Raw genomic sequence first — 72,089 nt, 5'->3', positions numbered from 1 at the left:
CTGCAGCTACTAGCTACATTTCATTAATCTGTAGCAGCTACAGCTACTAGCTACATTTCATTAATCTATAGCGCTACAGCTACTAGCTACATTTCATTAATCTGTAGAGCTGCAGCTACTAGCTACGTTTCATTAATCTGTAGAGCTACAGCTATTAGCTACATTTCATTCATCTGTAGAGCTGCAGCTACTAGCCACGTTTCATTAATCTGTAGAGCTACAGCTGCTAGCTACATTTCATTACTCTGTAGAGCTGCAGCTACTAGCTACATTTCATTAATCTGTAGCAGCTACAGCTACTAGCTAATTAATCTGTAGAGCTGCAGCTACTAGCTACATTTCATTAATCTGTAGCAGCTACAGCTACTAGCTACATTTCATTAATCTGTAGAGCTACAGCTACTAGCTACATTTCATTAATCTGTAGAGCTACAGCTACTAGCTACATTTCATTAATCTGTAGAGCTGCAGCTACTAGCTACATTTCATTAATCTGTAGAGCTGCAGCTACTAGCTACATTTCATTAATCTGTAGAGCTGCAGCTACTAGCTACATTTCATTAATCTGTAGAGCTGCAGCTACTAGCTACATTTCATTAATCTGTAGAGCTATAGCTACTAGCTACATTTCATTAATCTGTACAGCTTCAGCTACTAGCTGCATTTCATTAATCTGTAGAGCTGCAGCTACTAGCTACATTTCATTAATCTGTAGAGCTACAGCTACTAGCTACATTTAATTAATCTGTAGAGCTGCAGCTACTAGCTACATTTCATTAATCTTTAGAGCTGCAGCTACTAGCTACATTTCATTAATCTGTAGCAGCTACAGCTACGAGCTACATTTCATTAATCTGTAGAGCTACAGCTACGAGCTACATTTCATTAATCTGTAGAGCTGCAGCTACTAGCTACATTTCATTAATCTGTAGAGCTACAGCTACTAGCTACATTTCATTAATCTGTAGCAGCTACAGCTACTAGCTACATTTCATTAATCTGTAGAGCTGCAGCTACTAGCTACATTTCATTAATCTGTAGAGCTACAGCTACTAGCTACATTTCATTAATCTGTAGAGCTACAGCTACTAGCTACATTTCATTAATCTGTAGAGCTGCAGCTACTAGCTACATTTCATTAATCTGTAGAGCTGCAGCTACTAGCTACATTTCATTAATCTGTAGCAGCTACAGCTACTAGCTACATTTCATTAATCTGTAGCAGCTACAGCTACTAGCTACATTTCATTAATCTGTAGCAGCTACAGCTACTAGCTACATTTCATTAATCTGTAGAGCTACAGCTACTAGCTACATTTCATTAATCTGTAGAGCTGCAGCTACTAGCTACATTTCATTAATCTGTAGCAGCTACAGCTACTAGCTACATTTCATTAATCTGTAGAGCTACAGCTACTAGCTACATTTCATTAATCTGTAGCAGCTACAGCTACTAGCTACATTTCATTAATCTGTAGTGCTACAGCTACTAGCTACATTTCATTAATCTGTACCAGCTACAGCTACTAGCTACATTTCATTACTCTGTAGAGCTACAGCTACTAGCTACATTTCATCAATCTGTACCAGCTACAGCTACTAGCTACATTTCATTACTCTGTAGCAGCTACAGCTACTAGCTACATTTCATTAATCTGTAGAGCTACAGCTACTAGCTACATTTAATTAATCTGTAGAGCTACAGCTACTAGCTACATTTCATTAATCTGTACCTGCTACAGCTACTAGCTACATTTCATTAATCTGTAGAGCTACAGCTACTAGCTACATTTCATTAATCTGTAGCAGCTGCAGCTACTAGCTACATTTCATTAATCTGTAGACCTACAGCTACTAGCTACATTTCATTAATCTGTAGAGCTACAGCTACTAGCTACATTTCATTAATCTGTACCAGCTACAGCTACTAGCTACATTTCATTACTCTGTAGAGCTGCAGCTACTAGCTACATTTCATTAATCTGTAGAGCTGCAGCTACTAGCTACATTTCATTAATCTGCAGCAGCTACAGCTACTAGCTACATTTCATTAATCTGTAGCGCTACAGCTACTAGCTACATTTCATTAATCTGTAGCGCTACAGCTACTAGCTACGTTTCATTAATCTGTAGAGCCACAGCTGCTAGCCACATTTCATTAATCTGTAGCAGCTACAGCTACTAGCTACATTTCATTAATCTGTACCAGCTACAGCTACTAGCTACATTTCATTACTCTGGAGAGCTGCAGCTACTAGCTACATTTCATTAATCTGTAGAGCTTCAGCTACTAGCTACATTTCATTAATCTGTAGCAGCTGCAGCTACTAGCTACATTTCATTAATCTGTAGCGCTACAGCTACTAGCTACATTTCATTAATCTGTAGCAGCTACAGCTACTAGCTACATTTCATTACTCTGTAGAGCTGCAGCTACTAGCTACATTTCATTAATCTGTAGAGCTGCAGCTACTAGCTACATTTCATTAATCTGTAGAGCTGCAGCTACTAGCTACATTTCATTAATCTGTAGACCTACAGCTACTAGCTACATTTCATTAATCTGTAGCAGCTACAGCTACTAGCTACATTTCATTAATCTGTAGAGCTGCAGCTACTAGCTACATTTCATTAATCTGTAGCAGCTACAGCTACTAGCTACATTTCATTAATCTATAGCGCTACAGCTACTAGCTACATTTCATTAATCTGTAGAGCTGCAGCTACTAGCTACGTTTCATTAATCTGTAGAGCTACAGCTATTAGCTACATTTCATTCATCTGTAGAGCTGCAGCTACTAGCCACGTTTCATTAATCTGTAGAGCTACAGCTACTAGCTACATTTCATTAATCTGTAGAGCTACAGCTACTAGCTACATTTCATTAATCTGTAGAGCTACAGCTACTAGCTACATTTCATTAATCTGTAGAGCTGCAGCTACTAGCTACATTTCATTAATCTGTAGAGCTGCAGCTACTAGCTACATTTCATTAATCTGTAGCAGCTACAGCTACTAGCTACATTTCATTAATCTGTAGAGCTACAGCTACTAGCTACATTTCATTAATCTGTAGAGCTACAGCTACTAGCTACATTTCATTACTCTGTAGAGCTGCAGCTACTAGCTACATTTCATTAATCTGTAGCAGCTACAGCTACTAGCTAATTAATCTGTAGAGCTGCAGCTACTAGCTACATTTCATTAATCTGTAGCAGCTACAGCTACTAGCTACATTTCATTAATCTGTAGAGCTACAGCTACTAGCTACATTTCATTAATCTGTAGAGCTACAGCTACTAGCTACATTTCATTAATCTGTAGAGCTGCAGCTACTAGCTACATTTCATTAATCTGTAGAGCTGCAGCTACTAGCTACATTTCATTAATCTGTAGAGCTGCAGCTACTAGCTACATTTCATTAATCTGTAGAGCTGCAGCTACTAGCTACATTTCATTAATCTGTAGAGCTATAGCTACTAGCTACATTTCATTAATCTGTACAGCTTCAGCTACTAGCTGCATTTCATTAATCTGTAGAGCTGCAGCTACTAGCTACATTTCATTAATCTGTAGAGCTACAGCTACTAGCTACATTTAATTAATCTGTAGAGCTGCAGCTACTAGCTACATTTCATTAATCTTTAGAGCTGCAGCTACTAGCTACATTTCATTAATCTGTAGCAGCTACAGCTACGAGCTACATTTCATTAATCTGTAGAGCTACAGCTACGAGCTACATTTCATTAATCTGTAGAGCTGCAGCTACTAGCTACATTTCATTAATCTGTAGAGCTACAGCTACTAGCTACATTTCATTAATCTGTAGCAGCTACAGCTACTAGCTACATTTCATTAATCTGTAGAGCTGCAGCTACTAGCTACATTTCATTAATCTGTAGAGCTACAGCTACTAGCTACATTTCATTAATCTGTAGAGCTACAGCTACTAGCTACATTTCATTAATCTGTAGAGCTGCAGCTACTAGCTACATTTCATTAATCTGTAGAGCTGCAGCTACTAGCTACATTTCATTAATCTGTAGAGCTACAGCTACTAGCTACATTTCATTAATGTGTAGCAGCTACAGCTACTAGCTACATTTCATTAATCTGTAGCGCTACAGCTACTAGCTACATTTCATTAATCTGTAGCGCTACAGCTACTAGCTACGTTTCATTAATCTGTAGAGCCACAGCTGCTAGCCACATTTCATTAATCTGTAGCAGCTACAGCTACTAGCTACATTTCATTAATCTGTACCAGCTACAGCTACTAGCTACATTTCATTACTCTGGAGAGCTGCAGCTACTAGCTACATTTCATTAATCTGTAGAGCTTCAGCTACTAGCTACATTTCATTAATCTGTAGCAGCTGCAGCTACTAGCTACATTTCATTAATCTGTAGCGCTACAGCTACTAGCTACATTTCATTAATCTGTAGCAGCTACAGCTACTAGCTACATTTCATTACTCTGTAGAGCTGCAGCTACTAGCTACATTTCATTAATCTGTAGAGCTGCAGCTACTAGCTACATTTCATTAATCTGTAGCAGCTACAGCTACTAGCTACATTTCATTAATCTGTAGAGCTGCAGCTACTAGCTACATTTCATTAATCTGTAGCAGCTACAGCTACTAGCTACATTTCATTAATCTATAGCGCTACAGCTACTAGCTACATTTCATTAATCTGTAGAGCTGCAGCTACTAGCTACGTTTCATTAATCTGTAGAGCTACAGCTATTAGCTACATTTCATTCATCTGTAGAGCTGCAGCTACTAGCTACATTTCATTAATCGGTAGCAGCTACAGCTACTAGCTACATTTCATTACTCTGTAGAGCTGCAGCTACTAGCTACATTTCATTAATCTGTAGCAGCTACAGCTACTAGCTACATTTCATTAATCTGTAGAGCTACAGCTACTAGCTACATTTCATTAATCTGTAGAGCTACAGCTACTAGCTACATTTCATTAATCTGTAGAGCTGCAGCTACTAGCTACATTTCATTAATCTGTAGAGCTGCAGCTACTAGCTACATTTCATTAATCTGTAGAGCTGCAGCTACTAGCTACATTTCATTAATCTGTAGAGCTGCAGCTACTAGCTACATTTCATTAATCTGTAGAGCTATAGCTACTAGCTACATTTCATTAATCTGTACAGCTTCAGCTACTAGCTGCATTTCATTAATCTGTAGAGCTGCAGCTACTAGCTACATTTCATTAATCTGTAGAGCTACAGCTACTAGCTACATTTCATTAATCTGTAGCAGCTACAGCTACTAGCTACATTTCACTAATCTGTAGAGCTACAGCTACTAGCTACATTTAATTAATCTGTAGAGCTGCAGCTACTAGCTACATTTCATTAATCTGTAGAGCTGCAGCTACTAGCTACATTTCATTAATCTGTAGCAGCTACAGCTACTAGCTACATTTCATTAATCTGTAGAGCTACGGCTACTAGCTACATTTCATTAATCTTTAGAGCTGCAGCTACTAGCTACATTTCATTAATCTGTAGCAGCTACAGCTACGAGCTACATTTCATTAATCTGTAGAGCTACAGCTACGAGCTACATTTCATTAATCTGTAGAGCTGCAGCTACTAGCTACATTTCATTAATCTGTAGAGCTACAGCTACTAGCTACATTTCATTAATCTGTAGCAGCTACAGCTACTAGCTACATTTCATTAATCTGTAGAGCTGCAGCTACTAGCTACATTTCATTAATCTGTAGAGCTACAGCTACTAGCTACATTTCATTAATCTGTAGAGCTACAGCTACTAGCTACATTTCATTAATCTGTAGAGCTGCAGCTACTAGCTACATTTCATTAATCTGTAGAGCTGCAGCTACTAGCTACATTTCATTAATCTGTAGAGCTACAGCTACTAGCTACATTTCATTAATCTGTAGCAGCTACAGCTACTAGCTACATTTCATTAATCTGTAGAGCTGCAGCTACTAGCTACATTTCATTAATCTGTAGAGCTGCAGCTACTAGCTACATTTCATTAATCTGTAGAGCTACAGCTACTAGCAACATTTCATTAATCTGTAGAGCTACAGCTACTAGCTACATTTCATTAATCTGTAGAGCTGCAGCTACTAGCTACATTTCATTAATCTGTAGAGCTACAGCTACTAGATACATTTCATTAATCTGTAGAGCTACAGCTACTAGCTACATTTCATTAATCTGTAGAGCTACAGCTACTAGCTACATTTCATTAATCTGTAGAGCTACAGCTACTAGCTACATTTCATTAATCTGTAGCAGCTACAGCTACTAGCTACATTTCATTAATCTGTAGCAGCTACAGCTACTAGCTACATTTCATTAATCTGTAGAGCTACAGCTACTAGCTACATTTCATTAATCTGTAGAGCTACAACTACTAGCTACATTTCATTAATCTGTAGCAGCTACAGCTACTAGCTACATTTCATTAATCTGTAGCAGCTACAGCTACTAGCTACATTTCATTAATCTGTACAGCTTCAGCTACTTGCTGCATTTCATTAATCTGTAGAGCTGCAGCTACTAGCTGCATTTCATTAATCTGTAGAGCTACAGCTACTAGCTACATTTAATTAATCTGTAGAGCTGCAGCTACTAGCTACATTTCATTAATCTTTAGAGCTGCAGCTACTAGCTACATTTCATTAATCTGTAGCAGCTACAGCTACGAGCTACATTTCATTAATCTGTAGAGCTACAGCTACGAGCTACATTTCATTAATCTGTAGAGCTGCAGCTACTAGCTACATTTCATTAATCTGTAGAGCTGCAGCTACTAGCTACATTTCATTAATCTGTAGAGCTACAGCTACTAGCTACATTTCATTAATCTGTAGCAGCTACAGCTACTAGCTACATTTCATTAATCTGTAGAGCTGCAGCTACTAGCTACATTTCATTAATCTGTAGAGCTGCAGCTACTAGCTACATTTCATTAATCTGTAGAGCTACAGCTACTAGCAACATTTCATTAATCTGTAGAGCTACAGCTACTAGCTACATTTCATTAATCTGTAGAGCTGCAGCTACTAGCTACATTTCATTAATCTGTAGAGCTACAGCTACTAGATACATTTCATTAATCTGTAGAGCTACAGCTACTAGCTACATTTCATTAATCTGTAGAGCTACAGCTACTAGCTACATTTCATTAATCTGTAGAGCTACAGCTACTAGCTACATTTCATTAATCTGTAGAGCTGCAGCTACTAGCTACATTTCATTAATCTGTAGAGCTGCAGCTACTAGCTACATTTCATTAATCTGTAGCAGCTACAGCTACTAGCTACATTTCATTAATCTGTAGCAGCTACAGCTACTAGCTACATTTCATTAATCTGTAGAGCTACAGCTACTAGCTACATTTCATTAATCTGTAGAGCTACAACTACTAGCTACATTTCATTAATCTGTAGCAGCTACAGCTACTAGCTACATTTCATTAATCTGTAGCAGCTACAGCTACTAGCTACATTTCATTAATCTGTAGAGCTGCAGCTACTAGCTACATTTCATTAATCTGTAGCAGCTACAGCTACTAGCTACATTTCATTAATCTGTAGCGCTACAGCTACTAGCTACATTTCATTAATCTGTAGAGCTACAGCTACTAGCTACATTTCATCAATCTGTACCAGCTACAGCTACTAGCTACATTTCATTACTCTGTAGCAGCTACAGCTACTAGCTACATTTCATTAATCTGTAGAGCTACAGCTACTAGCTACATTTAATTATTCTGTAGAGCTACAGCTACTAGCTACATTTCATTAATCTGTACCTGCTACAGCTACTAGCTACATTTCATTAATCTGTAGAGCTACAGCTACTAGCTACATTTCATTAATCTGTAGCAGCTGCAGCTACTAGCTACATTTCATTAATCTGTAGACCTACAGCTACTAGCTACATTTCATTAATCTGTAGAGCTACAGCTACTAGCTACATTTCATTAATCTGTACCAGCTACAGCTACTAGCTACATTTCATTACTCTGTAGAGCTGCAGCTACTAGCTACATTTCATTAATCTGTAGAGCTGCAGCTACTAGCTACATTTCATTAATCTGTAGAGCTTCAGCTACTAGCTACATTTCATTAATCTGTAGCAGCTTCAGCTACTAGCTACATTTCATTAATCTGTAGCGCTACAGCTACTAGCTACATTTCATTAATCTGTAGCAGGTACAGCTACTAGCTACATTTCATTACTCTGTAGAGCTGCAGCTACTAGCTACATTTCATTAATCTGTAGAGCTGCAGCTACTAGCTACATTTCATTAATCTGTAGAGCTGCAGCTACTAGCTACATTTCATTAATCTGTAGAGCTGCAGCTACTAGCTACATTTCATTAATCTGTAGAGCTACAGCTACTAGCTACATTTCATTAATCTGTAGAGCTACAGCTACTAGCAACATTTCATTAATCTGTAGAGCTACAGCTACTAGCTACATTTCATTAATCTGTAGAGCTGCAGCTACTAGCTACATTTCATTAATCTGTAGAGCTACAGCTACTAGCTACATTTCATTAATCTGTAGAGCTGCAGCTACTAGCAACATTTCATTAATCTGTAGAGCTACAGCTACTAGCTACATTTCATTAATCTGTAGAGCTGCAGCTACTAGCTACATTTAATTAATCTGTAGAGCTACAGCTACTAGCTACATTTCATTAATCTGTAGAGCTACAGCTACTAGCTACATTTCATTAATCTGTAGAGCTGCAGCTACTAGCTACATTTCATTAATCTGTAGAGCTACAGCTACTAGCTACATTTCATTAATCTGTAGAGCTACAGCTACTAGCTACATTTCATTACTCTGTAGAGCTGCAGCTACTAGCTACATTTCATTAATCTGTAGAGCTGCAGCTACTAGCTACATTTCATTAATCTGTAGAGCTACAGCTACTAGCTACATTTCATTAATCTGTAGCGCTACAGCTACTAGCTACATTTCATTAATCTGTAGAGCTGCAGCTACTAGCTACATTTCATTAATCTGTAGAGCTACAGCTACTAGCTACATTTCATTAATCTGTAGAGCTACAGCTACTAGCTACATTTCATTAATCTGTAGAGCTGCAGCTACTAGCAACATTTCATTAATCTGTAGAGCTACAGCTACTAGCTACATTTCATTAATCTGTAGAGCTGCAACTACTAGCTACATTTCATTAATCTGTAGAGCTACAGCTACTAGCTACATTTCATTAATCTGTAGAGCTACAGCTACTAGCTACATTTCATTAATCTGTAGAGCTGCAGCTACTAGCTACATTTCATTAATCTGTAGAGCTACAGCTACTAGCTACATTTCATTAATCTGTAGAGCTACAGCTACTAGCTACATTTCATTACTCTGTAGAGCTGCAGCTACTAGCTACATTTCATTAATCTGTAGAGCTGCAGCTACTAGCTACATTTCATTAATCTGTAGAGCTACAGCTACTAGCTACATTTCATTAATCTGTAGCGCTACAGCTACTAGCTACATTTCATTAATCTGTAGAGCTACAGCTACTAGCTACATTTCATTAATCTGTAGCAGCTACAGCTACTAGCTATATTTCATTAATCTGTAGCAGCTACAGCTACTAGCTACATTTCATTAATCTGTAGATCTGCAGCTACTAGCTACATTTCATTAATCTGTAGAGCTGCAGCTACTAGCTACATTTCATTAATCTGTAGAGCTACAGCTACTAGCTACATTTCATTAATCTGTAGAGCTACAGCTACTAGCTACATTTCATTAATCTGTAGAGCTGCAGCTACTAGCTACATTTCATTAATCTGTAGAGCTGCAGCTACTAGCTACATTTCATTAATCTGTAGAGCTACAGCTACTAGCTACATTTCATTAATCTGTAGAGCTGCAGCTACTAGCTACATTTCATTAATCTGTAGAGCTACAGCTACTAGCTACATTTCATTAATCTGTAGAGCTACAGCTACTAGCTACATTTCATTAATCTGTAGAGCTACAGCTACTAGCTACATTTCATTAATCTGTAGAGCTACAGCTACTAGCTACATTTCATTAATCTGTAGCGCTGCAGCTACTAGCTACATTTCATTAATCTGTAGAGCTACAGCTACTAGCTACATTTCATTAATCTGTAGCAGCTACAGCTACTAGCTACATTTCATTAATCTGTAGAGCTACAGCTACTAGCTACACTTCATTAATCTGTAGAGCTGCAGCTTCTAGGTGGCTTAAATTGCGTGAGTTCTGCAGATTAACTGCATCAGGAATCCCGAGTGATTTGAAAGTGTAAGTAAGTCCGTTCATCTCTGAATTATCGACGTTCGTCCTTTCTCTCTTTGCTGTGCGTCGTTAGCGTTAAGGGTGAATTAGCAGTTAAACTCCAGCGTTTAAGATTATTTATTATGTGTATGATAAATTAATATAAAACTGTGTTATAACGATTTTACAGCGAAACTGGATTATTATGTTGTATTACCTAGAAACCCTTTTCTGCTGCGGCGCTGATTCAGGCCTGATTCTCAGCCCAGACACAGTTTAGATTCAGTGATGAGGATTTTGAGGCTAAAGTGTTGCTTAAGTTTAATAGAGACTCTGAATGTGAATGTCTGCGCGTACACTGATCATCATCACCACCTCCTTGTTTCTATGCTCATTTTTAAACACTGGGTCCACTCCTTGTCCCTGTAGTAGACGCACCTGCGTGTCGGTTCACCCTGTAGATGCAAAGCCAGAGACGACATCACTTGCTGTACAGTATGAGCTAATCATCGTCTAGTCCTTCATCAGTGGTCACAGGACGCTGCCCACAGGACACTGCCCACAGGACGCTGCCCACAGGACGCTGTTGGCTGGATTTTTTTGTTTCTCAGTCCAGCAGCGACACAGTGTTTAAAAACTCCAGCAGCACTGCTGTGTCTGATCCACTCAGACCAGCACAACACACACTAACACACCACCACCACGCCAGTGTTACTACAGTGCTGAGAATGACCCACCACCCAGATAGTACCTGCTCAGTGAGGGTCCATGGGGGTCCTGACCACTGAAGAACAGGGTAACAGAGTATCAGAGAAACAGATGGACTACAGTCTGTAACTGTAGAACTACAGAGTGCAGCTATACGGTCAGTGGAGCTGATAAAGTGGACAATGAGCGCAGAAACAAGGAGGTGGTCATGATGTTCCTAAGGCTGCAGCTGGGGGAAGAGCTTTTTCTCATAAAGCCCCCAAACTCTGGAATGATCTTCCAGAAACTGTTCGGGACTCAGACAGAGTCTCAATCTTTAAGACTAGGCTGAAAACTCACTTGTTCAGTTTAGCTTTTGGTAGCTAATGTTCCCCCTAGATAAAGGCAGCAGATCCAGGGGTCCATGGACACAGGGAATTATAGTAAACTGAGACGCTGGTGCCGTCGTCCCGCCGCTCGCACGCGGTCACTCAGGTTTGTGGACGGTGGAGCGGAGGGATGCCAGACTGTCTCAGAGTGCTGCCGTGTCTGTGTGTCCTTCTGGTTCTCTCCTGTTAGTGAAGCTGTCATAGTCAGATCTGCCGGAGTCGTTAGCCACACTCTGGAAATGTTCACATTCCCTGTTTATGTACAAACGGATAGAATAAAACTAATTCCATCTCCCTGTCTTTTTCCGAGTGAATGATCGCCCACATGTCCGGCCGGACACTGATGGACGACTGCCAAGCCCTCCTGCTACCCACTTCAGACCAGCTGCCCATGTCCCAGGTACCACCACCTGCCCTGTACCAGCTGCCCACCCTACACTGATGTTCTCATGGACTCCCAGCTATTCCTACTACTAATACTACTGCTATTAATATTAGTAATATAATAACTCTGTAGGTAGTCTGACCAGAGGAGGACGGGTCCCCCCTGGTGAGCCTGGTTCCTCCCAAGGTTTCTTCCTCAGCTCTGAGGGAGGTTCTCTTGGCTACTGTTGCCCCCTGGCTTGCTCACCTGGGGGTTTTACATTCATGTTAAAACTCTGTCTTTTCTGGAATTCTGTAAAGCTGCTCTGTGACAACATCCGTTGTAAAAAGCGCTACAAATAAATTTGATTTGATGATTTGATTTGATGTTATGCCTGATCGGTGTATCTTGCTGAAATGTTTAATTGGAGCCGTTTTATTTCAACAGTCGACAACACTTTCCATTCTGTGGTTTGTATTCAGTTATTTTTTGTTGATTTTTGTTAGGAAAAACCTGGAATGATTGACTTGAATTGACTTTGCATTTAGTCTTAATTTTTGTTACGAATTTTTTTCATGAATTCAGTTGCGTAAGTTTGTTTGTTGGTTATACTTTTTGGTGACCTTGTATATTTGCAGCTTTTCAATTGTTTCTTTCTGTCACAGCATTAAATGCAGTGTCTTGTTCCCACTATTAGATGGGCTTGTTTGGTGTGTCAGGTGGAGATTAACAAACATTCTGACAATCGCGCTTTGAAAGTAGCTAAAAAAAGTAGTGCACTATTTTTCAAAAAGTACAATCCCAATTCCAGTGAAGTTGGGACGTTGTGTAAAACATAAATAAAAACAGAAAACGATGATCTGCAAATCCTTTTCAATCTATATTCAACTGAATCCACTACAAAGACGAGATATTTAATGTTCAAACTGATAAACTTTGTTGTTTTTTGCAAATATTCACTCATTTTGAATTTGATGCCTGCAACACGTTCCAGAGAAGTTGGGACAGGGGCGTGTTTCCCACTGTGTTACATCACCTTTCCTTTAACACTCAGTAAGCGTTTGGGAACTGAGGACACTGATAGTTGAAGCTTTGTAGGTGGAATTCTTTCCCATTCCTGCTTGATGTCCAGCTTCAGCTGCTCAGCAGTCCGGGGTCTCCGCTGTCGTGTTTTGAGCTTCATAATGCGCCACACATTTTCAATGGGAGACGGTCTGGACTGCAGGCAGGTCAGTCTAGTACCTGCACTCTTTTACTACGAAGCCACGCTGTTGTAACACGTGCAGAATGTGGCTTGGCATCGTCTTGCTGAAATAAGCAGGACGTCCCTGAAAAAGACGCTGCTTGGATGGCAGCAGATGTTGCTCCAAAACCTGTATGGACCTTTCAGCATTAATGGGGCCTTCACAGATGTGCAGGTTACCCCTGCCATGGGCACTAACACCCCCCCCACACCATCAGAGATGCTGGCTTTAGAACTTTGTGCTGAAAACAATCCGGACAGTCCTTTTCCTCTTTGGCCCGGAGGACATGACGTCCATGATTTCCAGAAACAGTGTGAAATGTGGACGCGTCAGACCACAGGACACTTTTCCACTCTGCGTCAGTCCATCTCAGATGAGCTCGGCCCAGAGAAGGCGACGGCGTTTCTGGGTGGTGTTGATATGTGGCTTCGCTTTGCATGGCAGAGTTTTAACCTGCACTTGTAGATGGAGCGACGAACTGAGTTCACTGACAGTGGTTTTCCGAAGTGTTCCTGAGCCCATGTGGGAATATCCGTTACAGAATGATGTGGGTTTTTAATGCAGTGCCGCCTGAGGGGTCGAAGGTCACGGGCATTCAGTGCTGGTTTTCTGCCTTGCCGCTTACCTGCAGAGATTTCTCCAGATTCTCTGAATCTTCTGATGATATTATGGACTGTAGATGATGAAATCCCTAAATTCCTGCAGTTGCACGTTGCGAAACGTTGATCTTAAACTGTTGGACTATTTGCTCACGCAGTTGTTCACTAAGTGGTGAACCTCGCCCGTCCTTGCTTGTGAACGACTGAGCCTTTCAGTGACGCTCCCTTTATACCCAATCATGACACTCACCTGTTTCCAATTAACCTGTTCACCTGTGGAACGTTCCAAACAGGTGTTTTTCCCAGTCTTTTGCTGCACCTGTCCCAACTTCTTTGGAACGTGTTACAGGCATCAAATTCAAAATGAGTGAATATTTGCAAAAAACAATAAAGTTTATCCGTTTGAACATTAAATATCTCGTCTTTGTAGTGAATTCAAGTGAATATGGATTGAAATGAATATGAAAAAGGATTTGCAGATCATCGTATTCTGATCTTATTTATGTTTTACCCAACGTCCCAACTTCACTGGAATTGGTGTTGTAGTTAAAAACTAGTCACTACTCTTTCTGGGAAAGTAGATAACTACTAACCTTTCAGTAGTTATCCTAACTCTGACAGTACAGGGCTATATACAGTATGCTATGCTAACCTGGTAGCTATGTCACCTTCTGGTATCAGCTCATTTGGACCATCGATGGAGGTGAAGCCAAAAATAGTATCAGGTACCAGGTTTGCCTGCAGAACCAAAGAAGGAGAGTCGAGTCAAGTCGGTACCGTGCGGTGAAAAGCTGCTTTTGTGTGTAATAATTCTGGGACTATAAAGGGGATAAAAGGTTCTGCCTGAGCTCCTGGCACAGGTTTTAAAATGAGTTTTAAACATATATGTATGTCAAACATTCAATTTCAAAGTGAAAATAATAATGTAATAATTTGTATCCATCCATCCATCCATCCATCCAATAATTTATATATAGTGTATAAATCTGTTTCTTCTCTGTACTTTGAGGGGGTGGGTGGGTTTAGGTTTACTCTGAGTGAAGTGATCTGAAAGGATTCTTTAAAACTGACACAAAATCAAAAGTAAAACTGGATTTTGGACTCCAAAACGGAATCTGACTGGACGATGAAATCAGAACCTGATCCAGCGTCCGTGCTGCCATCTAGTGTCTCACTTTAATAACACAGGGCTTTGTGTAATAAATATAGAATGAATTCTGCAATAAACACAGTTATTCTCCATCATGTGAAGCCACACAAACACAGAATATTAATCATGAGTTACTTCAGGGCAGCAGAACACCTGCACCCTCCTACACTACACCTTCCCACAATCCTGTCTGATCAGGTGCACACGAACAGTATAGACACAAGTTTGTGCAAGTTTTAGACACTAAACAAGAAGGTCTTGTTATATTTTCATTCCTGTTTATTTGCATGTTTTCTGCTGACGTCCAATCATAAACACACCCACTGCCCGACATGTTTACTCAGGGGCTCTGTACTAAAGGCAGGGGTTCTGTTTAGAACCATGAACACAAATCATTTGCATGCTTACATGGTAATCTGCACAGTGAAATTGTTCTTCACACTGATAGAGAATGTGTTGGTTCTGTATAGCACCAGAAAAACGCTACTGTTTCAAGCTTGACATTGTGACAGTGGTAGAACCATTATTGGTGCTGTATAGAACCCTTTTCAAAAAGGTTCTCTACTGAATTACACACACACTCTTAGGAAGATGCTTCCTCAAGGGTTCTTTAGTAAAGGGAATGGTTCTATTTAGAATCATGAATTTGCTATAGAACCGTTTCATGCTTGAGAAGCTCTTTGCACGGTGAAATGGCGACTCAGATTGCTGGAGAATGTGCTGAAAGGTACTTGATAGCACCAGTGTCGATGGCACACTTGTAACAATAGAGGAACTCTCTTTGGTGCAGTAAAGAACCCATGCATCCTTTATCAATCTGAAGAACCATTTCACCATGCAGAGAACCACTGCCTTTACTAAAGAACCCTTGAAGAACCATCTGTAAATGTGTAGACACCAGGTTTTGTACCATGCTGTGTTTAACCGTACACAGTGGTGTAACTGTATTACTCATTGTGAAGAGAATTTTAGTGGTCAGTATTTTAGATTTTTTTGAGAAATTCCTGGATCGTCTCACACTGACTGACTAACAGACTGTGAGAAACAGCTGAGCTTGAGTTCAGAGATTAGAGACGATGATAGAATAGAAACACTTTATTTACAGCCATATCAGAAAGTCCACAGTTAATCACAACACAGTGGAGGGTCATCCAACATCAGTACCTGACCTCACTAATGCTCAATCAAATCCTCAACACAATATACTGTATATAAAGACCTTTGACAGGGTCGTTACAGCACAGTAAAATATAAACATGCTTTATGAATGTAACTGAAATACTCATCAGCAGAGTGAAGATCAATAAACACAGATTTAAATGAAAGACTCCAAACTTCAAAGCAAACGTGAGTTTTGCCCCCATGCAGCTGACCGTGGTCCTCAGCGAGGCTCCACATCGAGGCAGACTGACCTCTTTATGAATTTTACAGCATGCTGAGCTGCAGTGAGCTGTAATCTGAACTGAGCAGCTGCAGAGAGGAGATCAGGAGAAAGACTGATGCACGCCTGCGCTCTACACCACCTGCCAGCCTGCCAGCCTGGCTCCGGCTGCGCTTCAGCTCTGCATGGTGTTAGTCAGTGAAACGAGGGCTGTAAGGACTGCAGGGATGAGAACGCCAACAGGTTGGAGAACACTGATCAACATTATGTACATACATCATTACAGTATAACACTACACTCTTAGTAAAGATGGTTCTTGAGGGGTTCTATTTAAGAACCATGTGTTCTATAGAACCATCTGCATGCTTAATTGTGCTTGGTGACATGTTTCTCCAGATTGATAGGCAATGTGCGGAGATGGTTCTATGTAGCACCAAAAGGGTTCCTCTACTGTTACAAACTTATGACAACATAATGACCAGAACCATAAAAAACACATTGTCCATGAATCTGAAGAACCATTTCACCATGGAGAGAAAAACATAAGGCATGAAATGGTTCTATATAGAACTCATGGCTGTAAATAGAAACCTTCCCTTGCAGAACCATCTCTAATAGTGTACAGTGCGTTAGTATCAGTACAGTATATGATGTAATATGATACTTTGGCCAAGTTGAGCTTACAAGTGACAGAGTTACGTGATCAGAGTCGACGTGTTTCTCAGCTCTGACATTTCAAACTTCAGGTTTCTTACCTGAACATCCAGAAAGAAACAAGCATCACATCTGTAACTGAACAGCTGGAACAGAACGTCTGCGTAAATCCAGCCTCCGTTACTCAGTACGAGAGAACAAAAACAAGTAACCGTGTTCTGATTGGTCAGTACAAATGTGCACTAAACACTAATTCTGTTTACGATTAAAACAGTGATGCTGATTGTAAAGTTATGAAGTAAGAAACTGGCTTAACTCAAAATGTTGGGTTCAAAATAATATTACAGATACAAGGAGCTTTCAATTTCAAGTTAGCCCCTTAAATTTTCAGAGCCCACTCGCAGTCCAAAAGCTCTGTTTCACACTTTTATGATCTAAGAACAGCTCCATTAGTTTGCACTTTAGTCTCTGTAGTTACTGAATAATAAGCCTCAGTGTGTGACAAGACGTTAAGAGGTTAATCCGGTCACTGCTTCTTCTTCTTTCGGCTGCTCCCTTTAGGGGTCGCCACAGCGGATCATCTGCCTCCATCTTGCCCTATCCACTGCCTCCTCTACTTTCACACCAACCATCTCCATGTCCACCTTCACTGCATCCATAAACCTTCTCTGAGGTCCACCTCTTCTCCTTCTACCCGGCAGCTCCATCTCCAACATTCTTTGCCCAATATATCCACTATTCCTCCTCAACACATGTCCAAACCATCTCAACCTGGCCTCTCTGGCTTTATCTCCAAACTGCTCCACCTTCACCGTCCCTCTGATCTCCTCATTTCTAATCGTGTCCATCCTTGTCACTCCCAACGAAAATCAGTCAACACTGCAGAGCTGAGTGAACTGACAAAATCACAGGATTCTCAGCAGATGCTGGGCACCAATTAATGACCGAGATCAGACTCCCAACATCTTCAGCATCTCAGACACTATAAACAGAAGAGATGAAATCTGACGACGAGTGGTGGTCATAAATAATGAGACGGGCTGTGGGTCGATACGACACTCCAGGGGCGGAGCTTTACAGCTTATGAGCGAAACTATAGGTCGTCATCCACGAGGAGTCATTTTTGTGTATCATCTTTGCCAATTTGACAGTAGTTTTCTAGATTTAACAACGTGTCTATTTTGGTCATTAATATTCAGTCACACTTGCAGCCCTTTACTGAAGCTAAGCTAGCTCACTAAGCCTGTTCGCTAATGATCAACACATTACAGTTTAGGCTCATTCTGATTGGCTCTTGCCCGTTTCCATGAAAACAACTGACTAAACAGGAAAAAAGATCTTTACTGTCAAACAGGAAATCAATGTGAAACAGGCAGAAAGTGTTCAGAAAATATTTATTAACACAAAATAATAAAGTGCTTTATAGTAAATAACATTACTGTACAGGCTTTAAGATGATTATGAGTACATGGTACTCACTGAAGCTCTGACAGCAAAATAACTTCCTGTTAGTATAAAAACAAACAAAAGTCAACTGATGCAGTGTTACAGATCATAATTTTATTAGTGTTTGTTTAGTGTATATTTAATAAAACAGATTTTAGTTCATACACGTGTAGCAGTGCAGATTTAAAGGGGGTAACTGTAGTGATTATTACAGTGTAATAAGACATTGTGTTTTCTTCTTCTTACCTGTCTGGATCATCGCTAAAGCTTACAGAAACTGATTTGTAAAGAACTACTTTAAATAACTTCTTTTTTAACACTAATTAAATCATTTTAAATACTAGATTTCTCCCAAATAAACACTCAGAAATGAGCCACTGTAATAAAGTTTAACGCTGGACTGAACAGCACATTAATGTACTTACCTGCATCAGATGTGTAGGTCTGTTTTACTCTCAGCTGTTTATATAAATACAAAAACAAAAGCAAAGTTCACCTGATATTCACAACACTGAATGAAAAACATTGTGTACTTGTTTACTGTTTGCTTAGATCTGGACACAGTGAGGATCTCTGATCTCAAAAATCAGCATCATTCATCATAAAACCACATGATTCGATTTGTTTCACAATTACTATTAAAACATACTGACTACACAAACGTACAAACCCAATCCCAACTAAATCTGGAACTGTAGTTAAGGTACAAATGAAAACAGGGATTTGTAAAATTTCATGTTACCAACTATTTTATCAGTTCCTGTAAATATAAACTAATTCAAAATTTGATGCCTGCAATACAATCCAAAAAAGTTGGAACAGGGCAATGTAAGACTGGGAAGTTTGTGGAAGTATTAAAAAGACCTGTTTTGAAAAAGGTAAAAAGGTAACAGGTGATGGCGTCACGATTAGACGTATAAGGAGCACGAAAAGCTCAGTGCTCCACAGCACAACAGTTCAAGAATGTTTCTTAAGGCACGACCGCAAGGATTTTATGAATTTCACCCTCTAGTCCATAAAATTAAAGATTCAGGGAATCTAGAGAAATCTCTGCACGAAAAGGAAAAGGCTGAAAACTGACCTCTGACCCCTCAGAAAGCAGCTCCACCACATGGATCCAGGAATAACAAACTACTGTCAATAAACATTGTCCACTGCTGCATCTACAAATGCAGGATGAGACCGTACTCTGCACAGAAGTCACATATCAACATTGTCCAGAAACACCTCCAACTTCTCTGGGCTCAAGCTCATCTTAAATGGACTGATGCTCAGAGGACACGTGTACTCTATGTTGTGCTCTGTTACCGGCATAAAGTTCTAAATCCAGCATCTGTCTGAGTGTGTGTGTGTTGTGCTGCCTTTTAGATGCTGTCTATTTTAGGATGTTCATGTTTATTTCAACATTACAGTAGCATGACTGTGTAATCAAAGTGCTAGACTGACCTGCCTGCAGTCCAGAATGGTCTCATGTTTAAAATGTGTTGCATGCTATGAAAAGCGATATATGACAATGACAATCTCAGACATTTGGCATCAACATTTGATGTCTTCAGTTCCTAAACATCTACTGAACATTATTAAAAGGAAAGTGAGGTAACAGTGTAAATATGCCCCTGGCTCAACTTTTTTAGAACATGTTGCAGACATTAAATTTAGAACAAGTGTATATATACAAAATAAATAAATAAACAAAGCAGTTGCAAAGAAGTATATTTGTGCTTTTTAAATTGAACACGGGTCAAAGATGATTTGCAAATATTTTTATTTACATTTTACCTTCTGCCCCAACTTTTTGAAATTGGCTTTGTAAGTTTGAGGAATTGTTTATGCAGTTATAGAACACACACAAAAAAGTGCACACTACACAGAATATTATAACAACTGATGGTAACTGATAATATTGTTCCAAAATGTGGTTGAATCGGCTCCTTCAGATGATTTTTACAGTTTACTGAGTGATCTGTAAACTTACACACTCTGCTCATCCCATTGCTGTAGATCTGAAAGCCTCTCTGGACGGAGTTCCAAATTGGCCAATCGATCTCATCAGTTCCAGGTTTAAAACAGCAAAGAGGGTAAAATCAGACTGCAGAACTTTAGTGGTCAGCAGAAGGACGCTGAAGGAGGAGGTGGCTTGGCTTCCGTCAGCTGGGTGTCATTTCTTCTTTTAGAAAAGAAAAAAAAACTCAAACTGGTCGTGAACTGATCATCACAGGTCAGATGCTGGAGCAGATCTCAGAGCCTTTCTGCATCATCTTCCTCAAATAAACACTGACAGTTCAGTCTGTTTATCTGCTCCTCCACAGGACAAAAACAGGGTGAATATATAAATATATATGTATACATATACACACATATATATATATATATTTTAGGGGTGGGAATCTCTTGGCATCTCACAATTTGATTCGATTACGATTCAGAGGCTGCGATGCGATTCTAAAACGATTATCGATCTTTTTTTCTATCCAGGATTTCTTTTTTCTTACTGTGTGATGACTCGGTACTTTTAAAGCACAGTATAGTAGAATGAATTCACTTCCAGTATCTTTTATTAATAAAACAAATGGAAGTGATGTATCAAGTGAACTGGAAGACTCTCATTCACTGCTGCCACTCATCGGTGATAAAATGCCAGTTAGGGTGAAATAAGACCCAATGGCGGCAGCACGTTAGGCGCCCTACCCGTTTTCTTTAGTGATTTTATAACGAAAAGGCAAACAGATTTAAGACGAATACTTGAAGACCAATGGACGCATTCGCATTTATAAGCAGTGCAGTTGGTTTCCTGGAACGTTAAATCTGTAATGAGACGGTCAAACACTAGAAAAGCTGTGAAGCAGAAGTCGCTTCTCTTTTGAATTCTCCCGTTATTCCTTAAATGGTGCCGCATTCACTGGGCACCTCAGTCAGAATTTATGGCGGAATGGGAAAATTCAAACAAGAAGCTGGAAAATAAGAAGCAACTTCATCCTCGTAAAACAGTCAATCGATGAGAGACATTTTACAATAAGCTGCTCCACCTCTGAGGAAGACGGGGGAAAGCGGCTAACGCAGCTGAAGCTTTAAGCAGAGCAAAGTGAGTTTCCGCCTTTTCGATCAGACTTTTAGCCTATACTGGTACATCGGCACAGACATCTGGACATTAAAGGTTGAGGCTCCCAAGGTTGTTTGATTTTCGTTGAAAGGACAAAGTGGCTCTTTTTAACATTTGGGTTGTGACTCCTGATCTAACCTGGCTTTTATTGCAGAGGGTGCCGGTCGGATTTCTCGCTCATCCAGTTGAGTTTCTGTTACGCGCTGCCAGACCGTCCAGGCGCTGCACTCGCCCCCATCCAAGCTCAACATTTTACATGCCGTCAACATTAATACATTTATAAATTAAATATTAAAAATAGTCAATTAAATATTTAGAAAATTGATTTTTGACATTCAGAATCGTTCACGTCTGCATCGCGATGTATCTAAGAATCGATTTTTTCCCGCACCCTTATATATGAGATAACCCCAACCCCACATCACGACCAGACGCTCTGAAAAACAGCAGAAAGCACTTTCACAATATTCCCAACTTCAGTTCATCACCTCAGTTTTGTTTTACCCTTTTTACATCAGTACCGGCAGCTATAACTTCTATTTTTAAAGTTATTGACGACGTGTTTACATTTCAGCTGTGTGTGTGGTCAATTGCTAGGAAACGAACAGGTCAACTGCCACCAATTAGTGTTAAAAAATAAACCCTAAAGCATCAAGACCAACCATCTGCTCTCATGATGCATAACTGTAGGTTCTTCTGGAGTTAACTTCAACTGAACTTCAGGAAATTCACTTTAAAACAAACTTTAAACATCCCTTAGATAAAAGGATCACAGAGGACATTAAACCACTCTGACGTGTGGAACTGCTGCAGATCAGTGGTCATTCATAACTGCTGTATCAGACGGTCAGCTTGTTGCTTTTTCCGTAACATTCAGTGGCAGCTTGTTTTTCATTCTCCGTCATTTCCAATCTCAGTTCACTGCATTTCTATCATCGATATGAAGAGTTTCAGCGCTGAGCGTGACTGAGTGCGAGTTCAGCGGCTGACATCATCAATCTGTTCTGTGAACGGACAGCAGGTCAGGCAGGACATAAAGCTCTGAAAGTAAACAAACTAAACGCCACTCAAACGTCTTGTTCACAAGCACATTAATAACGGTAAAAATACATTTACTGTGACTGATTCCAATGACAAACACTAAAGGAACAGCGTATGAATTAAGCGTCACGGTCCAATACAAAAACAACTAAACAACAAAAACAAACTTCAACAGAATGACGGACTCGGAGGTACCGAGTCGGCCTGTAGGATACGACGTGGGGCAGGGCTTCAGACGGTCATATCGATTTTACAGAATTGGAGGAATCCAATCTCACATTCAGAGATGCACGGTCCAGCTGTCCAGACATAACGGCCATCGACCAGTTTGATTAAAGCAGGTATCTGACAAAATCATAGTGAATCAGAATCACTGGATGAGAGTCGACTCAGAGTCCCAGACGAGTCAAATAACTGGCTTTTTTTGGAGTCGACTCATCACTGATTCAAGCCCCACTCACCTTTAAACCACAACAGTCAGGACAACGTGTCCAGTTTGACGCGTCTCACAGTGCCAAGTGTTGTTTAAGAAGTCTTATTCAGGTGTTCGTTGTTTGATCAATATTGGATTGATCAATATTTTTCAATATTGTGTAACTGCTTACCATCAGACAGGAGATGCTGCGGAGGATTTACAGAATCATACAGAACATCATCTCCCCGAATCCGAATCACAGCTTCTCAAAACCAGTTTAGTCACATACATCACAGGCAGGTTGTTTTAAAGACCGTTTAATGTGATATTTTATTGGTGATATCTGTGACCTCACAACACAGCTTTGAAGAGGAAAACATGAATTCTGTAGAATTTCATAAAAAACTAAACAAAAAAACGGACAGGTTAACACTTCTGGTCAAATTAGCTGCTGCAGGATTTTCACCACAAAAAGCATAAAAGGAACTAAAACTTGAGATTCAGGCTAAGACAGGAATTAAGATATTGCGGGACTGCAGGATTTTACCGAGGCCATCTCAGATGCCAGACTTTTACTGCACTCCATAACCTTCTGATGGACATCAAACGTTTCTCCATCCAGGGTTCTGTATAGGATTTCATCGTTTCACAGAGTGGGAACCTAAAACAGGTCCAAAATAATAAATGAACAAATAAACAAACAGACACATTAAATATAAGCTCTGAATGCAGAGTCTGGTCAATAAAAGATGTAGGGGGTAGAAAGTTCAATAAATGCGATGTAGTGACTGAAGTGAGTAGATTTAGGCTGTTTTGATGTGGGATAGGAGACTCTTCAGAAACATTAAGACCTACGAAGCGGTTCGATTTATGACCCTTTAAACATTCAAATCCAAAATCCTACCCCCTGCACCTTTAAACAAAGCAGAAGGAACAAATATTAAAGCTGATAAAATACAAAAATTCAATAACATCATCAGAGGCCTTCTCAGAGCTATAGACCAAACATTACTGTAATAAATACTAAATATTTTAAAAATAGCACGCCACCTCAGCAGTGCGGCACAGTGCTGTACAGCAGTACAGCATAATGTAGGACAGTACAGTTAAGTGTAATGTTGTGACGTCAGACCTACATAAACTACAAAGTTTTAATAGATGGATAAATGTGGGTAAATCTTACCTTACGAGTAACAAACATGACCAGCACTGCTAAAAGTACTTTGTGCGATTGAGCGCTCTCTGAGCCAGCTGACCCGATTCATCTGTGATTTTCTCCCAGTCAGTTTGACCCACTACAAACCCGATTGCTCGCTTCCTGTCAGCATCCTTCTGCTCCTCAAGATCCGCCCAGCGCACCTGCACAACACACACAGCAGCATAAACTCACACACACGACACTGTTTACTCACACAATGATTAACACAAACATTCACAATCATTTCATATTTTTTCAGATCTTTGATGTTGGAACAAAAACCTCACAACCCATAACATTTGTGCAGTTTTATGTAGCAAAAACAGTCAGAAGTCATTTCTACATTATTTTGCATCCTCTCTTTATCCCTCACAGTTCAACAGGCTGTTTCTGTGCCTTTAAGACTGATGCATGTAAATGAGGTCTGTTCTGACTGGCTATCCTATATTGTACTTCACTCCCTAGAACTTCAACACAAATGGGCAGGGTTAAATTGCCATAAGCTGAATAGGTGGGCCTACACTGCAGTAGGCTGCATGGGCGGGGCTAAACCGCAGTAGGCTGCATGGGCAGGGCTAAACCGCAGTAGGCTGCATGGGCGGGGCCAAACCGCTGTAGGCTGCATGGGCGGGGCTAAACTGTTGTAGGCTGCATGGGAGGACGTATGCACTCTTTGGTTCGAGTGACATTACAAACAATGGCTTTGAAAAGTTCTTGCAGTTTTCTTTGCACGCGTACGTCGTATGGGCTGAAGAGTAAACGGCATGTTCTGAAACGCTGCACACCACACCAAGTAATTCATTTAAAAAGCTCAGGTCATTTGAACTTAATGTGACGTAGTAAGATTTTATTCTCACCACTTTACCTTCGTTCATGACGTATATTGTTTCCAATGTCCTTTTTTGTTGTTTTCCCCTATAATTTATAAACAGTAGCTGTCCTGTACATCATCTGAAAATTTCCCAATGAATGGGGATTACATAGTTTAAGAGTTTGAGAACCACCGATAAAGGTGTATGAATAAATATATTAAGATATAAAAAGACTGAATTTTTTATATAAATATCTTTGACATTTAATATCCAAGTTTTTTTAGATGGGTGTAAATGGTAAATGTACTAATCAGAGTAACTGACCTTAATCTGTTCATCAGTAATGCACGTTAAGAAACCTAAACTGTAAAAATCACTCAATATGTCATTTAAGCTGTTAGATGTTTCAGTAGTGAGAAGATGAACTTGCCCTCTTTTTGCCGGGCTCCGACATCCGACTGGCGTAGTCGTCAGGAAGCTGAAGGAAATCCTCTATTCCCGAAACGTCTGTGTCACGTTTTCGTTTGCCTCCGCCTGCGAGACCGTCCAGCTTGTCTTGATAGAAAAAGCAGCGCGAAGGTCATCTCCACGGTCAACCAGCCACTCTCAGGGGCTTATAAATGAAGTACACAAGCTATACAGAACTGAATCTGATGGGTCGCTAACGGTCATAAATGGTCATTATCCACATTCCAGTACAGCTGAGGTTTTGTATTGAGACATGCAGGAGTGATAAATCTCACAGTGTTCAGTCTGAAGGTTAAACAGAACGCTTAAAACAAAGATAAGCAGATAGCAGGACCTTAAACACCTACCGAGTTTGGCCTCAGACGTGTCCATCTCCCATTTGCTTTTAGGAAGGTATCCCTAAATTACAGAGAGACACTCCAGCTGTTAATCTTCAGGATGGGATGGGAAAAGAGGGGGTAAAAGGGTCTGAAGGTGGGGGGTGGGGGTAATAATGGCTCTTTGGCTGAAAAGATGACTGCTTTAAAAAAAGCAATAGTTAGTCACAAAACCAAACAGCAGCATTTCAGCACAAACAAACAAACTCCGCCTGAGCAGCTGGTCTCAGCCCGATTCACACAGCTGCTGTGATACCATCAGAGCCCTTAGCTCTATATATACACCGAGTCCACGTCCTCATTTATTTACCTTCCAGTCAAAATAGTCATTTATTTTTTTAAGCAAAACAGAAAATTTCACAAACCATTCAATCCAAGATCAGCTGTTTGAGTGGTCAGCGTGTCACTCTTTACCTTCATTCACTTTCAGCTCCTCTAAGAACCTGCAGACATGCCTCCAAAGCTCAGTCTGAGAAGCTGGTTGATCAAACCCATTCAGTGGTGCTGAGGTCTGGACTCTGGGGTGGTCAGTCCATCGTCCAGCTTCTTTGTTTGATGTGTCCGTCTCCTTTTCTCAGTGAGGTTCTCCTTGATCAGCTACACGTCCTTTCAGACCCACAGCGCTGAGTGGTCTTCTCACAGTGGAAGGATGGACAGAAACACCTGTGGATGTTTTCAGATCTGAAGCAGCTTCATCTTCTCCTGTCTCTCAGAGATCAAAGCTTTCAGTGCTGTTTATCTGATGGGGGCAGTTTTGGCATCTGCCAGGTCTTCCAGGTGGTTGTAAGGAGTCACATTTTCTTTATTTATTTTTATTTTAATTATGCAAGTGTACTCTCCTATTTGATCTCTTCACAAACATCTCCTAAAAGCAACAGTTAGTCACAAAACCAAACACCAACAACACCTTTTACTTAGACTTTTTTGACTGGAAATGCAATAAATGAAGGATCTCCGGCTTTTAAACAGTACTGTGCCATTCATTCATAACACACACACACACACACACACACACACACACACACACACACACACCCTTTAAGAGTTCCGTATGTGGAAAAAGCGTTCGCTTCTCAGCAAAAGCCTGTTGTCTGAAGTGGACCATTCAGTTACGGCACAGGAAAATTCTTTTTTACAGACACATCACTTCATTGAGAACAGCTGAAAAAATTAAGTAAAAATACCAAACAGCTGCCAGATATTTATTCAGAAACTCTCCAGTCAGAAACAGATTCCTGGTTTAGTTCCGGTTGGTAGTGGAAAAAGAAGGCAGCACATTTATTGATTTAAGCTGTGACAGTTATTCAAAGTCTTTATATCTGCTCATCACAGCTACCATTAGGGAGATGTTTACTAAAACACTCTTACATAAACAAGCAGATCAGACTAAGATTTCCAGTCACACATACTCTTAAAGATGGTTCTACAAGGGTTGTTAAGTAAAGGCAATTCTTTGGTTCTGTTTCAAACCATGAGTTCCATATATATAGAACCATTTCATGCTTTGCACGGTGAAATGGTTCTATACAACAGAAGAACCCTTTTTGGTGCTATACAGAACCATATACAACAGTTATTAAAGAACCCTTAAGGAACCATCGTTACGAGTGTAGAGGTGGTGATACATGGCTTCGGTGTTCCTGATACCTCCTTTCTGTTTTCACACTGTAACTACAGGTGCATGTTCATCCTCTTTTTACATTTACACTGCTGCATGTTGGTTGGCTCCGCCCACTCTCCCAAGCGAATTTGCATGCCAGTTTATTATCATGGTAAACATCCACCACATATTCAAAAAATGCATATTACACATGACTGTCTGGAATACTGTAATATTAGTCTCACAACCCTAAACGGCAGTTCAGCCGAGCTGAAAACTCTCTTTATATCTAGAACCGGTCCGTTTATTCGCCTACGCGCCGATTTTACAGCACGAGCTGAGCGGAGTTTGTCTTGGTCATCAGTTGCTGTTGTGCAGTCAGTTCTCCACAACAAACCCGTGAATAATTCCACTGAAACACGCTTTGAGATCTGAACTCCCAACTGTGGTCATGCACATCATTTCCGCTGTCTGAACTTTTGTTTAAAAACAATGAAAACAGTGCGTTTACGTTTCATGCTCGGCGACGGCGACGAGAGCGTTTATAGTGGCCAACTAGTTAGCAAGACACATTTAAGCCAGAACCGGTCAGCAACGCTCGATATTTCACACCAGACGCAATACGCGCTGCGAGCGAATGCACCGGAATACAATCTGCAAATATATTTTTGCTCATTTATTACTCAAACTATGTAGTCGACCTTTAATCACTGCTTGAAACAGCAACAATAAAATCTGACTTTCATTAGTTTATAGCTTTCTCACCACACACACACACACACACACACACACACACACATATATATATATACACACACACATGCATACATTATATATACACACACACACACACACACACACGTATGCATGTATATATATATATATATATATATATATATATATATATATATATATATATATATATATATATTATATATACACACACACACACACACACACACACGCATACATACATGCATACATTATATTATATACACATGCATACATTATATTATACACACACGTATATATACATGCATACATTATATTATACACACACACGTATATATACATGCATACATTATATTATATACACACACGTATATACACATGCATACATTATATTATATACACACACGTATATACACATGCATACATTATATTATATACACACACGTATATACACATGCATACATTATATACACACACGTATATACACATGCATACATTATATTATACACACACACGTATATACACATGCATACATTATATTATATACACGTATATATACATGCATACATTATATTATACACACACGTATATATACATGCATACATTATATTATATACACACACACTTATATATACACATGCATACATTATACACACACACACGTATATATACACATGCATGCATTATATATACACACACACACGTATATATACATGCATACATTATATTATACACACACACATATATATATACATGCATACATTATATATACACACGTATATATACATGCATACATTATATTATACACACACACGTATATATACACATGCATACATTATATTATATACACACACGTATACATTATATTATATACACACACGTATATACACATGCATACATTACATTATATTATATTATATTATATATATATATATATATATATATATATATATACATACACACACACACACACACACACACACACACACACACACACCCCCCAGTGCTGGACAGTATCTGAGTAACTGAGTAAATGTAATTAGTTTCTGTACTTTAGTATTTTTGGTGTATCTGTACTGAAGTTTCTCCGTTCTGGGCGTCTTTTTCCTTTCACTCCACTACATTTCAGAGTCTAATATCCGACTTTTTCCTCCTACATTTTGAGAAATCTGTCGTTCCTTTTGGTTTCTGTGTGTATAAAAACGTAACATGTCAAAACGAAAGAAGCGCAAAGCCAGAGCACCAATCAGGGCCCAGCGGTCACTTTGTTTAGAGCTGGTTTTGACCTGTCGGTCATACCGACCCAGTGCAGCACGCGGTTCAACGTCAGCGCAGCAGCGTAAAACTTTGGGAGAGTCTGTTCAACATAAATGATGAACTAACCTAACTTTGTGTAAATAGAGCTCAATATAGAAATATGTCCACATATGCAGTCGAGACTGACGCGGCTTTTTTCTGAATTTCTACAAACACCATTTCATTTTATAGTAAATGAGTTTGGGCTGGTTTATGTTTATGAACAGACGCCTACAGATCAACATAGTAAAGGAGCTCATCTGTGATCCTGAGTTTAAAGCCAGTTTTTATTCAACTTAAACTTGGAACTAAGTTGTAAATAAATCTGAAACTGAAACTTTGCTTGTGTGTAAAAAGTGATTTCAGAGCCACTCGGTTCTCCCTGATGGAAACTGTTTACCTTCAGTGTTTTGTGCTTCTGATCATTTTAATAGACGTCAGCGTCACTAATTAATGACGTTCTATTAAAAGACTGGTTTACCAAGAGAGACGCTGGAGGACTTTCACCTGAAATGAGTTCATGAAGCCAGTCTGGTTATAAAAATGATAACAGGACATCAGAGCCAGAATTCCTCTTTTAGTACTTTTACTTTATACTTAAGTACATTTGAAGGGAAATACTTTAGTACTTTTACTCCAGTGGAGGTCTAAAGGGAGGAACTTCTACTTTTACTGGAGGAATATTTTACCCTGGGGGTCTCGACTTTAACTCAGGTACAGGGTTTGTGAACTTCATCCACCTCTAATATATACACACACACACGCGCGCACACGCGCACACACACACACACACACACACGCGCACACACACGCACACTCCATTTGATGAGCGTATAGGAGCAGTTTGTAATTCTGTAGTTACAGACTGTAGTCCATCTGCTTCTCTGCTTACTTTATTACCCTGTTCTTCAGTGGTCAGGCAGATAGAGCAGGTATTATTTGGGTGGTGGGTCATTGTCAGCATTCTCTGCAGTGACACTGACGTAATGGTGGTGTGTTGCGCTGGTGTGAGTTGATCAGACACAGCAGTGCTGCTGGAGTTTTTAAACACCTCAGTGTCACTGCTGGACTGAGAACCAAAAACATCCAGCTGACAGTGACCTGTGAGCGGCGACCTGTGAGCGGCGACCTGTGAGCGGCGACCTGTGAGCGGCGACCTGTGGGCACTAATGAAGGACTAGAGGATGACCAACACAAACTGTGCAGCAGCAGACGAGCTGTCGCCTCAGACTTTACATCTACAAGGTGGACCAACAAGGCAAGAGTGTCTAACAGAGTGGAAAGTGAGTGGACAGTGTTTAAAAATTCCAGCAGCACTGCTGTGTCTGATCCACTCAGACCAGCACAACACACCATCACCATGTCAGTGTTACTGCAGTGTCTGATCCAAGAGAGAACACAGAGCACTTTCACAATTCTGTTTAACAGATGAAAACATTAAGCCATTTTTGGTGAAATGCCACAGGTGTTTACAGATATTAAATTGGCGCTGTGCAGTGTTCTGTTCAAAGTCTGTTTCCGTCTGTAGATAAAGGAATGTATAAAATAATTACTGGGCACTAATGTTTTCAATCTGAAAAATAAACACCATGATTATATAATGACAGGATAGGACAGGAATCTGACCCTGAAAAATGAAAAGGTCTCATTTCTGACCATTTGGACTCGTCATCTGTTTAACACAAACTCTACACTCTCGTCTTCCAACTAAACACCAGTGCGGAGCGTCACAGGACGAAGCTCACGTGGCTTTCGCCATTTCACACTCAGATATCTGCACTGCACACGTAACGCAGTGAAGAGAAGAAAGGGAGAGCTTTACCTTCTCACCAATTTGCTTTCCAATAATCTCAAATACAAATGAATGTAATGTTTGTTTCTGACTTCTTCAACATGTCCTGTTCTTTAAGTCAGTGGTCACCAACCATCCTCCGGGAGATGTACGGTCCTGCAGAGCTCCAGCTGCACTAACGCTCCTGACCTTCTGAAGGAGTTAGTCAGGTGGATCAGACAAAAGAAGACTCAGTAAATACATAAACATCGAGCAGGAAGTCCATGACCGCTGTCCTCATCCTCCACTAATCTTCAGCGCTGTTACTGCTGCCAGACTCTGACTGAAGGCTGATTTTAACTGAATTATCAAAGACAGCTGAAAGCTAAATCAAGCCTTGTTGTTTTTCCAGACAGACTCTGAACAGAACAGCATTCTCCTCATCATTCATCATCTCCTAAGGTCGTTTTATACGTTTAGACAAGATCCGGTAATTATACTTTGACCAAATCACATCAAAGTTCTTCATATAGCCTTGAGCCCGAACGCAGTGTCAGACTACAAGATTACGGTCATTACGTGTCAAAGTACACGACTGTTTGTGTCTGATTGGTCTAATGTATCTACAGGGAGTTTACAAGGTCAGCGCCATCAGGTTAAACCGCCTCACTTCAAAATTAAAAGACAACCCTGTGAACAAAACAGGCTCTAAAAATTTCAGCCCTCATAAAATGAAAAGTGCACTCTCGTATTATGATTGATAGAAAACCCATTAATCTTTCAGTCCTATGCAAATGACTATTTCATCTCCAAAATGCAAGGATTCAGGGGTGCAGATCAAAGTGTTTACTTGTAGGTCAGTTTGAGCCACAAAACATCCTAAAATGTTGACTTTTTAAAACGTAAGTGCATAAATGTTATAATGTCCTGTGTTTGGAATACATGATACTCATTTTTTCCTTCTCCTCTTTCTAAAGCGTCCTTGGGTGCTTTACATGCATGAAGGTGGAGAAAACGCCTCATCAGTTTAGTCTGATCAGGTTTAACTTTATAATATAGATGGAGTTCTTATTACTGCGACATGATCAGGATTTCCAAAAGACACAAGAAATTTAAAACATAAATTCTGACATCAAGGTGAGATTAACCAGAAGACGCAAAAGCATCTTCAACAACTCTAATTTCATTTAAAATAAACAAAAATAAGGTCTGACACTGCTGTGTGTGTCAGCAACACTGTTTAGATAAACCCTCTCATTTTTTATTGAAATTGACACATACCCACAAAATATTTCAGAGCCTTAAGTAAACGGTTCATTCAAAGCTGCCTGTAAGTCATTAAGTATTCAGCTTTTTGGGGGCATTTTCTACTGTGGTTAGGAGATCATATCAGGACATAATTGAGAAAATTACACGCACACACAGTTTTCGATGATGAGGAACATACAGAATTTTCCACACTTGCACACTTTGTTCAATCATTAATTACAGTAAGACTTACCTGCACACAGCACCGTGTACAGTAACTGGAGTCCAGTATCTGCTTTATTACTGTGTTCCAGTATTACTATGAAATATCTGAACTGTATTCAAGTATTACTGAAACTAATTACTTGTAATTTCACTCATACTTTCAAGAAAAAGATGAAGTTACAGATTTTTCTGAGATGAGCCGCTGCTGCTTTTATTAAAACGTCTAATCGGACTCAAATCAGCGCACAGTGAGGTGCACAGCAGGGAGCAGCGATATTTATGGGAGCTTTTCTACCTTTACACGGTGTGCGGTACTATTTAAAGGACTGCAGTAGTCTTTAGATGGCGTGGCGGGATGACACGGCATCTACATATAAGTACATACTAAAAACACGAGAATGAGATAATATCATATTAACATGAGAACAGAAGTTACAGTGTGAATCTACAAACAGCCAATAAAACCTGTTGGGGAAGAAAAGGATTTACTATTATTTACTCAAAGAACCTGAATGTTCATCTCAGATTCCAGATCATTTGAGCCCAGTTCACAAGGTTTCCTCCCAGATGTGCAGTAACACTGCAGCATCACTCTGAAGGACGTCTGTTCTCGGCATTTTCACCTCAGAGCTCCTCACTGTTGATCAGAACAGTCATGAACGTTCTCAGCAGCTCTGAAGTGAAAACTGATCGTCTGCCAAAAAAATTCTTAAACTACTAAAATTTCTCACGGTTGAATATTTTGTATTGCTGCAGTGTAAGAGAACAAAATATGGCCAGCATGCATGCGCACGAACACTGTACACACACATATGTGGTCCATATATATATTTATCAGCATGAATGTATGCATCAAAAGCAGTTTTATTCTTTGCAATGAACTGCATTTCTTTAAATCACTCAGCTGTGTTCAGGTTTTCTTACAACTCCACTAAAAATCATCCACCATAACGCACATCAGAAATAATGATTAAGCAATAATCACTAAGCAATTATTAAGATTTGATTGGTTTATCATTGATAGCCATAAGGACTTGAAATGGAGCACGACCACCTTCTTCCCGTGTCTAAAGTGATTAAAGCCCTGGACTTTATCAGCTCATCACTGTGTACAACCATTAGACTAAAGCCTCATAAGCTCTGTATTAAAACACAAACTGTAAAACCGCCATAAACAAACCGTGAAACCGTGTTACAAGCTTTAATCGCCATCTAGGCGGGTGCACAGCTGCAAACTTTAAAAGGTTTGTGCATTAAAGCGACGCTACATGCATTAATCACTGGCACGTACCTTAAACGTCACATAGCTGCATCACTGAAATCTGAGTAAAGCAGATTCAGCGCTGCAGCTCCTGAGCCGACAGACGCTTTAAGTTCAAGGTACTTGATTGTTTTACGTATTTCACATCATCCAGGAAGAGTAGCCACCAGGTTTTATGAGTGAATCTGAATATGAGCAAATTAATAAGCACATTTGAATTTAGCTCTGAATAAGCAGCAATAACACCGTACTGTCCACTGCTGTGAACACCTGCTGACCAATACATTAAAGCCGTATTCCCAAAGTTTCTCTCCTTTCGGCTTTGATGTTTCCAGTCTTTTGAAGATGAAATCATATTCATTTTGCATTTTAGTTTAATAAGCTGTGAAATTCAGCTCATGTCAGATTTTATATTTTAGGTAATTTGATCATGTCAAAAGTAAACATAGTGAGGATCCATGTGCAGCTCTCGCACTTTCCACAAACCAAACAGACTTTCTTTAAAAAGTTTAATTAACTTTAAATTTTGCGTTAAATTTACTACAGCTCAGTGGAAAACTGATCTCAGCAGCCTTTTCACAAAAATGGCAACAGAAGACATCCTACCGAGCTCTGAACTCAGCACAGCTGTAAATAATTCACTCAGGCAGATTAAAACATCGAAATAAATGATCAATTCATTACAATGAAAGACTGAGCTGCAACACCAAATCATAAGAAAAGCACTGAGAATATAACTCAAGGTCTTTAGAACAGAGTTATGTTATTTTAATAATAATCCATTTATATAATATACGGATGTGACAACATACCGTCTGAGCAACACATCACATGCATGTTCAGAGTGTTTCTAATTAATAAACAGGACAGGTAAAGTAACAGATTTATCCACTGAGCTCCACCTCCACGGGGACCTTAGGGAACGCTTGGTAGAGCAAAGAAGTGAAAAAAGACAGAAAAATGAATGAACGTCCTACCAGGTCTAACTCCTCCTCTTCTTCCTTCTTCTCCTCAGCTTGAGTTTCCACCTCCGCCGGGTTGAAATCCTCCATCTCCACCTGTGGGGAAAAAGCAAATAAATAACAATGACTCAGAATCTGCACAATGCGTTTTGCCTCACTGCTATTACAATGTGCATTTTTTAATTATTAATCTACATTATTTCTATTATTTACCTCTTCGATGGCAGCATCCTGCAGCAAAGAGCGGATGTCCAGTCGAGCCATGTGGACAGGAGCAGACTCCCAGCCATTCGCCAGCTGTTAATAATGAACATAAATCATCATAATTATAATCATTAAAAACCATCCATTGATACAGAACGTTTTCACTGAGGTTCTATAAAATATTCTGGCATCTGAATTACAAAAAAAGCTCTTTCATAACCACTGAAAGAACCTTTAGGGAACCAAAACAGGCTCTTCAACACAAATGAAGCCTCATAGCACCTTTAATTTTATTACACATTCAATCCGTTTTTGCCCATAACAACCTGCACGCTGCTCAGAGCAGCATAATTACAGCTCGCCTGTCAACAGCCGTCTTCATCGCGCAATACAATGAACTGAACGGCGTCTGAATATCTTACGTATGGTATATATATGATAATTCTATCAGAACTGAATCATTCACGATCAAATGCTATACTAACCTACACACGGACTATAAGCATCCATCACACACTCAGTCGAGCGCTGAGTAAACCACATTCATGTTCATATGTGAGAAGAATCTGACCTTTGTGATGTCCTTCAGCTTCCATCCATGGATGTTCCTCTTAGCACACATCTGATGGTCAGCAGAGATTTCCGCCAGGTAGACCTGCGGACAGGTGAACCACCATTGTAAAGGCGACTTCAGGGAAACACAGGAACCATCAAATACAGTAAGCTAATAGGATCTCACCATTATTAATTAATTAATGTGATCATTTCGTTCTATTAACTATGATTAGAGAGCTTGAAGAAGCTCTATTGTTATCTCTCATACTTCTTCCTCCTCCACACATTTCTGTGATTAATACAGCCCAAGCCGCTTAACGTACGACTCCGTTCAACCTGCGTTCTGAAGGTCTCGGCGCTGTGACTTGTGCTCTGTATGTTTGGAGTCGATCGGATTGGTAGTTTTTAATAAAATTAAGTTTAAAAATTAAAAGCCTCCCATAAGAAATGAACGGCGTGAAGTTCAGAACTTCAAATTCTAACTGACCTCAATGACGTCACAGCAGGTCACTCAGTCTCACAGACACAGCCGATCACGCAGGGAATCTGCTTTAACATCCTAACTTTCACCTTTAAATGGTAGAGAAACTCGTCCTCTAAAATATCGAAACCTCGAAACCTCAAAATATCTCATCACTTCATCAATGGGCTTTAGAGTTATGAGCGTTTGTTTGGCACTAGGCCCAGAAAACTGCCCCATTCACTCCCATGTAAATTTCTCAGAATCAGAATCTGCTTATTTCAGGATTTTCTGTTTAACTCGTCATAACTCAGACATTTTCTCCTCAATACACACAAAACTACACCTAAATAATCCTCAAGGGGTCTCATCTCACGCCATCTATCCGGTGAAGCGACAGAGTAAACATTTCCCGAGTTAGGACTGTTTGTTCAGAGGGTGCAAATCGGACTCAAACAAGGCTTCTCCACTAAGAGCTGCATGATAACAGAGTGACCGTTCATTTGAATGACTCTGAATTACAGTCTGTGTAAAGGTAGTAAACTGATGCCAAGCGTGATGAAATGCTAAGCGGTTTATTTTATTCAGTTCACACAAGTAGAGAGTAAAAATTCCATTTATTCACTCTCTCTGTTGCTGTTCTATAGCAGCATGACATCTGGTGTGCGGCAGTCTTTAGTGTCCCCTCATACACACATTTCAGCAGCGAAGGAATTCCCAAACTTAATGAAACAGAATGAGAGAAATGGACAGATGCTCATGTTTATTTAAAAAACAGATCAAAACCAGCCCAGTCATTTCTCTGAATATAACGTTTTACTTGTCTGTAGGCAAAATAAAAACTTTGCTGTTTAAAGAGTGATGCGTTTATTTTTCCTAAATATAAACACTGAAACCATAACGTTACTGTCTCTCAAAAGCCACGATACATCAACTGTGGACCCACCGTACCGTTGTCTGCCTAATGGAATAGGAATTGCGACCTAAAAAGGTACTCGGTCTGGAAAAAATGGTATCGATGCATCACTAAACTAAAGTGCCAGTCTGCCTGTAACACTACGAACGTCAAACAAGTTATTCTGCCTTTCAGAGTCAGATGGGACGACTCACCTCAAAGCCCTTTGTCTTAGCTGCGCTCCAGAACTGATCGAAGTATTTCACTCTGTCGTTTATGGCATCGATGATGATGAAGGGGAAAAACCCGTCATCCAGAGTCTTCTTGAAGGTTTTCAGCATGCTGTTTCTGTACGTGTCCTCCATCTCCGGCTCATATTCATATTCGAGGACCTGTAAAGTGGACGCAGCACTTTATAGAAATTTCTTAAGCACCACCAAATCGTTTTAAATGAACACCTGTACTTCGCTCAGACCTTTGTCTTTACACGTTTCCCTGTATCAGGATCTCGCTCCTCTTTTTCAACTTCTGTCATGAAATAGTCATCCAGGCCAAGCACTCGCGGCGGAGCTCCACCGCACTCCACCTCCTTATCCTGAGGAACAGCAGATGCTCAAAGTTCATATGAAGAAGAACACATCTAAGCAAACCCGTCACCCATCCTCCATCCAGGATCATCGCTTTCGGGTCATGTGGTGCTTTTGTTGATAACAGCAATACATCTGAGGGTTGACTTAATAAAATATCGTTATTGTGATACATTATGCCACAATATTTTTACTGAGCATAGTTTGGATGTTGTCAGTACTTAAAGAACACTGACGATTTATTTCATCACAAGGACAGAAGAATTAGGCCCAGTCCCATTTCACCCCTCGCCCCTACCACTCAGCTCTACCCCTCTGTTTGTCCATGTTTAGGGGTGGGGTAAATGCTTTTCAGAGACACACTCCAGTCTCCAAATATGAGAAAAAATGAAAAGCAGCAATACGGCTGCAAAAGAGACCAAAGAAACCACACAGATGTGTTTAATGCAGCAGTTATGTTCTCACATCCTCATGCTTCAGAACTCCTGCACCATTTAAGGTGGAATGGGAAAATATGGATGAATTTTTTGGACCAAATTATGAGCAGAGAATCAATAAGAGTACTGATAAATATTGGTTTTGACAAGCAACACGTGCACTGATATCAGTATTGATAAAGTCCTAACAATACTTATCCTCAAGAATTAAATCTGCTTAATTGTATTTGTATTCGATTTAATCTGCTAAAATCAAAGACCAAATTAGTTGGCAACTAATTTAGTAGCTGATTAGTTGAAGTCATTCTTTCTCGCACTCAGTAGTAACGTTTTAACATTACCGCTCACTTGAGAGTTAACAACAGCGTGACGGCAGCCTCAAGAACAAATCCTCAAAAGTGTGGAGCAAAGCTCAGGAAAGCCGAGCTCTGCTGGCTATGGGAGCTCCAAGAAGATTCATCTCGGCAAGATATGCTGCGTCCCAAACCGCATACTAGCACTAAACAGTGCGCAAAAATCGTGCATATACCATTAGAAGTGCACTCATTAGTGCAGTGTGTGAAGCACAGAAATGTGTAGCTTGGGATGCGGCGATAGTCGTCCTAGTTGTTCTACTTCATGCTGTAAACTGTTCTCCACTGTTCTCCTGCATCCACTCTCAGAGGAGAGAGATACGGACTTCCCTCCGTTTCAGTAAAGACATGTTACTGTAAAATTTAGTAGGAGCAAATGTACACAGACCACAGACTGCACTGTAAAAAATTAACCTTTAAATTTAGATAGATTTCTTCATTTGATTAAAGGAAAACATTTAGTTTTTTTTTTTATTGTATTTGATTGCATTTATACATTTTACAGGAAAAATACATTGGAGTTTTACTTTTTTGTCTTTTGTATTAGCAAAAAGGTTCATTACTACAGTGAATTCTTGAATGATATTCATCTTTATTTATTCGACTATGATATTAGTTATTTGATGCAGCCCTACACTGGAGTTTGTGAAACATTCAACAAACAGTGTGTTCATAGTTTTCACGGTACCTTTAAAACGTGGCACTACTGTTTTTTCTTACAACTTATCAAACCTCAAGAAAACTTAATATTTCCGTGTATCATGAAAACGTTTGAGTATTACGATGTTAAACTTTTGCCGTATTGCCCTCCAGCTGATATTCATTTGTATTTGGAGCTTAAAGTGAGAATTTAAAGAAACTTACTTTTTTCTGTAATTAAATATCTTCCTGAAAAATTCCAATAAACATGTTTTGATTCAGATGTGCTGAGTAGTCAAACCTTAAGTCACGCTTATTTCTCCCCATTCAGTAACGCCGTGCTCGGGCGCCGAGCCAGAGAAGCCAGACGTGTGTCAGTCACGACTGCATTAGAGATCGGCAGTCGCCAAGTCAAAGTCTTTATCAGCAGCGTAGAAGTTAAAACTATTATTGGATAAAGATCAGCTCTGATAATCGGTCGACATCTACACTGATCCAACGTAAAGATCAACATTACCCACAGTAGCCGGAGATGTGGATATAGAACTGAATGACTTACCCGAATTAGTTTGGCCAGGTGGCTTTTTCCGCTTCCTGGTTGGCCTCGCATTATCACCACAATCTGAAACGTAAACAAAAACATCTTGCTGAAGCAGAACATCACAAAATAAGACCAGAGCAGACCAGGAACAGCCTAAAGTCCTACCCTGTCGGGACGATTCGCTCGACCAGGAGGCTTCAGGATATCTTCTACGTTTTTGGTCTCTGGTTTCTTCTCCACTCGCGGGGCAGGAGGGGGAGGGGGCGGCAAGGACGCTGAGGGAGGAGGCCGTTCGTCAGGATAACTCCGCCGGTCATCTGACAGGAAGCAATAACCAGATTAGGTACGTTTCAAGAGAAATCAGGTAGAATGGCAACAATTAGTCAATAAATTTGATTATTAAAGGGGGCCAATTTTCCGTTTTTCCGTTTTTTGTGCTCTTCTGTTTTTATGCCTTTAGTGTTTCAATTCTGTGCATGTAAAAGTTCTGCAAAGTCACAAAGCTCAAAGTTCACTCTCTCCCAAAGAAAGCACTGCTTCTGCTGTCTTAAACACAAACACCTGGTGGGAAATGCATCTGGTAGTGAAGGAAATCTCGTAACAGTCCTTGCTGCCCACCTACAGGCAAGCTTGGCACTTCCCTCACACCAGCGCACAGCAGCTACTGGAGGAGGAAGTGTGTTCAGTGTCGTGGTCGTGTGGGAACGACGCTGACCGGACTTTCAGGATCAACTCTGAATCAACCTGATACGGCGGGACCAACACTGCTCAGGAGAGAAGGGTCTGAAGAGTGGACGAACTGACCAATCAGAGCACACTGGGCTCATCGAGAGGTGGGGCTTAAAGGCACAGGAGCTCTAACCGAGCGTGAACAGAGATGTACAGTATGAGAAAAGTAATGTGTTTTTGGAACACGGAAGCTGTAAATCTATTCATGTAAAGCCAAAAATAAAATTATGAGCATAATAGGTCCTCTTTTAAAAAAAAGTAGTTAATTGTACACAGAAATATCATTGATTAGTGTTTGTATTGATTAATGTTAATGAAGCCAGTAAAATACCGAGAGTCACCTAAACACTCTACTCTGGAGATCCACCACCACAATTCCAAACATCAGTCTGATACATTATGTTTAATATTTATACTGATATTTTCATGTATATATTTCTAATACTGATATTATCTCACCGTACAACCCTAAGAAAAGGTTTTGTAGGCAATATGGCTTCCACACTTCGTACACCTGACACTTTAAAAGACAGGGGAGGCAGAGAGAGCGATCAAACAAGGCACAACACATGGATTTGTTGATGTGTAGGGGACCAGTTAAATTTAATTAGGGGACCGGATCTTAATTACAGTAACACATCACTTGTTTCCAAACTCCCCTTTTAGTTTACAAACCCAGATATCTCCTTTACTCACTTCCATAGCCTGAGGGCCCGTGGTCATAGCGCTCGAGACTTCTCTCATAGGAAGACCTGTCGTAGCCCGGCCTGCTGTAAAGCTCTCGATCCCGGCTAGAACGCCCTTGGTGCTCTCGCAGGTCTCTCTCACGGTCCCTGTATCCTGTCCGCGGAGGGCCTTGGGGAGGCCTACACGAGACAGTCAAGGATACAATACCCAAAATTAGCACATTATAAGCATGTTTGACTACAAATAGTCAGGACACACGATCAAAACACAGTCAAACCCGATGGTAAAATGAGCACGCACAAATTTCACCAACAGTTTTCAGCTTCATCTTCTGCTGTATTTACACAAACTCAGGTCATGCACAACACTGTAAATCTCAACACAATATTTTAACAGCCTAAAAAGGCCTAATTTGCACTTAAATAATATGCACACACACACACAGACACACACATCTTCTAAGCTGCTTCTTCTTCTGGATCACGTGGGTGCTGGAGCCTATCCCAGCTGTCAATGGGCAAAAGGTATTTAAATAACAGAATTTGTTAATAATGTCAATAATGTCAATAATTTACTATAAAATTGGAAAACTTCCATCTCTCCGAAACTGCCAGGTCTCTTTGTTGAGCTGAGCTTTATGGCTGCAATGTGGGTCAGTAAATGAAGCTACAGGTCTTGTCCACCTTAGCTACCTTCATTACCACAAAGCAGCACATCACACTAATTTTACAGCACTGCTGCCACCATAAGGTGAAGGGCAGAACTACAGCGCACCCCCTGGCAGGTCACTCATAACACACTCTAAAACAGCACACCTCTCATCTCGGGAGTAGCGCTCTCTCTCATAGCGTTCACGGTCATAATCTGCCGGGGGCCTGTCTCGGATCACGTCTCTTTCCCATTCCCTTCCATACTCCCGCTGGTCCATGTATGGATCAGCTCTTCTGTCGTAGTATGGGTCTCGACGGCCAAGAGGTTCTAATGAAGGAGGCATAAAACACATCAGATCATTAGCAGAACATTTACAGTCTCCAACGTTAACTGTAAAACTCTAAGGAACCAACCTTTCTCATATCGATCTGACGGCAGCGGATCAGGCCTCAAAACTATTCTTTCACCGTACGAAATTCTCTCCACTTTGGTGCCTACATCTGTTTTACAGAAGATACAAAATGACTTTTTACATGAAAACATCAAATAATATTTTTTAAATTTAGCCTACTAACATCTTTAAGACTTACCATGACCATGACCGTAGTCCACTGTTTTGGCAATGAACGTGGGCACAGGGGCCGGTGCTGAGGCTGTATGGAGAAAATCTGTAACTGGTGTTGCTGAGGGCAACCCGGCTTCCAAGGGTCTAACGGGAACAGCCTGCCCAGTATCAGAGAGCAGATTGGTAGCCTTTTAGAAAGACAATTATTTTCCAACAATCTACAAAACCACAATAGTAAACGAGTGTGCTATAAACAAATCAAGGGCTTACCTGAAGCGCACTTTTAACCTCAGGAGGAATTTCTAGTCCAAGGAGACCAGCAGGAATCTCAGGTGGCAGTCCAGCAGATTCAGGTGTAGAGGCATCTCCAAAAACTTTCTTACTCTCTTGTAGCTCTCTATTAAAAAACCCATCAAGGGGGGGGGGAAAATCAATCTCTTCAAAACCAATGGGATATAAACTGATGCAGGAGTGAACCTTGAAATCTTATGCATAAATGATGGGTCCCTCTTGCACGTTCACGACTGATCAAGTGTGCCCTGACCTGGGTGAAACGAAACCCTTTGCAGAAAAGACTGTAAGATCGGAAGCCCCTACAGGAATGCCTGCATATAATTCTTACCTTATCATTTTCAGCTCCTGAGCTGCTTTGAGAATGATCTCATGCTGCCTTTGAGAAAGAGCGAGCACAGCTTTAGCTGTCCCTGGAGATGTCTGATCTAGTGAAGCATCAGAAGCACTGCTGGGGGGCACAGTGGCTGTAGGAGGAGCAGGTCCTGCTGGAAGCTCAGGATTTCTTTCATAAAGTGGTTCTTCAATGTGATGACGGTATGGTCTCTCTGGTAGTGGAGGAGGAGGCAGGGGCTGTCTTTCCCAATCAGGGCGTGACTGGAAAGGGGGTTCCCTATCTCTGTCTCGAAAAGGAGGGCCGTCGGCATAGCCTGGTCCTCTTCGTTCTGCTCTTATCCGATCTTCAGCCTCATACACTGATGGTCTCTCCCTCTCCTCCCTCCACTGATCTTCTCTTATACGCTCTTGTGGCCCGAGTGGTGGATGCGGAGGAAAGTCACGGTCTGGGCGCAGTCTTCCCCAATCCTCACGTGGGTGGTAATACTCCTCATCTTCCTCATAATCCCGCTGACGGTAATCAGGTGGCGGTCTTCTGTACCCATCTTCTTCTGGACCATATTCATTGCTGTATTCTTCATCAAATGCCCCCCCAGAGTCTTCAAGGTGGGGTGTGGGTCTTCGCCACCTCTCTCTTTGCATTGGAGGGGGTCGCATTGGTGGCCTTCTCATCTCCCTGTCAATCATTTCACGAGGTGGTAAGGGAGGGTGGGGAGGCCTGGGTTCCCTGCCATGAGGATGAGCAGGCCAGTCATGTTCCATGTCCATTTCATCACGGTAACCTGGTTGGCCCATCGGGTCTCTATCCAACATTTCATGAGGCGGAGGTGGCCGCCGGATGTCTCGCCCCATCATTTCATGGCGTGGCGGCGGTCCCCAAGGACCGGCTCCACGTCTGAATCGAGGCCCCATAGGTTCTCTATTTATGTGGGGTGGCCCATGTGAGTCATGTTCCATAGCACCTGGTGGAGGAGGACGTCGTGGGCCATGGGGCATAAAGCGAGGATGGAAAGGAGGGCGCCTAGGTCCTTCAGGAGGAAAGGGGGGTCTATGGTGCATCAGTGGCCTTCTTTCATTCCAGTACGGATCTCCTTCTTCCCAGTATTCTGCCTGTTCCTCTTGCCAGTGCTCTTCTAGACCCTCTGGGGGCTCCATTCGTGGACCTCTAGGTGGGCCATGCTCTTCGGTCTCTTCATAATACTCTTCTGAGAAATGATGCTCTTCCGGTTGCCACATTTCATGGGGTCCCGGATCGTCTGGCATTTGAGGTCGTTCTCGCCAAGCATAGTCCTCCTGCTCCTTAGCTGGTGGCTGGTGGTCATAGGAACCTTCCTCCGGGAAACTGGGGTCAGATTTCGGGGGCAGACCCATTGGTCCACCATATTGTCCATGACCACGTCCACGACCTCTTCCTCGCATTGGTAAAGGGGCCTGACCCCTTCCCCTACCCCGCACTGCATGTGGTGGACCAGTCTGCATAACCTCTTGTGGGCCACCAGGAGGTTCCATGGGCATATCTGGTTTAAACGGCCCTTGTTGTGGGGGCTTTGGTCGTTGCTGGGGCCCATTACTTGCACCGTTAGGTTTTAGTGGTTCAGAACTTGAGATTTGAGGTGTTTTATTGGCCATGCTAAGAGGTGGCTTTGGAGGAACCGATGAGGATGTTGATACAGGTGTTTTGGAGGTCTCTTTTGCCAATTCCTCCGTTTTAGCAGTCTGTGTGGCAGGTTCGTCACCTTTCTTGCTTGTATCCTTCTGAGTTTGAGGAATAGGCTCACTTTGCACAAAAAATCCATCACCGGAATCCATTAAATCATCTGACATGGACTTAGAAGTGGGAACACTAGGTGTTTTTTCTTGAAGTGTTTTGCTGTCATTCTGGCCAGTGGCTGCACTCTGAGATTGTGGACCTTGTGTTTCATTAGGCTTATCTTGCTGAAATTTGGTTTGATTTATAGGACCAGGCTGGTCTTTGGGGGCTGGGACAGGCTGTTGGGGTGGTCCAGGAGGTGGCCCAGGAGGTCTCTCAAAACGAGAGGGTGGACTCTGCCTTGGGGGATTCTCAAATCTTCCTGGAGCCCCTGGTCGAATCTGATTACTTCTGGGAGGTCTCACAAAATTCTGACCAGCATCAAATCTAGGAGGCCCACTAAAGCGCTGTGGTTCAAATCTTGGGCCCCTAGGTCCTTCAAACCTAAAGACAACAACTTAAAGTCAACAAAACAATTTTCAAACAAGTACTGTACTCTGTGCATAAAGGAGAATGCTGTTTAAAAAAAACAGTGTAGCATAAACATGGAAGATAGCTAATCTGCTCTACTCTATATTATGACTTTTAATTACCTTGGACCTCTAGGCCCTTCAAACCTTCCATGAGGACCAGGCTGTCTTGCCGGAGGACCAGGCGGACCAGCAGGTTTGTATGGTTCAGACGGACCCTCAGGTCCTGCAGGTGGTCGCGATTCAGGAGCATTTAAGCCTGGTACGTTCTGCTGGCCCTGAAAACGGGGAGCTGACGATGGATCCATATTATTCGGTGGCATAGAGGGGCCTATCTGACCAGTCATCGGCATGTGTGCCTCTGGTCCAGGAGGCCTAGTCTGTCCATATGGTCCTATGGCACTATACTGTTGCTGCATAGCTCTCAGTGTAGTGACTCTCTCATGAAGATGTGCTGACGTTGAGTTCATTTGTTCCTGCCACTGTCTCCACTGGCCTTCATAGTCCTGGAGCTGGTCTTTGTGAGGATACGCCTGAAACTGCTCCAGCCAGAGTTTAAAGTGTCTGTCCCACTCTTGCAGCACTGGAGCAAACTGCTGCTGTTGCATTTCATAGTGCTGCAACTGCATGTCTATGGGCATTGTCTGAAAAGGAGACAGGAAAAAGCAAAGACTCATGCACCTGTACTCAGCTTTACATATTCTTTTTTTTTTTAACCTGTCATGTCTGGCAGTTTTTGTAATCGGAATCGTAATCCGAATGCACTGATGTACCAAACATATTTGTTTTCACAAGAAAAGCTCTATAGGTTACTAAAGCCTGTTCTTGTTAAAGTTTGTGTTTTATTTGTTTGGCCAGGCCTGACAGGCAATAAAAAAGAGGACAGGAAAGAAAGAGAAGAAGGGAGGAAAGAGAAGAAGAAAAAAAAAAAAAAAAAGATAATAATAAATCATAATAATGATAATTAAATAAGTAAGTAAATAAGTAAATAAGTATTTAAAAGTAATAAATAAATAGAAAAAAAATCTAGAAATAAATAAATAAATAAAAAGAGAGAAAAAACAAATAAAATAAGTAAATAAACAGACAACTAAATAAAAATAAATAGATAAGTAAGTAAATAAAAAAAAAGAGAAGGGAAAAAAAACAATTATACAGATACATATTCACATATCTAGCTTTACATATTCAACTAAAACACTTCTCTAAAGGAAAAGCCACATGACTAACACCTGGCCTACACTCCAGAACCCTCCTAACAGAAGTGGAAAACGTGAGATCCCACACGTATAATGCAAATTATTGGTCTTTAGTCGTCCTTCTGTTATCACACGTCTCACACTACATGATTCCCCCATGACACCACAACACATTACCCTGACAATCCAGAGTCTCAATCGTCTCAGAATTTCTCCCACACGTGACTTTAGATTGAGAAGGCTGCAGATTACAGCAAGGCACAAATGATTTCCATCCTGACTACATAGGAATACAGATGAATATGTAAGGCAACATCATGCTCACACTAACTCCATCAAACACAACCATGCTGTGGCGTTTAAAAGACTATCGCTGACCCTCCATGGACACGACAGACGTGTGTACTTTTTTCTCCTGTGAAGCGAACACTGGTGCAGTATTACAGGTAATTATGCATGTCTGGATGCGTTATCGAGGATAATAACTCAATCAGGACATAAGATAACTTACTGATCAACATCTCAGGTCAAACTGACTTTTCATATCTCGGTTTGGAAGCCGCAGCCGGGTGCTAAAATACACGACGCCAGGGCTGGGCCATAAAACACTAAAAACGATGATCATTATACAACTTTACTCAATAGAAATACAAGAAATGCTCAACAAAAGTGAAAGAAAGAAGTGGGTTCCTGCAGTTACAGCCCTGATTTAAAGGAAAGTAAACGAGGATTCTGTGTGTGGGGCACGGGGGGCGTGTGAACGCCATCTTTCCAGGCTAGCTGTTTTTAGCAGCTGGCTAAACTTAAGCAGTGCACAGTCACTCGCACAGCAGGGCGGATTCACGTCACTGTGGATCAAACGTGAGAAAAGCGCGCTGGTTTCAGTTTAGACGCATCTAAAAGGAGGACTCTCTTCGTCTGGTGCAAGAGATTCACACTGCAGTTAATGCTTGGCCACAGCGAGCGTCAGAGAAACTGCGGTTCACCGCTCAAACTACTACGACAAGGAAAGCCCAGTCATTTGCCGGCTTGGGTCTGAATACTGCGATGTGCTCCGACGTGGATGTGGTAGAAGTGATGGCGGTAATGCTGCGTGATCAATCACTGACGTCCCGAGCTGGCTAACGCTTGCTGTTCGAACTAAGACGGCGTTAAGAAACGAAACAGCTTAGAACAGCCAAGCACTCGTCACCAGACGGCTAAAAACAGTGCTCTCTCAGCTGTCTGTCGCGGTCCGGCCATTTAACAACACAGGAGCAAAAATCAACCTTCAGACCTGCCAGAAACCGTGCGTATCGATATCGAACAATACGGGGTTTTTGTTTTTAAATCGGGATTCCATTTTGGCCATACTGCCCAGCCCTACGTTACACTGAGGAAAATGTCAACAATGCTGGCGCGAGACACTTTTTCTGGGTTTTAGAAAGACCTGCAGCCTGTTCTGAAACCAAAACAAACACAATCCTCTCGACTAATGCACAAACAAATACCATTACAAACTGTCTACAGCAGACATCACCGCTGTACTGTGCAAAGTCATTTAACTGATCGGAGATTAATAAAATGAATATTCACACCGGGGAAATTTCAGACAACTCTGAAGCCCAATCCAAACAGGACTGGCTGACACGAGGAGGAGGGCAACGTAATTACTCACGTCATCTCAGGCAGTTCTGAGTGTCTGAATGTGTCATGTCAGTCATTTTTAGCAAATGCATAATTAAACAGTCCTGCGTCAGTAAAAGTCACAGAATCATCTGTAAAATGAGCCATAAAAATAAAGCGATTAAATGAATCCTTGTGAATCTACATGTCGGTAAAACTCCATCATGTCTTGTGGAAAAGGAGGTTTGAAGAAGCACCTACTTTGTGTTCTCTGAAATCAGCAGCTTGTGCCACAGTTATTATAACGTCCCAGGTGCAAGAACGTAACTGCTGCACCATTTAAGGCGGAATACGAAAATGTGATCAAGAAGCTGGTGGACAGGAAGCCACTTCAGCCTCATTGTTCTCTATGGATAAAATCATGCCGACGCGTGACGTTACTGTCCTGCCTCACCTGCACAACTCGCAGCATGTAAACAACACAGCTCCACTTTCTGCAGTGAACTGATGCACATTTAGGCCAATGGTGATGCTAATGATGCACTGCACTCACTTAAAACTGGAAGGTAAATGGTCAGTAAACGAATAACAGAATTAAATGCTTTTATATCTTATCTACTCTTTTCTGGGCTGAAAGCGGTGCACAGATCGAACAGCTGCTCCATCCCGTGCGAATATGCCAAACTTTACTGACATCCCGAGGTAAACCGGCCCCACCCAACTCCCCATGCAGACCTTATCGCATCCCAACAGGGCTTAAGACACTTGAGTACCAACTACGTGATAAAAATGCTGTGTCTACTCTGTTTACGTCTTGCTCTCTCACCCCTAACGTGGAAAAGCTACATCTCTACTGGGAAAGTTCACCAAGTTTGGAACCCTGAACATCACTGGAGCAATAGGCGCACACAGTCCACTTAGAGTCTAATGCGGTCCATCTCAAAGATCATAACACGTGTGGTGCCGAGTCCCGATTCACCACTAACGCTCATACCTGTAGATGTGCTGGCTGCTGAATGACTTGCTGGTACTGCTGCAGGACCTGCTGGAGCTGAGCGTGTTCTTGCATCAGCGCCTGGTACTGGTACCCAGCTCTCTGCTGCTGAACGTGTTGCCACTGAGCCGCTGCCGCCTGTAACTGCTGCAGACGAGCTGCCTCTACTGGGTCTCCGGAGTCAGGAACCCCGCTGGGCTAAAACGAGGAACACAGAGGGAACGAAAACATTTACCACTATTGTGATTAATTACATCACTATAAGCGTTTCTGAACATAACGGTGATACAGTCCGTATTTAAAATCAATTCACAAAGGCATGTTTGATTAGAGAGAGCAGAATTAGCCATGTCATCAGATTTACTGCAGCACAGTTTAGATGCAAATACCTGAATTTATAGTTTTTGATGGCTTTTTTTTTTGCTTATTTCCTTTTTAGTACCACTTTAAATGTTTTGATGTTTAATTAAAGAACTGGAAATATGACAGAATATGAACAGTGAACGTTAAGCTGTATTTGCCCCTCACTCACTTCAGAGGGTTTTTATTTTTACCGATTTTCTCCCCAATTTAGTCGTTTCCAATTCCACCCGCTACTTAGGACTCCCCCAATCACACGATACTACCAATGCCTGGCGGGTGAAGGCAGCACAGGCCTCCTCTGACCTGCGAAACCAGCCACCGCTTCTTTGCGAACTGCCGAACGTCACTGGACAGCCGGACGCGCTCGGAGGAAAGCGCCGACCGCCAGATCTGCTACGTCAGCAAACAGACGCCTGCGCTGACCAGCATCGCGCTGAGTGATGGGGGGAGAGGGGGGCCGTCCTGCCCACCCAGATAGAGCGAGGCCAGTTGTGCTCTCTCGGACTCCCGGCTACGGACGGCTGCAGCATCACCGGGACCGAACTCGTGAGGGTTCATGCAGGGCGCTGTGCGGCAAAATAGTCCCCAGAGAAAACTCATTATTCCAGAGTTTCCACTATTTTCCATCATCATGGAAATGACTGTTCTTCAAGAGTTCTTTAGAAAAGAAAAAAGAACTCTCTGCATGATTAAAGGATTAAATGGAGAATGTTCTGTAGATGATCCTATATAAATGGTTCTATGTAGCAACAAAAAGTGCTCTTTTATAATTACAATATCAAGCCCGTAACAGAAGAACCATTTTTGATGCTATATAAAACCATCTACAGCACATTCATCACCAATCTAAAGAACCCTTTCACGACGCAAAGAACCCTTTAATCATGTAAAGGGTTCTGAGTGTTAATGGTTCTGTACAGAACGATTTTCTTTACTGAAGAACCCTTGAGGAGCTGACATTTTTGTGTGTAGAAAACAAAACGTATATATTTGTAGTCATGGCGACGCCTGGTTCCCATCACCACCACTAAAGAAATCTGGACCATTTCACACCAAACCGCTCGGAGTCTCTCTGATCACACCTGAATTACAGGCTGACCAAGTTCCCCCGTAATGTTCTGAGCTGGACTGAGGAACAGAGCTGATGTCTGATACCTTAGTGTCCTCAGGTGGAGGCGGTGGGGGAGGCTCCTCTTTCGGAGGTGGTGGAGGTGGTGCGCTCTTCGGGGGTTCAGCGGGAGGTGGAGGAGCTGGGGAGGTCTGCTCATGTCCTCTGGGTGGACCCCCGCCTGCGCTCTGGTTCTGCTTCGCCTTTTCATTCTTTAACTTCTGTAAGTTCTGAAGGTGCTGTTTGTACCAGTACTCCTGCTGCTCCTGCGGGAGGCAGAGACACTTTACCTCACGGTCGGCACAGAAACGTACGTCACGCAAACACGCGCACACACACACACACACACACACACTCACACACACACACGGTCCCCTCGGTCGACAGGACGTAAGACACCTAACCCCCGATTTTAGCAGAAGAGGTAAAGCAGCCAACTCTCCTCTACTGCCCACGTTCAGCTGTTGGAGCTGCTGGAATCGCAGTAGATCTTCTCTGATTGGCTCTCCAGCGCCCCCTTCAGCACTGAGTGTTTTAACAGCCACAGTAAAGTAAGAACGCAGTGAGCTTGTAGTGAAGGACTGAGCATTTTCATCTGCATACATCTCCGGCCTAAAGAGGTTCTAGATCATCATTTGGAGTAAAGAACGAAACTCAAAGTGGTGAGGAACATTTCTTTATGTTCTCCAGTTTAAACAATCCACCAAAATCCAATACACTCAAATCAGAGCGGCCGAAAGATTACCACAGTCTGACAGAGCTCAACATTCATACTCGATCAGATTTATTGACCAGGTACGGTGAGACGTTTGGCTCCAGCCGCTGGTTTCGCTCTAGTGTTACACACAACATGCAGACAATGTACTAAACTTATTAACATTATACAGGATTCAATGTTCAGATCAAGAGTTTAATACATCCGACATCATCGACGCTGTTTAAAGTTTAAAGTGGTGCACGTTTGACTAAAACTACAGAAGCTCCACATGACGTGCACGACGAAGCCCAGCGGGCAGTTTGGTGCAGCTTATTCGCGCAGCCAGTTTCAGGACCAAACAGGGCGTCATGGAAACGTGAGCTACGGCTGTTTTTGATACTGACAGGACAAGCCTGTGCTGTTATCACAGGGCTGGGAGATTCCAGTGATTCCCATCACTGTGATCGATGAGACTCGCTGTGCCCTCAGCGTGTCGTATCACACGTCTGACTGAAGACAACATCATCAGCTCTGCTCAGCTTTACGGCAGCACAGCGTCTGAAACTGAATTAAAGTGACTGGATTCAAAGTGTTTGGTAGAACTTTTAAAACTTGGGCTTATTTTTCTGATGCAACTTTAAAAACACCCCATATGTACGTTAAAGGGCTTTACTGAGCACATGGTGGATATCGCCAGACCACCGCCTCACTACAGGACTCCTCACACCCCGGATACTCAGGCCTCTTCAACTGGATCTCACGCAGCTCAGAAAAGGCTGCGTGCAATGAGTACACACGTTTATTACCATTACTGTTATTACTATTATTATTACTGTTATTATTATTATTATTACTGTTATTATTATTATTATTACTAGTTTCAGGACTACAGACTTTTAACACTTCTACTAGTTTTAGACCTTCAGCTTCGATTTTGTTCCGATTTAATAAACAAAACGATGCGTCATCAAAACATACTGCAGAACCATAATGTACCGCTTTTACTACGTCGTCAACTCCTACAGTCCTCAGGGGTTCTTCACTGAGTCGGCGGTTCTAGGTAGAAAGGCTGCTTGCCTGGGGAGATGGTTCTTCAGACGGACAGAGAGCGTGCTGGTTATGGCTTTATACAGTGGTTCTGCAACTGCAGACAAGTTGGCCAGTGTACCCAACAATAGAAGAGCTTGCTGGCGCTTTAGAGAACCCTTTCCAGAAAGGTTCCATACAGAACCATATACAACCGTTTACGCGTTCCATGAGTGGAAACAGAACCACTATGGAGCTCGTAACTAATAATGTGGATTATGAGCTGTAAGTTAACACCGATACTGACACTGATATTAATTAATTAATTAATACACTGCGTTAATTAACGGCTGCACCGCTTAAGGTGAAACGCGCTAATTCGAATAGGAAGCCGACTCGCCTGCAGACTCATGGAGGAGAAGTCGGTCTTCTCGGCTGGTTCCTCCACTGGAGCATCGCTGGGTTTCGGCGCGGGTTCTTGGGCGGGAGCTTTGGGCGGTTCAGGCAGACCTCTGGGCTGAGGGGGCTGAGGGGGCTGCGGCGGGTCGCCGAGGCTGCTGCTGACCGGCGTCAGGCTCCCAGGCCCGGCGGAGAACCCCGCAGCGCCCGCCTGCCAGGGACCGGAGCCGGAGGCGTGGTGGTGCAGCACCGACTGCAGCTGGCGTTGGTGGAGCTGCTGCAGCTGCTGCATCTGCTGAAGGTGCTGTTCATGCAGGCTGGAGAAGTTGGACTGGGCCGCGGGCCCGGACGGAGCTCCGAACCCGCCGAACCCCCCGAAGCCGCCGGCTGGGGGCGCTCCGCGCGGCGGGCCGCCGAAGCTGCTCCAGGCCGGGTACATGTCCTCACAGAGAGACGCTAACAGGAGCTACAGACTGATCCCGGTCCCGGTTCAGTCCGCGGAGCGCATTATATCCGCGCACACCGTCCGTACGCAGAGCTCGGTTCGGGCTGTTGGTTCGGTTCTGTTTAATTGGATGTTTATTGTAATTTTTCGCTCTGTCGGCCTCCGCGCAGCTGTTAGCACCAAGCTAACCGGAACGCTAACAAAAAACGAGGCTGCATCATTACGTCCACCAACGTGCGTCAGCGCGTACGTACGTCTGCGTAAGGCGGAGCCAGAGAAGCGTCGAGAGGAGAATCTCTTCGGCTTCTCGAACGCTAGGCGGCGCCCCCGAGCGAGCCCTAAATGAATGGGATAAGATGGAGCTTTTGAGCTAAATCATAGTTTATAAATGCTTAAACGTTTCTAATCTAAAATAATACATTTATTTCCTGAACAATAAAATAGCAGAAACCATCCAACACTGCTGTATTTTATATTTTAAGAGCTTTTATTAAGAAGGCGCCTCATGTACGTCCAGCGAGCTGCTCCGTCAGCGCTCTGTAGCGGTAATGCCAGCTGTAGAAAAAAGGGGATATAAAACATAAAGAGATGTTTTCTTTGTTGTTTAGTGAAATTTGTTTTATTAGTGCTACTGAGCGCTGACTGGTTAGCATTACTGTCCAGATGACGTCTTTTTCAGTCAAGGCCTTGATTATTTCAGCAAGACAATGTAAAACTACATTCTGCATTTATTACAACAGCATGGTTCTGTATTAAAATAATCTGTTTGCTAAACTGGCCTGCCCGCAGTCCAAACCCGTCACCATTGAAAATATTTGGTACATTATAAAATGAAAAATATGACAAAGGAGACCCTGAACTGATGAGCAGCTGAAATTCTATATCAAACCTGTGGCAGTTGGTCTCCTCAGTTCTCAAACGCCTACAGAGTGTTGGTAAAAGAAGAGATGATGCAACACAGTGGTAAACACGCCCCGTCCCAACTTTTTTGGAACATGTTGTTGGCATCAAACTCAAAATGGGCATATATTTTTCAAGAACAATAAAATTCTCAGTTTCAACATTTGATTTGTCTTTGTACTGTTTCCAATGGAATATAGGGGTTAAATGGTTTGCACATCATTGAGTTTTGTTTAATTTACATTAATTTATTAATTTACATTTTGCACAGTCATGACTTTTTTGGTAATGGGGTTGTAGGCTGAAGTTCAGAGAAGACCAAAGTTACTGATCTGAAGAGCTAAGAGCCTGAAGCAGAGTTAAGGTGGAGGCTGCTGTGCAGGAAGCCATTAAGAGCTTTAACACAAATGCGGGAAGCTTAAATTGATCCTGTGCTGGACAGGAAGCCAACCAAGAGGGACCAGCCGCCCACTTCAGTCCTGGTTTTAAGAAGCTCTCACCCAATTGGCCACATCATTTCCTCTCGGGGGATCCCCAGCGCCACCTTAAGGGCTGTTCTTTGCTGTCTTGGCTCACTGGAGTCAGTGGAGTCGACTCACTGACTACACTTGAACCCCAGAGTCAGAGATAAAGGAATACAGCAGATACTAAACCATCCTAAAACTAGATTTCAGCCTTAAACCCCATTCATGGTGGAGGGATACATGCAACGCGCTGTGAGGCAGAATAGTCCCCAATTTCAATCATTTAAAATTTTACACAATTTTCCCATCATTAAAACTCAGAAGACCTGTGTTGGTTCTCTGGTAAATAAAGTGTCTATATCTGTGTTGTAGTCATGGCGACGCCTGGTTCCCATCACCACCACTAAAGAAATCTGAACCATTTCACACCAGGCCAGTGGGGAAATGGGTAAAATAGGTGAAATTCCCCTTCAAGTCCTACACAGAGAACTGCAGTAATCTGTATGTGAAGGAATTACTTTTTTCAAGTCTTGAAACGAAAGACTTTTGAAATTGTTGGGTTGATTTGCAAATCACTGGAGAAAACAGTCCATCCTCTACAACTCGTACAGAACACAGCAGCACGGATTCACAGAACAGCAACGCAGAGCTCATATAATTTCTGTTTACACGCTGCACTGACTGCCTGGATCTTTTAGGAGAGATTGTAAAGCTCTAAATGACCTTAAAGCTTCTGAATGTCTCTGTTTATGATCATCTTTTATTAGACGCTCAAGCTCAGAGCTCACTTTTAATAAACACCTGAAAATGCAGCTCTTTAACTCTTTATTATGCTTTATTATGGCTCTAAGTCTCATTGGTGTTTATCTTTAAAACTAATATGTGTTATTGTCTTATATGATTTTAAAGCAATCATTTTGATCTCTTGTATTACTGTTAAACATTATGTCCTGTCTGTAAAGCACTCTGATCTGCCACCAACCAACTTGAAAAGAGCTCTATAAATAAAGATGTCATCACAATTATTATGAGTAGTAGTGACAGAAGTATAAATATTAGTGTGATAATGCTGATTAATTAAAAAAAGATTTTTAAATTGTTGTAAATTGTTGTAAATTGTCCATAAGCCACATTCAAGCTCTTCTTCATTAAAGATATATTTATAAAATAGGAAAATGAATTATATTCTGATACAAGCAGAGAAAAGTTGGGGAAGCCCATACCTCAGTCGTTCACCAGTCAATGTTTGTAATGAAGATGCTCGGTCCAGACAGCAGATGGCGCTGTAAGTCTTCCTCTGCTGATAACCGTCTAGTAAAGGAAACTTTATTGTCTTTATCTTGTTTTTATCAGAAGTGAAAACACTTAAAATCTGTACGTTTGTTTCTACAAGCTCCACTGATCGTATATAAGCACTTTGTAGTTCTACAATTACAGACTGTATTCCATCTGCTTCTCTACATACTTTATTACCCTGTTATTATTATTATTATTATTATTATGCTATTATTTAAGTGGTGGGTCATTCTTAGCACTGCAGTGACACTGGCATGGTGGTGGTGTGTTGTGCTGGTACGAGTGGATCAGACACAGCAGTGCTGCTGGAGTTTTTAACACTGTGTCCACTCACTGTCCACTTTATTAGACACCCCTACCTTGTTGGTGCACCTTGTGGATGTAGAAGTTGGAGACAACAGCTCACCTGTTCCTGCAGTTTGTGCTGATCATCATTGTCCTTCATCGGTGGTCACAGGACGCTGTTGGCTGGATATTTTTGGTTCTTAGTCCAGCAGTGTGTTTAAAAACTCCAGCACAGTGACAGCTGACCCCTCTTACCCTGGACATCATCTCTTCCAAACATACCCCTCTGGTAGAAGATTCAGGACCATCAAAACCAGCACAGCCAGACATGCTAACAGCTTTAGCTCATTACCCACAATAGACACCACCAATAGTTTTTATGGTATATTTGATTGTACACGTCTACTTGACCTGCATACGTACAGACATTCATATGTGCATATCAGAACCAGAATCAGAACCAGAATCAGAACCAGAATCAGAACCCTTTATTGATCCCAGAGGGAAATTGCAGTTGTTACAGTTGCAGCCATTTATATAAAAGAATAAACACTTTAATAATTTAAAACAAAGATAAAGAGAAATTTTCAACATGTACACAAGATTTAAGCTCTTATGAATACAGTAAAGTGGTGGTGATGATAAATATTAAACATCTAGTATAAAGCAGTACATTGACGGCCTTGCGGATCAGTCTGTTCAGTCTGTTGAGTCTGTTGGCGTCTGCCACCCTCAGCCTGCTTCCCCAGCATGCAACAGCACAGAGGACAGCACTCGCCACCACAGACTCACAGAAGATCCTGAGCATAGTCCGGCAGATGTTGAAGGACCTCAGGCGCCTCAGAAAATAGAGACAACCTTGGCCCTTCCTGTAGAGGGCGTCAGTGTTCTTAGCCCAGTCCAGTTTATTGTCAATATACACACCCAGATATCTGTAATCCTCCACAGTGTCCACACTGACCCCGCTGATGGACACCGGTCCACCGGGGTCACCAGTGCCTTGTCCCTCCTCAGGTCCACCACCAGTTCCTTTGTCTTTGTCACATTGAGCTGCAGGTGGTTCCGCTCGCACCACTGTAGTCCTTGGCGTCACTGGGTCGTGGCGTCTTTGGGACAGGAACAATGCAGGATGTCTTCCACATCATGGGGACCCTCTGGAGACTCAGGCTCATGTTGAAGACGTGTTGAAGTTCTCCACAAAGCTGGGCGGCACAGGCTTTAAGCACCCTGGGTGGAACCCCATCAGGGCCTGCAGCCTTGTTTGTGTGGAGTCTCTTCAGTTATCTTCTCACCTGGTCAGCAGTGAGACACACTGTAGAGGTGATGGGTGGGGGAGGGATGGAGGTGTGAGATGGGCTGTCACAGGAGGGGGGCAGGCTATCAGGAGGTGGAGTGGGGGGTGAGTGGAATGGGCTGAGGAGTAGAGGATGGGGGAGGACAGAGCCTGCAGTGTCAAATCTGTTGAAGAACAGATTTAGCTTGTTGGCCCCGTCCATGCTGCCCTCTACTCCTCTGTTGTTGCTGGACATGAAGCTGGTGATGGTCCTCATCCCATTCCAGAACTCCCTCATGTTGTTCTGCTGGAGTTCCCACTCCAGCTTCCTCCTATATTTGTCCTTCGCCTCCTTGATAGCTGTCCTCAGTTCCCTCTGGATCGTTCTCACGTCCACCCTGTCTCCAGCTCTGAATGCCCTCTTCTTCTTGTTGAGGAGAGCCTTAATGTCCTTCGTTACCCACGGCTTGTTGTTTGGGTAACATTTAACAGTCCTGGTTGGGACAGTGGAGTCCACACAGAAGTTAATGTAGTCCGTGATGCACTCTGTGAGCCCGTCGACGTCCTCTCCGTGCGGCTCACAGAGTGCAGACCAATCGGTAGCCTCGAAGCAATCCTGCAGTGCCTCGTAAGCCTCCCCAGACCATCTCCTCACTATCCGCTTGGTCACAGGCTGACTCTTCACCAGCGGCACATAACAGGAGCTGAGGTGAACCAAGTTGTGGTCTGACCTACCCAGAGGGGGAAGGGGGGAGCAGCTGTATGCGTCCTTAACATTAGCAGGTCCAGTGTTCTTTCCTCTCTGGTGGGACAGTCCACATAGTGCGTGAAGTGTGGTAGTGCCTTGGCCATAGCGACATGGTTAAAGTCACCCGATATGGCGATGAAGGCACTCGGGAGTTGCGTTTGGAGACGTGCTGTAGTTGAATAAATGACGTCACTCGCCAACGTTGGGTTGGCAGAGGGGGGAATGTAGACAGTCACGATGATGGCATGCGAATACTCACGTGGTAAATAATATGGCCTGAGTCCAATATATACAGATATCCACACATCTCCTGAGCTCCTTTCACGCTGTCTGGTTTTACTGTGTTGTTATTATATTTGTCTTAATTAAATGCTTCTTAACAATTGTTGTTTGATTGGTATTAAAAATATCATATCAAGCAGATCTACATAACTGTAACTACAGATGAGTAAAAAGTACTCTATCAATCTCCCACATACACTAAGGTGTAACCTACAATTTACAATAATAAATATCAATATTTCAGCCATAGTTTATATCAGAACATCCCCCCAGAGCACACGGTCATATTGACAACATGACTAAGCTATTTGACCGTCTTATCCGTACACAATATCACAGAGACTCGTCATTCTGATGGCACTGACATGTTCATTGACGCAGATATTTACTTTTGAGAGATGAACTAAGCCTTTTGAACCAAAGACTGGCTTTTGTAGGTCATCCATGGGGTTTTGCTATTTGTACCAATTGTTTTGAGAAATGCACGTACAGTTTTGCAAATGCCAAGGATGATTGGAGAAACGTACCAAAGCGACTGAGAAAAAGTGTAATCCGGGACCTCAGTGGAGCTTCTGCTCTACTGCTTTCACTCACAGTTCCCTTGGGAAGCCTGAAACACCTCAGACCGGTTCCTCAGAACACAGCTGGAGCGTCTGACTCAAACACTGTGAGGAGAGAGTGCCAAACTCACTCGCATGTAGATTAAACACTGCCGCTGTGAGAGAGGAGCTCTGTTAATATTCATAACACTCATCATAACTGTTACTATTAATGCTGCCTCCAGACAAGTTACCTGAAATCTTTAAAAAAAAAGAAGAAAATTTTAGAACTTTTTTTTTGGATATTACAAACTTCAGACTTTGGAACTGTCTCTTGGAATTTGGGAATTTTTTGTGTACAGATTTTTTTAGAATTTGCAAACTATTTTTGAGTTAAAGACTGTATTTTGGGGTTTGGGAAGAGAACATGTTTGGATTTGGAGAATGTTTTTTGGCATTAGATGGCTTTTTATTTCATTTTGGACGTCCTTGGTTAGAAACACGTTCTCTATGACTGAATCCAGACTTTATTTCACTTTAACCTCTTAAATGTCCAGGTTTATTACACACTTCTATAACTAAGAATAGCTCAGCCAGTTTGTACTAAAGTCCCTGTAGTTACTGAGGTATAAGCCTCAGTGAGTAATAAGGCTGGAATTAAGAGGTTATGAATGTAAATAAATATAAGTTATGTAAAGCATATTTTAAGTGAAAATACTACAAAGTCAACGTATTAAATATTGAAACTGAAATATTTTATTGTTTATTGAAAAATACATACCCATTCTGAATTGGATGCCAACGTGTTTGAAAATAGTGCAAATGGGGCCTGTTTACTGCTGTTTTTCAACATCTCTTATTTTAACAACTCTCTGTAAACGTTTGGGAACTGAGGAGACAAACGACTGTGGTTTTGAAAATGAAATGTTTTCCCATTCTTTCTTCATGCAGGACTTCAGCTGCTCAACAGTTCAGGGTCTCCTTTTTCATTTCATAATGCGTCCAATGTTCTCAGTGGTGACCGGTCTGGACTGCCGGCAGGCCAGTTTAGCACCCGGGCTCCTTTAATATGGAGCAGTGCTGCTGTAATACATGCAGAATGTGGTTTTACATCTTACTGAAATAATCAAGGCCTTTCCTGAAAAAGACGTTGCAAAACATGTTTATATCGTTCAGCATGAATGGGGCCTTCACAGATGTACACGTCACCCACGCCATGTGCACTAATGCCCCCCATACCATCATAAATACTGGCTTTAGAACTGAGCACTGAGTGGTCTGTAGCCCGGAATACATAGTGTCCATGATTTTCAAAAAGAATTTCAAATTTTGATTCGTTGGACCTCAGGACACTTTTTTGCTTCCCCTCAGTCCATTTTAAAGGAGCTCATGCCCAAATAGAGTAAATAAGTAAGTAATTTTATTTATATAGCACATTTAAAACCAAAGTGCTTCACAATGAAACAAAAAGGAGGATTCCCACCTTCCGAACACCACCACCACACATTCACACAACAGCGTACAGACCTCAGTCCACAGATCAACGACTGCTGAGCGCTAATCGATAAAAAAGCTTTGTTTTAAAAACAGTCACAGACGACGCCTGATGTCACTTGGAAGGCCATTCCAAAGTCTTGGTGCAGCAACAGCAAAAGCACCAAGACATCGGAATGGCCGAGGAACGAGACTGAGGAACAGTTAAAAGTGACTGAGAGGCAGATCTTAAGGATCTTGAGGGTTCATATGTACAAAGCATGTCCTCAACATATGCAGGAGCCTGACCATCCAAAGCTTTAAACCATCAATGCCATTTCATTCTGGATGCTGTAACGCACTGGGAGCCGGTGTACGGAGGCTAAAACTGGAGTAATGTGCTCTCTCTTCTTTGTACCAGTTCACATCTGGCTGCAGTATTGTCAACTAGTTGTAAATGAGCCAAAGATGCTTCATTAATTCCAAAATACAGCGCATTAATGAATGACTTTTTCCAAATCTAAAGCATTAAGAACTAATTTTAACCAGGAGATTGTCCTGAGCTGGAAGACACTGGCCTTGACCACTGCATTTATTTGTTTATCAAATTTTAATTCAGCATCAAAAACAAGCTCAAGGTTTTTAACTTGTGTTTTTATAAAAGGGGTTAAAGAACCCAGATTTTCTTTCAAGCTCTTGGTTGCTGTGGGGGGCCCAACAGAACAGCAGGGATCTATTACTGTATGCTATGTTGTGTTTTAGAGTTTAACAGCGTTTGTGGATGCAGCGATGAACTGAGTTCACAGACAGTGGTTTTCAGAAGTGTTTCTGAGCCCATGCAGTGATTTCCACTACAGGATCATGTCTCTAATGCAGTGCCGCTTAAGGGCCCTTAAGGGAAGATCACACCCAGCTAATACTGGTTTTTGGCTGTATCCCTTGTATAAAGAGAATTATGCAGATTCTCTGAATCCTTTAAGGTTATTATGTACCAAAGATGAAGCTCTTTGCTGTTTCACACTGAGAAACGTTCTTCTTGAACTGTTGCTCTTTTTGATGGTGCAGTCTTTCACAGAGTGGTGACCGCTCCTCATCTTTACTTCTGAAAGACTCCGCCCCCCTGAGATGCTCATTTTATACCCAATCATGTTACTGACCTGTTGCCAAATAGCCACGTGCTTTTTTTCTTTGTTTTTTTTAAGTTAAGTGAAACTTTTTTAATTTCACAAACAGGGAAATTCCACCTCAGCATTTAACCTGTGAAGTGAAACACCTCATACACACTAGTGAGCACACACACTAGGGGGCAGTGAGCACACTTGCCTGGACCGGTGGGCAGCCCTATCCACAGCACTTGCTCAAGGACACCTCAGTCATTTGCTCTTGGCTCTGGGGATCGAACCAGCAACCTTCCGGTCACAGGGCCAGTTCCCTAACCTCCAGCCCACGACTGCCCCTTTTTTAGCATTACACAACTTTACCAGCCTTTTGCTGCCCAAATTTTTTGGAACATGTTATTGGCATCAAATTCTAAATGGCATATATTTTACAAAACACAATAAGATTTCTCAGTTTCAGCATTTGATATGTTATTTCCGATGAGATACAGGGTTTAAATGATTTGCATATCATTGTATTTAGTTTTTGATTACATTGTGCAGAGCATCACAAACTGTTTATGCTATAGAGTTAGAACCACGCGCTGAAGTGCGTTAGTGTTCTACAGCAGACGCACTGATTTTTCATTGAACTTTAAAGTGGACCAAACATGATTCTTCACAGACTGACCGTTCATTTATCTTCATCTGTGCAGCTGCTGTAATGAGGGTTCTTCTAGTCTAGAACCCTAAATCCGTTTTCTATCTGGAATAAACAGTGCTCAAATTTCTGAGTATTACAGTACACAGAACCAAATGTTCTTTAAAGGAAATAGAGACAGTAAAGCACGTTCTTCTTTTAATAAGGTTACTCTGGCTAAAGGTTCTGAAGTGGTTCATAAAGCAGATGTTCTGGATTTTAGATTTTAGCAGCAGGACAGAATCCAGAACTGTTGTAAACTGAGAGGAACACATCTGTATCAGACCTAGTGTGAGTGGACTCTGTTCTGTTCTATTGTTCTTTGTTCTGTTCTATTGTAATCTATTCTGTTCTCAGGTTCTATAACAGTTGGTTGTTCAGCGCTGCTACTGTGGTATAAGGTGTGCTGGACGTGATGGAACGTGTCTGCGTGAAAAATGTGGTTCTCTTTTCCCTGGAAGCCAGAAGAATAAGACTGCTTTAATTATCCCTCTGAGCACATCTGGCAGAATGAGTATGGAGATAACTATCCCGGATCCGAGGGAAACGGGAGGCAAGGATGGCGTTTCCTTTGCCAGAGTCGGGAAAACAGGAAACCGTCTGTTTCTTTAATGAAGGAATTCTGAGACGACGTTAAACCACTTTACCACAATGTCAGAGAACAAACAGTAAACAAACAGACAGACACACACACAGACAGGTAAACGGTCGGACTGACAGACAAACAGACAGACACACACACAGACAGGTAAACGGTCGGACTGACAGACAAACAGACAGACACACACACAGACAGGTAAACGGTTGGACTGACAGACAAACAGACAGACACACACACAGACAGGTAAACGGTCGGACTGACAGACAAACAGACAGACACACACACAGACAGGTAAACGGTCGGACTGACAGACAAACAGACAGACACACACACAGACAGGTAAACGGTCGGACTGACAGATGAACAGACAGACACACACACAGACAGATAAACGGTCGGACTGACAGATGAACAGACAGACAGGTAAACAGTCGGACTGACAGACAAACAGACAGACACACACAGAGACAGGTAAACGGTCGGACTGACAGACAAACAGACAGACACACACACAGACAGGTAAACGGTCGGCCTGACAGATGAACAGACAGACAGGTAAACAGTCGGACTGACAGACAAACAGACAGACACACACACAGACAGGTAAACGGTCGAACTGACAGATGAACAGACAGACAGGTAAACAGTCGGACTGACAGACAAACAGACAGACACACACACAGACAGGTAAACGGTCAGACTGACAGACAAACAGACAGACACACACACAGACAGGTAAACGGTCGGACTGACAGACAAACAGACAGACACACACACAGACAGGTAAACGGTCGGACTGACAGATGAACAGACAGACACACACACAGACAGGTAAACGGTCGGACTGACAGATGAACAGAGAGACAGGTAAACAGTCAGACTGACAGACAAACAGACAGACACACACACAGACAGGTAAACGGTCAGACTGACAGACAAACAGACAGACACACACACAGACAGGTAAACGGTCGGACTGACAGACAAACAGACAGACACACACACAGACAGGTAAACGGTCGGACTGACAGATGAACAGACAGACACACACACAGACAGGTAAACGGTCGGACTGACAGATGAACAGAGAGACAGGTAAACAGTCAGACTGACAGACAAACAGACAGACACACACACAGACAGGTAAACGGTCAGACTGACAGACAAACAGACAGACACACACACGGACAGATACACAGACAGATACACAGACAGATACACAGACACAATGACAGATACATAGACAGACAGACAGATACACAGACAGACAGACAAAGAGACAATCAGATAGAAAGACTGACAGACAGACAAACAGTCAGAGAGACAGACAGAGAGAGATAGACAGATAGACAGAGAGCTGGACAGACAGAGAGACAAACAAACAAACAGACAAGCAGACAGACAGACAGACACTATGTGCTCCCAGAAAGCAATGACTGCAACACAAGTTTGAGATGGATCAGCGCCGCTCACTGATCACAACAGCTGCTGTCAGAGAACAGGAGGAGAACTTCAGGAGGAGAACTTCAGGAGGAGAACTTCAGGAGGAGAACTTCAGGAGGAGAACTTCAGGAGGAAAACTTCAGGAGGAGAAAGGGGATTATAAATGTGTTATAAACAGAATAGCTTTGTTCTGCTGCTGTTCTCTGATAAACACTGTGGTGGAACCTTCAGAACCTCTACTGAGGGAAATACACTCTTAAAAAAGATGGTTCTCAAGGGGTACTAAAGACAGTGGTTCTGTATAGACCAATGAACACTATATGGCCAAATGGTACTCTGCATGTTGAAATGGTTCTTGAGATTGATGGAGATGTGTTAGCTCTATATAGAACCAAAAGGGATTGTATACAAGCTCAACATCATATCCATAGCAGAACCCTTTTTGGTGATAAATAGAACCATATAGAATATGTTCCACATCAAATGATTTTTGAGTGTTTATAGTTCTATATAGGACATTAGCTGTTACTAAGGAACCATTGAATACAGTCCTTCAAAATGAAGCTCTCAACATCTTCAAACATTTTTAAATGGACTACTAGACGTATTTCGGCACGTCTAAACCCTCACAAGCTGTCAATCACGGTGAAAGTTTCACAAAATTGCTGCTACAGACATGAAAGTGTCCTGATTCACTTTTACAACAAGGAGGAACCAAATCTGTGGACCTTCTTCTGGTGGAGTAAGTTTTGTTAGATCATTTGAAGTTAGTGAGGAGCAGCTCAACAAACGTCTAATGTACATTACACAACTCAATCAATCTGGAACCTTTAACCATCCAAGCATTTCATATTAAAACGGTTCCGGGTGGGTTCTCATAGGAAGGTTTAAAAGAACCCATAATAATTGTTTTTGAGAAGTTTGAAACGCCTTTTTTTAGTGTAATCATATCATATCAACAAAAAAAGTCAAAATAAGACTGAACCGAAACTGCCAGCAAGGCAACCACTCACTCTTAGCAAAAAGGGTTCTCCAGCCCAGTTTAGACCATCACAGAGACATTCCACACATTTTCCAAAGTTCCCCCATAATTCAGTGTAAACAGAGAGACTCAGAGGGTTTGGTGTGAAACGGTTCAGACGTCTTTACAGTGGTGGTGACAGGAGTCAGGGGTCGCCATGACTACAACACAGATACAGACACTTTATTTACTACACACTTAAAAATGATGGTTCTTTAAAGGTTATTTTAGTAAAGAAAATGGTTCTATACAGGATCTTTACATGTTTAAAGGGTTCTTTGCACCATGAAATGGTTCTTCAGATTGATGGAGAACGTGCTGCAGACGGTTTTATGTATCACCAAAAAGGGTTTTCTATTCTTACAGACCTCGTAACATTTTTGGTGCTAAATAAAATTCTTTTCCAAAAAGGGTTCTGTATTGATCTATAAACAACACATTCTCTATCAATCGGAAGATTTTCTTTGAGTGTTTATTGTTCTGTAATTTTCTTTACTAAAGAACCCTCGAAGACCCATCTCTTTTAGGGTGTACAACAGAAGAACCTTTTTTGGCGCTATATATTTGTTTATCCAAAAGCATGTCTGTGTAATGGTATTGTAGTGTGTTGTAGTGTGTTGTAGTGTGTTATAGTGTGTCGTAGAGTTCTGTGTTCAGCTCTGCTCCTTCTCTCTCTGTATCAGTGACTGTGTTTCTATCAGTATCTGAGCTCAGGACCGTCTTTCTCTCTAACTTACTGGTGACCAGCAGAGAGACTTTCTCCAGACAGACAGAGCTCTTGTTGTAAGTGGCTGTGGACCAGAGCGTCTGCTAAACGCTGGAAATGTAGATGTGAGTGTGGGTGCTAGATTGACCTGCCTGCAGCCCAAGAACGTCTCACACTGAAAGGCTGAAGAACAGCTAAAAACTAAAGAAAGAAAAGCTCTCAGATCTGGACCCGTCTGTGTCTTCAGTGCCTAAAATGTTTCTGAAGTGCCACGAAGGAAAGATGGAGTATGTATCACAGCGTGAAAAGGATCCGGTCAGAACGGTTCTAGAAGGAATGAACGTATATTTACCGCAAACACTAAACTTCATAAAGTAAATCATCAGACGTTTCTGTGGTGTTTTAAATGTAATACAGGATTTACTAACCACTGTTTTCTGTTTTCATCAGCGTCTCACACTCTGTCCCAACGTTTCTAGAACCGAGGTTTGCACTGTAATCATATCAGAGGCGTCCAGCTGTGTCCAGAGGCCTCGGTTGGTCATAAAAAGAGTTGAAAACTCTTCATCTCAGATATAAAACACCAAATAACAGAATAAACACTAATGAACACAAACACAGCTGTCAGTGGTAAGAACGTGTTTCACATGGATCTAGTTAGAACCTTTTTGAAAATGGTTCTATGCAGCACCAAAAGGGTTCTGCTGTTTTACACAAGCTTGACATTGTAACAACCACAGAAACCTCTTTTTGGTGCTACATAGAACCAACACATTTTCCATCAGTCTGAAGAACCATTTAACCAGGCAGAGAACCATTTAAGCATGTAAATGGTTCTATATAGAACTCAAGCTTCTAAACAGGGCGATTTTCTTTAATAAAACCCTGAAAAACCATGTTTTTAAGAGTGTAGGCCAGATGTGTCATATTTGTCTTTATAACTGTAAGAATATCAATAAACTGTTTATTGATTTTTGTTGTTTTAAGCTATTTTTAAGTACCTAAACAGCTACAATAGGTTTATTATTATTAATAATAATAATAATAACAATAATAATAATACATTTGTAGATCTCATATGCACCTTAAAAAAGGAATATGAATTTTCATATTCCGTAGTTGGTTTTGTATTTGAGAAGATCCTGTGTGAGTGAGTACTGTAAAGGTTCTGCACCTGTGTAAGGGTTCTTCCTAAATTATGTAAAGGTTCTTTCAACTTCACACATCTTTTTTTTTAATAAATAAGCTTTACAACCCAGTAACTGTAATGCTGTATACTATAATAAATGCTTCATTATTATTATTATTATTATTAGTCGTAGTAATAGTTGTAATAGTCTTTTAAAAAGATGGTTCTTAAGGGTTTTTTGTAAAGAAAATGGTTCTGTATAGAACCCTTTACAGAGTTCTTTGCACAGCGAAATGGTTCTTCAGATTGATGGAGAATGTGCTGTATATGGTTCTATATAGAACCTTTTGAAAAGTGTTCTAAATAGCAAGATAGCAAAAAGGGTTCTTCTATTTTGTGCAACTTGTAACAACAGCAGAACCCTTTTTGGTGGTATATAGAACCATATACAGTACATTCTCCATCATTCTGAAGAACCATTTCACAATGCAAAGTATTATTTCATCAGGCAAAGGGTTCTTTGAGGGTTCATGGTTCTATCTAGAACCATTTTCCTTACTAAAGAACCATCTTTTTAAAGCGCGTGGTAGTAAATTAGGCATTGTTATCTGTAAGAATGAAATTCAGGGGCGTGGCGCCGCGGTCGTGGGCGTGGCCCCGCGCCGAAGGGCGTGGTTAGTTCCTCTCAGACTCTGGAAAGCTGAGCGGCGCAGCTGGACTAGTTTACCGACTCCTGAAGTTCTGCTGGGCCGAGGAAGCGCTTTAACACCAGAGCTTAACGTTTAATCCCAGCTCAGCTCCCCTTCCCGGAGATTCCAGGTGAGGGAGCCGCTCTGGAGTGGCTCTGAACTGACCTGTGTGATCCAGAAACTGGACTTTTAAAAGTCCTCCTGCCCAGCGCACGTGCCTTCTTCACCCGCCGCGTTTCAGGCAGTGCTGAGGGTCAAAGGGACCGAGGATCTCGAAGTGGCCTCGGAGAGCCCTGGCCGAACTTCCCCCGGGAGCCACGCGAGCTCTCCAGCCTCCTATCAGCTCCATGGGGTTCTGATCCGGTCAGGAAGCTCGGCAGTCGCGCGGCATGGCAGATAAAGGCCCGGTCCTCACTTCGGTCATCATCTTCTATCTGTTTATCGGAGCCGCGATCTTCCAGATCCTGGAGGAGTCCAACTTCGAGTCCGCAGCGCAGGAGTACAAACAGCAGAAACAGCTCCTCCTGCTGAAGCACCCCTGCCTGAGCAAGCAGGACCTGGACGGCATTATTGAGGTAAAGGCTGGCTTTGTCTGGAACTCTTCCGTTCCACCTTAAATGGCCTCAGGCGCGCGAGTGTAAGTGGAGTGAGACCCCAGCTGTGGTGTTCTGGGCTGAGTGAAGTCATGGAGGTGTGCAGTGGGTAATAAGTGTGGTGAAGCTCAGGCACGCGAGCCTTTTGTTGCCTCCCTGATGATGTAACTCAACAAGCTGGGGCAGAAACTCCGACCTGCAGGTTTTCCACCCCGGAGCCTTAAACACGGGCTGCAGTCAGGGGCAGGAGAAGCAGTTGCTTTAATCTCCAGGAGATGTTTAAAGCTGCTGTGTGTAAAGTTTGTGCTGTTTTGCAAGAGGAGAAGACCTGAAGAGGCCACGCTGAGAAGAAGCAGACAGACATGTTATTCCCACAGATAAAATGTTACATCAGCACAATTACTACCGTTTAAACAGAGGTGTCAAATTCAGGCCCAGAAAGTAAAAATCCTTCCCAGGATTTTGTTCCAACGTCCTGGCTTCTCTTGTTAGATCAAACCACCAGCACAGCTGTCCAGGCAGATGGAACAAAATTCTGGGAAGGATTTTTACTTTCTGGACCTGAATTTGACACCTCTGCGTTTAAACGATGTTTAAACAGGACACTGTGGGTTCAGTCAGGCAGAACCCTGCTAAAAAAGCACCACTAGAAACCACTAAAACCTGGTGCCTTTACATTCTTAAGGGAACTGGCTTAATGGTTTCCACTGCAGTCCTGTAGAACACCTTTAGGTCCCACTGGGAGACCATTAACCACCCTGTTAATCCATTACTACCATCCTGGAGAGTTCAGAGCCAGCACACCTGGCTTCAGTACTGAGGTGTCTCTGGAGGCCTTCGTTACCTGCATTAGGTGTGCTAGATTAGGGTAGGAGCTAAGCTCTACAGGGTGGGTGATTTCCAGGACCAGGATCGGGTCAAAACTCTCAGGAACAGACACGCTGTCCGCTTTCTGTGGTCTTAGCAGGGAGCTGTAATCTCTCCTGCTATAAAGACACACAGAGCTGGTCAGTGTGACGTTTATCATTATTGTGGTAAATTACATCACAACATGTTACTGTGAGCTTTTCTGATTGTAGGTCTTTGTCAGAGAGGCCAGGCCATTCAGGTTCTGTATCACTGCTGTTGGAAGAGAACCTCATATCTCCAGTTTTGTTTTTTCAGTTTCTGACAAAATTTGAAACTGGCCATTTCCCTTCCCATTGGGTGTGAACTTCACGGTGAATGGACTAAAACAAACGGCCCAGAATGGCCTGTAAAAGTCTGGTTCCATTGACTTACATTAAAAGTAGAGTAGGTCTTGTCCTTTTCCTGTGAAGTTATCATGTTGGAGATACGATGTGTTCTCCTGTGTTATGGAACTCATGGTTCTAAACAAAAGCATTGTCCTTACTTAAGAACCCTTGAAGAACCATCTTTTTTAAGAGTTTAATCCAGATATGTAATATTTGTCTTTATGACATCTTAAGAAAATTAATCAACCTTGTTATTGGTTTTCTTTGTTTAAATAATGTTATTTTAAAAATACCTAAAACAGTTATATAATAATAATAATAATAATAACAATAATAATAATAATAATAATAATAATAATGTTTTTTTACAGATATCATACATGTACACTCTTAAGAAATTAGGATACTGAGCAACATCATAGTTGGGGTTGTTATTATTACACGTGAAAACAGATCACGCATTACTTGTTTACTGCCTTGTGGTTAGTAATTGGTTACACTGCTCGTTACATGACGTCTGTGTTTCTCCACATCGTGGTCGTCTGAAATGAACCGTTGTGTAATCGCCAGTTAATATCACACCTTACGTGTGCCACACAGCCCATGTCAGCTTCCTTCTTCCTCAGGTTTTCCCAGTCCACCTTAAATGCTGCAGCAGTTACATTAAGGCCTTATAATAACAAATGCTGCATTATTTAAGGTGGAACAGGAGAATCTGATTAAGAAGCTGATTCAGCACAGACCCCCTCAGCACAGACCCCCATCCTAAACACACAAGTTACACAAACACAACTTCTTTATTTTACGCTTTTTATTAAAGACCAGCCCAAACAGCACCTCAGAGAAAAAGCCTGTTCATCTCTGCTCTTGTTACCTGTTGAGAATCCAGCTGTGGCTGCTCGGCTGGGGTCAGCATGCACTCAGCGTGAGCAACACTGTGGCTCTGGGGGTCTTTCGCTTTCATGTTAGCTTGCTGGCTGTGCAGGTGCCGTCTACAGCGCTTTTTACAACGGATGTCGTCACAAAGCAGCTTCACAGAATTCCAGTAAAGACAGCGTTTAACAGGAATGTAAATAATGTAAACCCCCCAGGTGAGCAAGCCAGGGGCAACAGTAGCAGGGAGAACCTCCCTCAGAGCTGAGGAGGAAACCTTGGGAGGAACCAGGCTCACCAGGGGGGACCCGTCCTCCTCTGGTCAGACTACCTACAGAGTTATTATACTACTAATATTAATAGCAGTAATATTAGTAGTAGGAATAGCTGGGAGTCTATGAGAACATCAGTGTAGGGTGGGCAGCTGGTGCAGGGCAGGTGTTGGTACCTGGGACATGGGCAGCTGGTCTGAAGTGGGCAGCAGGAGGGCTCGACAGTCAGTCGTCCATCAGTGTCCAGCCGGACATGTGGGCAGTTGTTTACTCGGGAAAAAGGGCAGGGAGAGGGAATTAGTTTTATTCTGTCTGTCTGTACGTAAAACAGGGAATGTGAACATTTCCAGAGTGTGGCTAACGACTCCGGCAGATCTATGACAGCTTAACTAACAGGAGAGAACCAGAAGGACACACAGACACGGCAGCACTCTGAGACAGTCTGACGTCCCAGGCAGCCAATGAAGTGATGATAGCACTGGACTGATATGATCAGATGTTCTAGTTTTAGTGAGAACCCTGGCTGCGGCGTTTTGGACTAGTTGGAGTTTGTTTAAATTCCTGCTCGTACATCCTGACAGTAGCGCGTTACAGTAGTCTAGCCTGGAAGTAATAAAGGCGTGTACTAGTGTTTCTGCATCACGCAGGGACAGGGCATTTCTGATCTTGGCGATGTTGTGAAGATGTAGAAAAGCTGTCCTAGTGTATAGATTATTGAATTAGTTTAAAACTCTTTTAGGGGATATTCATCACACACACACACACACACACACACACACACATATATATATATATCCATCCATCCATCCATCCATTTTCCAAGCCGCTTCTCCGTCAGGGTCGCGGGGGGGAGCTGGAGCCTATCCCAGCAGTCTTCGGGCGGAAGGCAGGATACACCCTGGACAGGTCGCCAGTCCATCGCAGGGCAGACAGACAGACACAGACAGTCACTCACACACTCACACCCAGGGACAATTTAGCACACCCAATTGGCCTGACTGCATGTCTTTGGACTGTGGGAGGAAACCGGAGAACCCGGAGGAACCCCACACAGACACGGGGAGAACATGCAAACTCCACACAGAGAGGACCCCGGTCACCCAGCCGGGGAATCGAACCCAGGCCCTCCTCGCTGTGAGGCGACAGCGCCACCCACCATGCCACCATGCTGCCCACACACATATATATATATATATATATATATATATATATATATATATATATATATATATATATATATATATATATATATATATATATATATATATATATATATATATATATATATCTGTAAAGATATTATATTACTCCATTATTTTTTCATAATTCTCGCTGGCTGTAATGTTTCCTTCAGGGCTTTTATTTCACAGATAGACTCCAGGATGATCCCTGCAGGTGTGCCACGTCTAGAACATCTTCAAAGGTGCGTCACAGTGTGGCAGCCTACAAACTTCCACAACAACAGGCTCTGGTGTGATGCAGGTTAGCGCACGTCTCCCGAAGCAGCGCCGCACTTACAGGCGCACTGCCCGGTTCCGGGGAGCAATTCCTCCTTTTTATTACTGCTAATTAAAGTCATGTAAAGCGCCGCGTGACTGTAAGCAGCGAACGGTAATGTTTACCTGTTTCATCACCTGGCTGACGACATCGCGGTGTCCTGAGCGTGGCAGACACGTGTTAGCACGAATGACCGGTCCACCCCTATAGAAGCACCTCCCGTCTGCGAGTCTGGACACACGGGCGTCTGTCCTGTTTCGCTGGACACATCAGTGTCC

General features: G+C 42.0%; 2 protein-coding genes across 3 annotated transcripts in view; one reads left to right on the top strand and one right to left on the bottom strand.

The window, feature by feature from the left end:
• Nucleotides 1–18,132: 18,132 nt before the first annotated feature.
• ylpm1 (YLP motif containing 1) lies at nucleotides 18,133–52,933 on the bottom strand. Of its 2 annotated transcripts, XM_037537428.1 has the most exons (21): nucleotides 52,252–52,933; nucleotides 50,176–50,394; nucleotides 48,658–48,855; nucleotides 44,983–45,503; nucleotides 42,635–44,833; nucleotides 42,283–42,409; nucleotides 42,038–42,170; nucleotides 41,861–41,947; nucleotides 41,612–41,774; nucleotides 40,806–40,975; nucleotides 39,546–39,697; nucleotides 39,399–39,461; nucleotides 37,299–37,418; nucleotides 37,039–37,215; nucleotides 35,485–35,568; nucleotides 34,923–35,006; nucleotides 34,725–34,805; nucleotides 25,585–25,636; nucleotides 25,200–25,324; nucleotides 23,943–24,118; nucleotides 18,133–23,420 (listed from the first exon to the last, which is right to left on the bottom strand). In XM_037537428.1, the coding sequence occupies exons 1-20, from the start codon at nucleotides 52,687–52,689 to the stop codon at nucleotides 23,972–23,974; spliced, it is 5,340 nt and encodes a 1,779-aa protein (XP_037393325.1). In that variant the 5' UTR covers nucleotides 52,690–52,933; the 3' UTR covers nucleotides 18,133–23,420; nucleotides 23,943–23,971. The 2 variants fall into 2 exon arrangements, with proteins under 2 accessions (XP_037393325.1, XP_037393326.1); XM_037537429.1 differs by lacking the exon at nucleotides 50,176–50,394.
• A 14,419-nt stretch (nucleotides 52,934–67,352) lies between these two features.
• Nucleotides 67,353–72,089, top strand: part of kcnk5b (potassium channel, subfamily K, member 5b) — a 15,597-nt gene continuing 10,860 nt past the window's right edge. Inside the window, exon 1 of the mRNA XM_017683120.2 lies at nucleotides 67,353–67,916. Within this exon, the coding sequence (XP_017538609.1) occupies nucleotides 67,731–67,916 (186 nt within the window). The 5' untranslated portion in view covers nucleotides 67,353–67,730. The remainder of the gene's footprint in view (nucleotides 67,917–72,089) is intronic.

Source organism: Pygocentrus nattereri, chromosome 4 (genome assembly GCF_015220715.1).
Source record: "Pygocentrus nattereri isolate fPygNat1 chromosome 4, fPygNat1.pri, whole genome shotgun sequence".
NCBI lineage: Eukaryota > Metazoa > Chordata > Actinopteri > Characiformes > Serrasalmidae > Pygocentrus > Pygocentrus nattereri.
Note: the sequence above shows the minus strand (reverse complement) of the source record. Positions and strands in the feature narration are given on the sequence as shown.

Excerpts from the sequence above, each read along its gene's own strand:
- ylpm1 (XM_037537428.1), bottom strand. The coding sequence starts at position 52,689 with ATGTACCCGGCCTGGAGCAGCTTCGGCGGCCCGCCGCGCGGAGCGCCC. Across the intron at positions 42,171-42,282 it reads AGGTTAAAAGTGCGCTTCAG|GCTGTTCCCGTTAGACCCTT; the intron begins GTAAGCCCTTGA and ends GATACTGGGCAG. Across the intron at positions 37,216-37,298 it reads GGAAACGTGTAAAGACAAAG|GTCCTCGAATATGAATATGA; the intron begins GTCTGAGCGAAG and ends TCCACTTTACAG.